Source organism: Phlebotomus papatasi, chromosome 3, assembly GCF_024763615.1.
Source record: "Phlebotomus papatasi isolate M1 chromosome 3, Ppap_2.1, whole genome shotgun sequence".
Lineage (NCBI taxonomy): Eukaryota > Metazoa > Arthropoda > Insecta > Diptera > Psychodidae > Phlebotomus > Phlebotomus papatasi.
Window position 1 is genome coordinate 50,611,522 of NC_077224.1, and position 72,089 is coordinate 50,683,610.

Sequence of the window (72,089 nt, forward strand, 5' to 3'; positions counted from 1 at the left end):
ACTCAAGTATAATAATATTTTGAAAATTATTTATTGTTTTTTATTAAATGCTTTTTTAATGTAAATTGTCTTGTAATAGTTATTAATGAAGCTCATGTTACAAAAGATAATTCGTTAAAAAAGATGAACAGTTTTCAAAAAATCATTTTATTTCGGGGTGACGATTCAACTTTCGTAATGAGTATATGCTTCAATTACCTTAGTATATTTCTGGTATTTCTTTGAAAACTTAGAACCATTTAACTTGAAATTATAACCCCCTTAGATCTATCTCCAAGTGTACCTTTTAATTAAACAGGACTATCCGGTTCTCCTAGATTTTAGAGTTTCATACCTTCTTCTCTCACACCTTTTCAGGAAAGATCTCTTGAGCCACACAGTGCGACAACAATACCACTTGTCGATTGTCTTGTTGCAGACGAGGCCAGGGCATTGGGAGAGACAGAGAAAAAGGCAGAAATAATGAGTGAAGCTTGGTTAGAAAAGTAAATCCCAAAATTGTTAGTGTCTGTGTTATGAATTTTAAGAGACTATAGTATAGAACAAAAAAGGCAAGGTGTTCAAAGAGGATTGGTGCATTTTTATGTTGTGTTGTTCTTGTCGTGCAGTTGATGGTGCACCAACATATAGCATAAAACTTGAGGATTTCAGTGAAAAATTGCCTCTGATTGCCACACACAATATCTCATTCTCATCTCATCTCCAGCCAATAGGACAAATCCATCGAGGTTGAGGTGCAACGATGAAATAGCTGACAAGGCGGTGAGGTATTGCCGGTCTTGGAGTTTAACAAGAGCAATTTTCATCTCAAGGGTGGTAGTGAATTGTTGTCAAGTGCAAGGTGATTCATTTTGAGCCACCCTCAGTATCTCTTGTGTCAAGTGTTTTTGGGGGAACCTGGAGAAGGTGGTAGATTAGTGAAAAATACTCAAAATTCTTGTGGTCACCACCCACAAGGAGTGTGAGATTTCTGGTGCAGCCAAGTGAACGATATTTTCCAGCATATTTCTGTGCCAAAACGCTCATCTCTGCAGAACCATGGACACGGTTTACAGCACGAAGAAATACCTGCAAACTCTCACGGCAGGAAGTGACTACTACAGGAGTCCCAGTACAGTTAGACAAATGGTAGGTGAAAATACAATTATGCAAGTTATTGCAATTATACGCTGCATTAATAATTTGTCCATTTAGTATCCGGTGTGCAGTCACCTCCACGTAACATTTTATCATAAGAGATAGGGTTTGAGCATTTTCACATTGTTTTCACGAACAAATTATTCACTCTTCCGATATCTTTTAAACATAAAATACCTCTTTTTTTCATTGCAATCACATTATAACAACAGTGGAACTTGCTAAGGTAAATAATTGTGGGAAAATTCACGCTGTAAAGGGCCAATTTAAAGACAGACACATATGGTGACAATCATTTCACACTGACTCTTACCACGTGGAAAAGTGTGAGCCAAAAAGTCTGGATTTATAAACATTGGAAAAAACACATTTAAGCATTGGAAGAAAATGAGGCACCTTTGAACTATTGCAGCTTTTAAAATTGGGCTTTTTTCTTCTATTTTTAAATGGAATTGAGCTTCATCATACACTGAGAAAAAAAAGAGGGTGCGATTAACATTTTTTCCTCATAACATTAACACTTTTTAGGTGTAAAAATATATCAACATTTTTTAATGTTAATTTTACACCTCTTTAAGGGTAAAATGGGTAAAATTAACATGAAAAAAGGATAACTTTAACCCCTAATACATCTAAAAAGGGTATTATTTACACCGATTTCGGATCAATACTGCAGGGTGAAATTAACATTTCCGGAATGTTATTTTAACTTTTTCGGATTTCTCTCAGTGTAATGTAATTTAGCCTCGCAATTGGTTTGCGGAGTTTACAACATGATAAGGTCCAGTTTCATTTAAAAACAAAGGATAAAACCCAATTTCAAGGCTGCCCTAATTCTTCCTATTTACATTCATATAAATATCTTATACAAATAAAGATGGGGAACTTTAGATAAACACGAATTTGAGGACATTAAAATTATAAATCAACTTAGAAACTGAAAGATGTCCCATTTAACAAAGAACAGTCAATATTCAAATATTTAGCCGATTAAATAAAGAAAACTTGAGCCGAAAGCTTTGGGGAAAATCATATTTTCCTAACTGACCCATGTCCTGACCTTTACAATTGAATTTACTCGTTGGAGATCATCTGTAAATAAATATTTATTGTCATAAAATATTTTTGTTGCCATGCGTTCTCTGATAACATAAAGTTTTAAATGTTTTATAAGCTGTTAACTTTTAGCCCAGATAATTATCTACATGATGAGGAATAAAATATTTTATAGCACTAAATACTTAATTACGTCTGAATAATGATTTAAGCATTATTTTATGATTAAATAAATTAATGTCATAAAACTTTTAGTTTTATCGCGGTAATTGTCTAAAACTTGTAAGGAATTTAAAGTAATAGTTAGAAAATAATACAAATGCGAGTTTTTGGACAAAATATTAGAACCACTATGAAGCGGTGTATAAATATGCAATTATCGTATCAGAAATCGATTACAAAAAATAAACCAAGAGTGTACAGAAATTTGACAACACAAATGATGTGTAAGTTAAAGTAAAATATCGTGAATAGATTTTTTCGAGTTATTAGGGAAAAGTGTTAGGGTAAAGTGGTACAAGTTGGACCATGGTACAAGTTGGACAATGCAATGGTACAAGTTGGACCAGGCTTTTTTTCTTGATAAATTCAGTACTTCATTTTTATTTGTATATTTTTAATGCTTTAGTTTTATAACTTGTTTCTTTGTGCTTAAAAAAATTTTAGTACAAGAAGAAATCCCTGTCCAACTTGTAACACTATGTCCAAATTGTATCACTTTACCCCATTTGTTTAAATAATTTATTTATGTTTTAATTCAATTGAATTTAAACATAAAAAAATAATAAATCTCAAAATTGTTTTGATATAATAAGTTCTAATAGTTCAAATGGTATAGGGGTAACCTTTGCAGCTTCGTAATTTCGCAGCTTCATAAAAGTCGATTTTTTATTCTATTAGTAAACCTATTAGTACCTATTACTACCTATTAGTATTTAACCTATGGCCATATATTCTAATAGCTTGCTCAACTGAAAAAATTGGGAGTCTAGGTATGTTATCTGGGTTCAAGAACTGAAAATGAAAATGATGTGGCAAAGAGTCCCACGCTTAGCGAAGTTCTCGAACCCGTAACTTAGATGCTATGCCTCAAAAGTACGTTCGCATCATTTGCCGTTTACTGATTCTGAACAGATTTAAACTGATTCATAAATCACTCAAAAGATTCTACAAAATAGTTTAAAGAGCAATAAAATTGGTTTTCGGACAAAAATTGCTTATCCGTTCATTTCATTACAGGTTCACAACTGATTTGAACTGATTTATAAATCACTCAAAATGTTTCCCAAAATACACCTCAGGAGTAATTTAGCTGCACTTTATATAAAAATTAATTATCGGTTATGAACCTGCCCATTACCGTTTCAAAACCGATTTGAACCAGTTTAGTTTTATCGGAAATTCCAAGACCTTTCCAACGACCCTAAACCTGCCCCATTCGGTTGATAAGTGTGCTCTCTAGAGCCTTTTTAAACCTTTGCCCTTGAAAATCCGTTATTAGGAATGATTCAACAGTAGTTTCAAACATGGTCAATTTTGTCTGTCTGGGTAATTTATAAAACATATCCAAAAATGAAGAAAATCTCACTGGGTGAAAAAATCGACAGATTATATACTGCACTCTCCGTGGAGTTCGCAAACTCTGTGGAGCAGTAAAATGGGCCTAAGGACCCAAATAGACTCAAGCTGATCCTCGAGAATATTTAGCTTACAAAATCTGGCAGCAAAGGATCCGGTAAATAAATTTTATAGAAAGGAGTTCTAATTGATAATCCTAAGTCCATATTGTATGACAGTTTGGGATAGATCTTCACTGCTCAATTTTACAGGCTAAATATTCTCGAGGATCAGCCTGAGTCTATTTAGGTCTTAACACTGTAATTTGAATGCGTGATATTTTGTGTCTTTTTTCATATTTCAAAGTATCTTTTCGGAAAAACTACTATTATAAGTTATAAAGGGTTTATCAAGGTTAATATTTACGTAAAAATCCTTTGGTTGAAAAGGGATGTTTTTGTGTTTTATGGAAAATTCACAAATACTAGTTACTTTGGCAGCTCGGAAATATCGAACTTCTACTGCTTTGGAAAATCAGCAGTCGAAATGGTTAAAACTATTGACCATCGGCACCGTTTTGAGTTGCGCTGCGCAAGTCGTTTAAGAATATTTGACTCATAAATGGATTTCTTAGAATATTTCACAAAACTTAGCATGATATGAACTGTCTGCATTGTTAGTAAAAAATGGTTTTCCAAATAACAGAAAAACATGTCTTAGGAAAATTGCATAAAAGTGATTTTAAGACGTAAGATATCTTCCATAATCAATTGAAAAAAATAGAGTGAAATTAGGTAATTTAGAACCACTTATAATTTGGGACATTTGAGACTTTCTCACTGTTTAGATTAAGAAGAACAGAAACAGCTTTTCTCCATTTTGAATCTCTAAAACAGTGAGAAAATCTCAAATTTCGCAAATTGTAAATAGTTACAAATTACGTAATTTTACTCTAGATGAATGTTTCATCTAAATAATGATGTGAAAATGTTTGTATCTGAGTGTAATGTTTACGGTGTAAATAGGTGTACAAACCTGGACAAATTTTGTACGTAGCTAAGCAAACCGGTGCAGTATTGTAAAAATTGTCACTAAATTTTCATTTTCTAGTACAACTGATTCGGCTTTTGTGGCGACATTTGGTAAAGAAAATCTTGAAATTTGGACCTTATTTTTTGAACGAAGCTTTGGATGCTTTTGGAAAGGGAAAATTTTGTCTTGAAATATTTTCCCAATCAACACATTTTGAGAAAAAAATCTCTATAAAATCCAATGAAAACTTTTTGAATGATGTTATAGCATTTAAAATTAAATTATATCATTAGAGCAATCTCTCCATGAAATTCTTAATAACGTTAGCTCACTGTTTTTTGAACATCTGCTTCGTGAGTCACAGTTTAACTTTCTAAAGTCTGTTCTTAAAACGTAATAAAGATTCATCCAATCTTCTCTCTGGAGTTTAGTTTAGATTTTTTTTTAGGAAAATTAAGTTAAATTGGCGTACAAAAAGGAAGAGAAAGTTAAGCAAATGCCGCCACTTACCCTACTCGGCTCTCACTTTTAGATCATTCCCCTGTTCAGTTGACAATTCTTAGTTAATGGGGCTCTCAGTGGCACTCTACATCAAATATCAAGCTGTGTTATTAGCAATAAGGCCATCCTGGTGCCCAGTGGCTGCAATTATACTGCCACTATGTGGTTCTGGGAACGCGTACAAGAACTCACACTCCCTCTCACCACTCTTGACCATCTCTCACCATTGCGTAACAATTGGCCGGGGAAATTCTGCAGTAATTCCATTTAATAACACTCGAGAGAGTAGTAATGATGATTTTATCCACAAATACACGACTGTACCGTTTTTGAATAATTTCCTCCTCCAGGAACCAAACACGAACAGCCCGATAAGGCACATCATCTTGCTGTGCATGCCTCTAACAGTTGGTCAAATTTATGTATCCATCGGTGTTAATGCTATGATTCCCATTCATAAATGCGTAACTTCTAAATTGTTTCAATTAAACCCAATGGAATTATTCTTGAAATTAAAAAAATGCAACAGTTCTGTGGATAATATTATGCGGCACACTCTTTTATAATCCATCCGGATCCAGTTTAAAATCACCTTTCTAATTGGCTTAAAATTAAATGAAAGATGCATAATTACAAGCTTTTTTTGTTTACCTAAGTTTCGAGAAAAAAAATTAAATAGTACCGAAATGTGTCTCAAAATTACTTAGAAGTGTTGGTTCATTTTAGATTATTTACAATCTTGAGGAAGTAACTTGGTCCGTTGATCTATTTGATCGGAGGCTATTGACCCACTTGATCGAAATGGTGGAACACTCAAGAATCGAACATGTGGCCTTCAGGCGAAGATTAGTATGCAAATATTCTGTGGTGCAAAAAGCCCGGCTCCAGAATTGCTTTTCAATACAAAAACAGGGGCAAAGCAACCCAGTATTGCGGAATACTCGATCTTATGAGACGAAGTAAAGGAAAACGCACTACCTTCGGACGACTCAAGCTTCGGACAACTCATTTTTTATGTTTATAATGGATTTGACTATTTGCCCTTCTTAGAAAGTTTCAGGCCCTGGATAAAAATAATAAAATATAATATTATAATGGGTTAAATTCTTTAAAAATATATGAAAAAATGTGTTATTCTAAGCTTGAGTCGTCCGAAAATAGCACGCTTTCCCCTACCATGTGAATTTATATCTTTTTCACTACAGTTTTACAGTGAATATACCGATTCGAACTGGTTAATGAAACATCATAGAACTATATCAAAATTAAAATTTTGATTAAGAAGTGCTCATTTAGGAATGTGTCGTTCTATTACCTCGAACTAACCTATGACCTAACATTTGACACTGAGAATCGTTAGGAGGAATTATTAGAAGTCATTAGATCAAATGATCTCCTAAAAAATTTTTTAATCCCAAATTCCGATTTAGATTTAAATTTATGAAATAAAGGAATCAAATAAAATTGAACAAATAAAAGAATAGAATAATTCAGTTAAAAATGAAAAAAATCGCTATTGTTTGTTATATTTTAAAATAAACAAAAGAAGAAGAGAAGCAGAGGAGGTTTGAAAGGAAATTCTGTAAACAGAAGACAGAATTCAGAGACAAAATTTTAATAGGCTGAAGTCCTGAAGATCCAAATTCCCGAATGAGTCGAATTTCTAAAATTTTTAAAATATTGACTTACAGAGGGATCACTGAAGACCATAAATCAACATCTCCTACAGTTCAGCCTTTAGATCGGTAACAATAAATCAGAAAAAGGTCTTTTCCGAGAAATAAAACCATTCCTTCTTATTCCTTGACTTATTACCATTTAAAATCAAGCCATTGGATTATAAATTTCAAAACCCTTCAATTAAATCCTGTCTAAACTAAAGCGTATCGATGAAAAAGGCTCTCATATCTTAACCACCGTATATGAAAAAAACAATATGATGAAGATTTGGAGACTGAGCCGAAAGCTCTGGAAAAAGTTGATAGATTTTCCCTGAGTGATTTTCCACTTCCGAAGATTTAACTTAACTTTAAATGTGTTTTCTTAAAGACAATTTTATGTGTTTTTTTCGATGATTTTGTTTTTTTTTTTAATCCAATAATTTCTCGCTGATTTCGCGCAACTTCTTCTTAATTTCCCTCATTAAAGACTTGACATACCCGTCTTCACGGTATCGGATAGTTTTCTTCCACTTCCTCTCGAAATCCGGTAAGTTTTCGGCTGTCCGATCCTTCTTCCTGAGATTTATCTTCAAAATTCCCCAGTATTTCTCAATCTTCCGGGGTGCAAGACGGGTTAAACATCTTTCCCATGGACTTGGATTCCTTTGAAAAGATGATCGTTGAGTTTCCGCGACCTTATTTTAGCACTTTGATGCTGTTTGTCGGAGGGGAGCAGCCTGAGTTTTGTGGGTTATCAAACCATTCCTCTTCTTGGTTTTATAAACCAAGCTACAATGTATTCCCATCTTTCTGCTAAGATCTCACGCGGAAAGATTGAGTTGATTCTCGAAAAGCTCAAGCATTTTCTTTTCCATTGTCCCGTCCTGAATTCCAGGCTTTTGATCAAGGCTTACTTCCCCCTGGCTCCTCAGTCTTGCATTCCTTGAGCCGGATTATAATCTTCCGGACAGTGGAGCTGAACACTTTCCGGTAAATTTCTCGATTTTAGCATAACTCGCATTTGAATTTTTGAGATTATTGTCAACTTTTGATGTTTGCATGCTCTCCATCTTTTTGCAATTACTTCATTAAAATCTGGATAATAATCCATATTTAAATATTCATTTAGTAGTTCTAATGCCCGTGTGTAACTAATTTTTTGGAGGTAGTGAAACTTAAACCTGGAAGGGATCGGATAGTCACTTAGGTTAGTCATTTATGGTTAACTTTACACTCTTTCAGGGCCAAACCTCGACATTATGTATAAAAAATTAAAAATGGCCATGTTTTTCGAAATCATATTCAAAAATTAAAGAAATATGCAGAAACATTTTCAAAAATTTGTTATTAAAATATGTTTGAAAAAATTTTGAAAATAAGGGGGGTCCTCGAAGACACTAAGCCATTGCCTTAAACCGTTTTGCTTGTATTTCTACTAAAGGGTAAACGGACAGTAAGGTTAACATCATACCGATAATGCTTTCAATTTGCGTTCTTGAATCAGAATATTACGCAATGAAATATTATTATATAATTATTAAATAATATTGCCCTAACTTCAGGTAGGAACAATAAAATATTATAACTTGGCGAAGCAAAACTTACATGAATTTGCAGATAAATTCTTCGGGAGATTATTGTGTCCCGTGTTGGAATGTAAAGCAAATTTACAGATACATTTATATCAATTAGCAGGTGATTGGGAGAACGATGTACAGTGTTTGTCCAACATCTTAAAAGCCGGTCAGTCAACTGACAACATTTATCTGAATATGTTTTACACTGTCTCTCAAAATGCTTTATATCGTGCCATAAATTAGGTCGTTGAGATGATAGAAAAAAACTCTTTTCCAGATGGGAAAAAATTAAGTATCGCCTTTTGACAAATTGTTTCTTTGAATTCTATATAGTTTGATAGAATATTAACTAAGTTAGACTATTTATTTTACTTTGGAAAAGTTGATTTTATATTTTCTATGCATAACTTAAGATAGGTTCTGAGTTTATAAAATATTAAGAGTGTTTGTTGTATCGTTTTAAAAAATTCAAGCAATATTTAAATAAAATAGGTGATTTATTAAATATTTAGAATTATTTAGAATACTCCCTGATGGACGAAATTTTGGTTTATTCAATTCACACTTTAAAATAAATATTCTTCTGAGAAAAAAATGATATTGGAATGAATAGTGCATATTGATTTTTGATGGGCTTTAGAGAGGCATATCAGTTGCAAAACACGCAGGCAAAATGTTTGTTAAATCCAACTCTTTGCTGTAATTGATAAAAGTTTAATTTCCTGAGGTTAGTGTATTATTGTTACCTCACATTGGATTAAATCACCGACTACCCTACAAACCTCCAACTTCGTGGGGGGTTAACTTGTCTGGAGTGGCAGCTAAACTGAGAAATTATAGTGTATATTTTTGGTGTGGAAGTATATTAAGAAGTCAGTGAGATTAGTCGTGGCTCTTCATGTTCCTTCCCCTCAAGCATACAGCCAAAAGTTGAGTTTCTTCCTCTAATCAAAGTTTGTGGTCTGAGTGTTTGCGGTTGGCGTTTGCAAGAGTTGTTGGGGAGCTTTCGGAAGGTTGAAAAGCACTTCCCCTGATATCATGTTATTTCAATTAGACGATGGAAGATTATGGCTCACTAAAGCACCAACAACTTTTACTCCATGATGCAATCCAGAGAGCTATTCACGAAAGTATACTGCACCAACAAACAGTTGAATGAAATTCTTCATAGGAAGTTTATTATTAAAAAAAAAATTGTCATATGCATAAACTTTCAGATACAAAATATTTTTTGAAAGTTTTCCATCATGAAATTTTTGTCATAAAAATGATTGAAATTGAATTTAGAAGTATTCTGCGAACTATACTAAGTATGACATTTTATCTTTTGACAAATGGGTATGGAGTTTCAAATAGTTAAGTCAATCAAAAATATAAGTTTTGAATTTATTCAAGAATTTCAAGAAGATCTGAAGTCGTGACAAGGTGCGTTTTATTAAGAGAAATTTAAATAAAAAAAATAAAAAAATAAAAAAAAAGTTATTAATGGGTACTTAACCAATTCAGTTGGATTAAAAATTTCAAGACCTTTCCAAAAAATCCAAATTTATACAAATCGGTTGAAAAATAGACTTTTAAAAGTAATAGTAAAAATTCTATCCTTAAAAAATTAAAGACGGCGATTTTTCTAGGTCATAGATATGTTTGAACGGGTCCTTTTCAAAATCCCGAAAGCCAAAATCCCGAATTGGCCAAAATCCCGACAGCTAGAATTAGGAATTGGACAAAATCCCGAAAGCCAAAATCCGGAATTCTTAAAAGTATCATACCTAGGGCCTCGAGTGGGTCAGTGGATAGAGTAGTAGCTCTATGACTGCGAGGTCTGGGGTTCAAAGCTGAGCAGCAGCAGAAAAATATTTCTCATGCCATATCGGCTTTGAATTCGTCCAGTGAATGAATGAATAGTAATGCCAATGGTGCATATTGGCAAAAAAGTGAACCGCCTAAACAATAGAGGCTGGTACGAGAACGAGTTTCGACATGAAAGCGGTACTTCAGTCGATACAAATATTCGCTGTCACTGATCCCAAACACACACCGAGAAGGGATGCTGTGATATAGTAACGGCACTGACTGCTCACAGAGCTGTGATATAGAGCGGCTACCCGTATCGGGGGATGATAAGATAGAATAGGAGTGGGGAAGCATAAGGGGCCCAATTGGTGGCCTGGATGCATCGGAATATCCGAAATGGAGAACTGACCCCTGGCAGAAAAAAAAAAAAGTATCATACCTACTCCAACGATTTCATCCGCGCTTGCTGGAGGCAAAGGGAAATTTTCTGTGTCTTGGGAAATTATTCTACATATTATCCTCCATTTAATTTCATCCCTTTCAGAATTTGGAACATTCCGGATTTTGGCTTTCAAGATTTTGGCTTTCAGGATTCTGGCGTTCGGGATTTTGGATTTCAAGATTTTAGTTATGTGTTTTTGACTTTCGAGACTTTGGCTGCTTCCGGTTTGGATAAAATGTTCGCCTAGATCACCTCCAAAACCTATCCAAAAATAAAAGAAAATGTAGGAGCCGTTTTTGAAATAAGCCAAAAAACTTGGTTTTGGAAGGGATATAGAGGGCTGGGGAAAAAAAGAAAAAGAAACGTTTGGAGATATTGTTCTTTTTTTATTGGGGGTCATAAGAGACTTGAAGTTTAGAGCTCCTACCGTTTAAGCTCCAGTATTGTGACAAGTTGAAAAAAATCGCCTATAGGGCCTAGGTACACCTTCTCTCTTTGAGTTCGAGCAGAAAAAAAAATATATGAACGACTAAAGACAGCAAAAATTAATTGTAGGAAATAATAAAATGATTGAGGAACTCTAATTGTAACAATAAAAATTTTCAGGGCACTGTCCGTCGTTTCCAACTGCTTGATAATGTATATAATCGATTAAAATTTACTCAAAAAATCAATAAATAAAATTCAAACAATGATTCTCGTTAGGGGAGACTGGGGCAAAAAGTCACAAATCGAAAATTTCAAAATTCAATATCTTCCAAGATAAATAACATAGCGGCTTAAATTTTTTTCCATAAACTTTCTTCAATGTTGTACGTTTTTTAGAATTCGAACAAGGAATTTAGAAAATAAAAAAAATTATCAAAATTTTTAGCCCTATTTTTGAAATATTTTCTTGAAAAATATATCAATTATTACCTACTTATTATTCAAAATTTATGCACTGATGATTATTTCCTAAATGACTTGGATTCTTTGAATACGAAGCCGCTATCTATTTTAGAATTTTACAAAGGTTCTTTTTGTTTGTGGCGATTTTGTTCGTTCAGACAAAGAAAACGGTGTTTTACAAAGGTGTAGAGGAATAAATTTCCTATGAAAATATGTTATCTAGGTTTTTTTTTTAAATTTACGGGATCCCGTAACAAAGCGAATCAAAGTGTGATAATATTCCATGCCTGATACTATTTGCCCCAGAATTTTTGAGAATGGTCACAAAATTACCTTTTAGAAAACGGTTCGATAAATGTATTTCCTTACAAAATGGAGAAAAATTACTTTCACAAAGTTGTAGAGCGGTAAATTTCAAATAAAACTGCGCAAATTCGAAATTTATGGGGCGTTCGAGTAGTTTGTAAAAAAATAGAATATCCGTTTTGTGACATTTGCCCCAGTCTCCCTAATGAGTACTTGAATATATAATTTGTATTTTTTATTGACCTAATCTTGGACTTGATAATAAGGATTTAATACTTTTTTTGTTATTTAATACTTTTATTGGGGATCTCAGTGGCGCAATAGGCAAGAGCGTTGGCTCTTGGGTGGATGAGATCTCTGACTGGACTTTCAAAGTTGTGAGTTCGAGTCCCGCCCGTTGCAAAGATCTGAATGTCTGATTTAGGCAATTTTCACATGTAATAATAACGTAATATAATGCACCGCCTTCGCCCAAAACTCCGGGAACATGGCAGAAGCATCCACATCACGGGAAAGCCCTCCTGGGCGGTCTACAATGAACTTAGCATATTCTTCCACTACGAGAATTAACATTGAAAAAACAAATGATTACTTTGTTATATCTCTATACGATTAATAATAATAATACTTTTATTGATTAATAGGTGGATATGGTCAGCAAAAATCGGTTTAAATTAATTTAAAGTATTAATAATTTTTTCAAAATTAAAACGATCCTCATTAAATTTTTAATATAGTGTCATATCAATTGCTTTGAGTCAATTTAAACCAATTTCTGTATTCTCATTTCTTCTCTATTTTTTTCATTTCATATACTTCTATTGCATGTAATTATTTTTCCCGGAATCTTCAATTTAATGCTCATTATGGGGTAGCTCATTATAATAATAGAAGTTTATTAACAATAATGGCAACTTTTGAATTCACCCTTGCTTTTATCCATTACTAAAAGCTTTTCGATTTTTCGTCTCTGAAACACTTTTTACCACAGTCCATTTAATCATTCTCCACCTGGCGTAAAAGCACGCTTAAAGCTTTATCTAAAATTCATTTCACGGATGATGTATTTTTTTCTTAGAGCCTGAATACGTCCAGCAAAAAGAGCGTAATTCATACAAATATTTAATACAACAAAAGCTGTTTTTTGCTGTTCCATGAGATTTTTGTGGAAGTTACTTTGTAGTATAATAGATGGGAATAATTCCTGGAAGATAGCCAGGTGAAGCGAAAATACATATGAGAGTGCATGGGAACTCATTCATCCTTAATCTATTTCAATGATGGCCTGAAGGATATATGAGAGGTAAAAAGGAGTGACCAAATGAAAAGTAGTTTGCTGAATGCTATGCTTTGCAAAATTGACGCTAATGGCTTGGACACACCTTGGAAAAATTAGGAAAATTTCATGAAATCAAAAATTAACATGCCTTTCTTTCTCAAATATTTTGTATTTATCTATCTCCCTCTTTTGCAATCTTCTTCTTCTCTTAGACGTCATAAACGTTTTGAACGTCACAAAAAATTCAGTAAAAATTTTGAGTGTGAGAGAATGGGATAGAAATATACAAGTCATTTGAGAAAGAAGGGATGTCACAGTTATAGAGACACGACTCTATCCACTGAGGCCCCCTAGGAGAATATCACAAATAACCTCAAAAACCTACTTGCCGAAGGTATCATAGATGTAATTAAATTAAATTTAATTCACGGGAGGAATGTCAGATTATAATAAACACACCAAGGATTGACTTATGGGGGAGTCCCTCAAATACCTCAAGACGCTATCTCTAACAACTCGATCAACAAGACTTATTTCGTTCTTGCGGACAAGCATTGTCCCGCTATTTTTTTTTTTCAAAAATGCAATAAAGACAAGTAGTTTGTGGTATAAAAAATATCCCTAGATTTTTCTATAGTTATAGAGTTCGAGCAATAAAATAGTCTGCAGGAAAAAATAACTTCTCAAAAACATTCCACATGAGAGTTGAATAACTCTTGAGAGTTGAATTAATTAATAAATAAAAAAATACACAATCATAAGCCGTTATAGAGGTTGTATTATACTCTTTTGGTGTATTATATCGTGATGCTTTCCGTGAGGTTCTCAGCTGTGCCTCCCAGTGATAATCATGATTCTTGTTTAGCCATTCAGGCTGGGTTTCTCATATTTTGAGAATATCTTTTCTCTGGCTGTATGCTGCTGCAAGAAATGTAGGTCAGAGCGGCCAGTTTCAGAACAGCAACAGATTATTCCACTCAAAACTCTTGCTCACATTGCATTCTTAAATATGTAGCATTTGGACCTGCACCTGAAATTCATGGCATTTTGCAGTAGCCAGAAAATTAAAAAATATACAATTTTTCATTTATATACCCACACAATCTATTCAGAAAGTTTTCATTAGAAAGAAAATTACTGTTTACTGAAAGAAAAAGCTTGTTAATTTTACTAACCTTGGAACTACTAGGAACTTGATGGTAGCTTTCAATATTTTGTTTTCGATTATTGGTAATAATATTTATTTATTGGGACAGTCACAATCCTAGAAGGATGTGAAATATAAAAAAAAGAGAAAATATTTTTAAAAGTAATTTGCAGTACTTGAAAATGTGTCAGACAATTTATACAATATATTATATATTTTTATAAAAGAAAATCTTTACTAGAGTATATAACGTATAGTTTTTCTGGAATTTTTAGTCCCAAAAATATACAAAAATATGCATACATGCAGATAAACATGAAATACTGTCAATATATGCATTTTTGTATATGTGGTTTTAGAATATCATACTCATAATTCGTTCAGATAGCGTAGAAAATTCCCAAATGAAATTTTAAAAACTGTTTAAATTCATGTTTATGACTGTAATATTTTGTAATATTTAATATTGTATAGTTCAACATTATACTGTGGATTATCAGTTTTCAGAGTTTCTATTGAGAAAACATACTAGAAAAAACGATGATATAACATTCTATTTGCAGAATGCTCGACCTCGTTACTTTTAGGCTGAGTACTAATAAAGAGATAAAAATTGGTTTTAATAGAAATAGTACTTTAGTTATTAAAGGCATTGTATAAACGAGCAGTAGCAAAAAAAATCGGAACAGTGATATTATCGTACAAATTTTGGTAAAGGAAAAATAAAGGGATTTTCATTCTATTTGCAACAATTTTGATTGTTAAATATATAAATTAGACCCATTTTTGTAAAGATATAAGTTTTTTCTGACCAGAATTAAATATTTTACTGCTCATTTTTAATTTTTTACTGCCCATTTTCAATTTTTTACTGGTCGTTTGTTTTTTTTGCTGTTATTAAACCTACGAAAAAGCGTCACGTTATTTATGAGTTTTCAATAAAATTTTTTTCCATTTTATTCTTATTTTATATTTACCCGACAAATGGATTCGTTTTCGACTTCAAAATATTTTGACATTCGCTTCAAAATAAAACGAATAAATTCAGTATTAATATCCGGTATTCAACCCATTGATCGTGGTTCAGACTTTGTTAAGCGTATCAAGACCTTTCAAACAAATTCATGCTTTAACCGAACAGGAAATGCACATTCAGAAGCTGATTAATTTTTGACCTTGAAAAAGAGTTAGAAGGAATAATTCAAGGTTATTTTCACAAAGGTAAAAATATGAAGTATGAAAACTGACGTAGTGACTTAAACTTGAAGGCAGGATACGAATGTCCCTTCCGGAAGCGTCAGACTGACTAAAACCAGTCATCACGACTCAAATTTAGGCAAGTCTAACGCATTGATAGGGGGAAGTGGGGCACCTTTGAATCTGGAATTTTTCACTTATGTGGAACTGAGACGACTGAGACATATCATAATGTAATTTAGCTTTTCAATCTGTTTGCGCTGCTAAATTATATCACGATAAGTGTCAATTTTAATTAAAAACAGATGAATAATCCCAATTTCGAAGGTGACCCACTTCCCCCTATCTAAGTTTTTCAAAAACAATATACGACTAAAATTCGGACGACGTACACCGAAAACTTTTTAATGCCAAAGGATAGGTTAAAAACATCACAAACAAATTAGAATTTGAAAAGATCAATTGAACAACGTAATAATTAGATTAAAATTATGGAATTATAAAATTCTAATAAAATTTAGTGTTCCAAGTAATATACATTAATCTACCAATTTTGAGTTAGATTTTCCTATATAATTATTTTTCGAATTTTCATCTCCAAAAGATCATATTTCGGTAAGCCTTTGGAATATTCAAGTATCTCTAATGGTCTCTACATATTAGAGATATTTATATCCATATTGAAGCAAATTTAAAATATACCGGCCTCGCGGCACTAAGTTACTACCAGAATCTCACATTCGATTCTTCGAATTTTGAGGTCGTTAAAAACTCGAAATACCTCGGATCTAGGGTGAGTTCTATGTGTTTCTTATGCTCAATTATTTTGTGATAAGCCTCAATTCCCTTTAAAAACAGAAGAAAATGCTCAATTTCAAAAACATCCCAATTCAAAGACACCCCATTTCTCCCTAAACTGTAGGAGGCACTTTACTTACGTTTTCTTTACTCTGGAATTACAAACTGCAATAAAACATTTGTCGTTGTTATAGTTTATGCTCAACAATATTTAACTTTGCTTGAGTCTGACTCATTTTCGAGACATCCACAAATTATTCTTGCAGAAAAACAATTGTTTTAAGTAACTGAAAAAGAACAATACTGAATGCCACGTGCACCGTGAGATCATTTTTCCAATTTGAATTATATGTCGTACGTGGAATTCCACCTTCCCAGGGATGTATTAGTAAATCATGTGCGGAGAAGAAAAGTCCATAATTCTGTGGCAACAATTTGGAGTGTAGGGAGTCAGTGGGGAATTGGTATTGAGGCACGAAGGATGAGAGAGCGCGAGTAAAAGGTGTTTCAGCTCGACTGCACTCACCTGGTGTTCTTACTCCACCCACACCCTCCCCCCCCCGCCCAGCCCATTGGCAGTTCAGGGCACAAACTTTATTCAAACACTTTGGAGATTTATAAATTACATAACTTGTACTCTTGACTCTTCCGAATGCTGTTCAAGTTCAATGAACAGTGCGCGTTTTTACTGCCTGAGTTCATTTTGAGAGCACTTCATATCGCGACCAAGAGTGTAGAATTCCACTCGGATAAATTCATATACGCTCCTCTTTAGTTTTCATTCCTTCCCTAACACGAACAATAATCGTTAATAATTTAATCAATACTATCCTATACCATCTAATTAGATTACTTCTATTTTTTCGCAATTTCATCTGCCACTTCAGGCTCCCAAGAGAGATTCATTAGCATCACCACCTCTCATTTCTCAGCACTAATTTCAATGCAATTCCTCAGGGCTTCTTCTTGTTGTTGTTTTTATTCTCATCCAAGAAAAAATAAACTGTTGTGTGATCTGGAAACACAAATGAGATGCACAGCACACAAGAATTTCATTATGGAGCACTCCATTTTACACTGCAGTTCAATCAATCAACAAATTGTCACTTTGACGTTACACTCAAAAAAAAACTTTAGTTGTACCTTTTATCAGAGCGTATTACGAATGAGCTATAAAATCACGACCTCATCATTTTTTTTTTTTGTAATTTTAACTAAATTTTGCGTACTTCATTAAGGCAGAAATCTTGATCAAGAAAACGTTTATTTGTCCCAAAAGACAAAAATATGACTAATTGTAATATTTTTTGGTTAGCCGTTCTAAAATCGTTATGACTTATTATGTTAGATTTAGAATAGAATTTAAGTTATATCACGATAAGGCTCAATTATATTTAAAAATAGGTAAAAAATCCGAATTTTAAAGATGCCCCACTTCCTCCTATGTTATAATAGTAATATATTTCAGGTTGAAATGGTAACAACGAACTATAACCCAGCAAGATGTAACTTATTGCAACAATCTAGAAACTTGTCTGGCCGAAGAACATACGAAAGAGTCGTGAGGAACCCGAAAAACTCGAGAAACTCGAGCAATCTATAAGGAACTTAATGAACCCGAAAAAATCGAGGAATTCGAGGAATTTTTAGTACCCGAGTAAATCGAGGAAGTGTAGGAACTCGGAACACTTGAGGAACTTAAAATACTCGAAGAATCCGAGAAACTCGAAAACCTAAAGACCCAAGGTATTCAAATAACTCCAAGAACTCGTAAAACCAAGAGGCTAACAGGTATGATATGGCGTGTAAAATCGGCCTTTCGAGGTCACTTCGTTTCCATGATCGGTTGATCGGCAGCTGTAGTTGTTCGTGAGCGACAGACCAGCTTACCCCTTGAGAGGAATCCATTAGATACTTTAGGAACTTGAGGAATTCGAGAAATTCTTCAGAAACTCAAGAGAGTAACACATAAGGGACCCCTGGAGAAGTCCAAAATCTTATTGATATTTTTATTTTGAAAAACCGCAAATTCGTACTACTTTACTATTTAAAAAGAAACAATTTTTAATTGGATTTTTAGAGTTTTACAGATTTTCTGTTAAAATATAGTTAAACATTTGACTCAAAATTGAAACACGCTGTTGTTAAGTAAATAATCATCATCATCACTTTATACCGCTTATCCCTATTGGGGTCGCGGGCCCATGACATCCAATTTAGTAGCCTACGCTTGTCGATCCTCCGCCACTTCAGGAAGATGTTCGGGTTCAATCTCAAAGCGCTCCAAGCTAAGATTCTGAATTTTATTCAGTCACATTGTCCTAGATCTGCCTCAAGGTCGACACCTTCTTACAATGGTTTACATAGTTTCGAAGTTGTGATCACTCAACTCGAAGAAGCAGCTCCTTGATTCTTAGTTCCTCACGAACGACTAAATTCCTCACTCGATCTCGACAAGTGATTCCCTTAACCTTAAATCGGTTGAAAAATAGGCCCTCCATAGTAGTTAAACTTTTTCCTTCAAAAATTCAATATGAAATTTTTTTTGGTCATAGGTATGTTTGGACGAAATATTCGCCTGTAAATAAAACATATCCAAGAATAAAAGAAATTATAGGAACCGATTTCGAGAAAAACCGAAAAAAATACATAGTCTACATGGTTTTGGAGAGGGGTGGGGGAAAAGAAAAAACATCTAGAGATATCGTTTTTTTTATTAGGGATCACCGATGGCCGGAAATTGATATCTTTTGCCGTTTAAGCTCCGTGATGGTGACAAGTTGAAAAAAGTCGATGATGGAACTGCTCTCTCTTTGAGTTCGAGCAGTAAAAATTGAGTCTGAAACTTGAGTCATCCGAAGGTAGCGTTCTTTTCCCTATACCTTGAAAGTTAAAAATCGATATCTGTGAACTTTTTCTTCTTTTGTTGGCCTTCTGTACTACTTCAGATTAGTATTCATTTTGATGGACAAAATGGATAAATATATAAATGGATGAAATCAACTCCCAATCGAATTAGCATGCATTCTAAGCACTCGAAAGTTGCCTTTTAGAATCTCAGCTACTATAAGCTTATCTAGGTTTCCTCCGTGTTCTTAACAATAATTTGAAAAACCAATAGAGCAATAGAGCAATTATCCTTACTCAATTTTGCTGAACTATAAAAACGTAAAACTATAAAACTCGTCTGTATCCATTAACTTGTTGAGCACAAATAAGAAATTTTATTAGAAAATTGGAAATCAATACAAAATTTCCAAGCAGGAAAAACTCTAAAAGTCAATCACGATTGTGAATACAGTGAATCTAACTACTTAATTTCTCCGAGTGTAATGAGGCGTCCGTAAAGAATAGTTGAAGAGACGAAGAAAATTCTGGAAGTGGAATGCGGTTTTCAATGTTGTCTGAAATTTCTTCAAATCACTTTCAGAGTTCATCATCTTCTGTCCCGTTAGATTTTACCATTTTTAGCAGTTGAAGAAGGCACCGAAGCTTAGTGTGTAAATTTTATTGTTCTGCAGAGTGCCAAAAAATTACTGCTCAACCACAAATTTAATAGGTAATGAGAACAAGAAAGACAAATGACTCCCCAAATTACCAACCAACTCCAAACACGTCGTCACTTTTGCCACTCATGATGGAGTGTAACATTCTCAAAGCTTCATTTGCACGCCAAGTGCAACAGTGACATTGTATTGAAATTGAGGAATAATGTAGAAGAGTGAGAATTGGATAACGCAAAATTTCTTTTAATTATGCTTCATCCACCCGCTTTTGATTATATTAATTTTAGCTCTAAACGTAATTAATGCTTAATCTACTGGGAAGACCGCTAGGAGTATAAAACAGCGGCAAAATCATATAATCCATATGTAATGTGTGTATTAAGAGCCAAAGAGCAAAGAACCATTACAGTGTGAATAAATTCTGCAGCATTAAAAGCTCCACTAATGAAATTTTAATTATCGCTTTTATAGTTATTCTTGGACGTTCATCAAACATTGCATTATGCCATGACTCTTCGTGTTTTATTATTACATTTTCTGCACAAACCACGTTTGTGGTGTCATTTTGCTTTTGCTACATACCTTCCTTGCCAATTGACTTTGATGATGATGCTGCAGATATATTATGTCTTCTTCCCTTATACTTCAATTTATGTGTTCTAGATTGTCATAAAAATTCCAATAGCTTTTGCCATCCTAGGGGCTACAGTACCATCTATAATTGCATTGATGGGGCAAATAATTGTTCATAGATCTTGTTGTAAAGGGACATATGAATAAGGACGCTAATTTGTCTAAAGGAACATCATCATTGCAACATTATGAACATTATTATGAAAATATATATGTTAAAAAACAATTTTACTTGACTGTGCTTCGTTTAAAACTAATTTTCACGAGTAGAAAATACAAAACTGTAATAATGCTATATATTAAAATATTATTAGTTTGGAAGGGAAAAGGTATGGAAGGTACCTAAACTATATGTTGACTGAAATTCCTTCTCTGATGTACGGTGGAATTCAGCAGCTGCCAAGAGCTCTGGGCAGATGATAAGGACAGACGGGTTCAACAATTAACAGGGCTAACAAATGTCGAAATGGTTGTCCTCTCTACAAGTTTCGAAAAAAGCAAAACTAAAATTCTCATTATCCAAAAGGATACTTTAAAATGGAAAATACTGAACTAAGAGTTAATTGAAGTGTTCAACTAATTAGTCAAAACTTTAATGGTCCCAGCAGGGGAATTTTCTAACAGTATGACAATGTCATATGACAAATTTATAATTTTTTATGTGGGAAATTCAGCAAGAGTGTTCGAAAATGTGACTCATACTATAATGATTGAAAAGTTCATGGAACTTATAATAGCCATTCCATGCTCCTGGCTTTTAATGTTGTCCTGCTCCAGAACTTAACGACGAAAATTGTCATTTGACATTGTCATATTGTTACAGAATTCCCCTGTAGGTCTATCTACAAGCCACAAGTTCAATCATGTAATCATATTTTTACTGCTCGAACTCCATGAAGAGAGCAGTATATAATCCCTAGATTTTTTCATCCCCCTCCCAAATTTCCACTTTCCATTCTCCAGAGACCACTCTTCGTAACAAATCTTCGCATTTCAGACGATTTCTGAGAAATGTCGTCACGCTGCTTGTCCTTCTGTCCGTCTGTCTATCTGTCCGCCCGGTTGTCGCCAAATCTAGAGGCCAAACGGTTAGAGATAGCGACTTGGGACCTAAGGGTGACCCTTCCATAAGTCGACCCAATCATCCCCTATTATTATTAATCGTATTGATATATTTATTACAAGGTAATCATTTTTACGATGTCATATCTCGTGTTGGAAGGATCTGCGAAGCCCATTGTAGACAGCCCAGGAGCGCCTTCCCGTAGTGTGGTGAATGCTTCTTCCATGCTCCCGGAGTTGTTGGGCGAGGCGGTGCATTTATATTACGTTATATCACAGTGAAAATGTCTTTTTCTAAACATTCTGATCTTTGCACCGTGCGGGACTCGATCTCACAACAGTGAATCGAGCCGGGGAATCGATCCGCCCAAAAGCCAACGGTCTTGCCTATTGCGTCACTGATTCCCCTAATCATCCCCTCATTTTCCCCTACCCCTTCCTTTCCCTCCAAAAACTATCCCAATCTGCAAAAAATTACTTTGACTCAAAAATGACTGGTTTTTGGTGTACAAGAAATGGTCAAAAAGATTACTCCTAATTGGAATCTCAAAAATTAGTCGTATTCGTGTCGTATTTTGGTCACAGCATTACTCAAGATTGAATTAGTAATATTATCGTTATTTTACGGTTCAAAAGTTTACTCTGTCATGCAGTGACAAAGGCGACTCCAAACGATGGTATGTTTTCGTACAAAAAATGACGCGCCAAAAACAATGCATTTGACGTCCTTCTCTAGCGCATAGGTACGAAATCGACGTACACACTTTGAATGAAAACGTTAAGTGCACTTCACAACTTTGTATTGCACTACCACCGTATACACTTTTCTCTCAACAATTCTTGACATTTTCTATAGTTTTCTACTACGTTCTATGTAAATTTTCCTTAATTCACTACTCACATTTGCGAAGATTTTTGCCGTTCGGCTATTGCTGAATGAGGCATCCGACATGTCGAAAATTTTCCAACTGAATAGCAACAATATAAAAAAAATCTTTTAAAATTTTCACAAAATAGGTCTTTTCGACACAAAATTTTAATCACAGGACTCTCCAGAAACTGGAGCAAACTCTTGAACCACAAAATTTGATTTTACAAAAAAAATGTTTGTATGTTTATCATGCAAAAAATTGACTAATTTTCACTTAACTTCTGTTGGCACTGTACTTTTTCGAATCACAACACACATCTCTATACAGGGAGAGCTTTTCCTCCCAATGTACACTATTATGTTGTTCAGAAAATACGCGAAAATATCAATTACTCAGGGGAAGAATTTTTTATAGGGACACTGGAAGTTACTGGAAGTCGGCGTCATATTTTAGTCGTGAGCGAGTAATTTCAGAGTTATTATGACGCCAAATGACTTCCGTAATTACCGTCGTATTATTCCCCACTTTCCGTCATTCGACTCTCTGACGACCGTCATAGGACCCGATTTTGGAATCCAGAATACATACATCCGACGGTAATCTTACTCCAAATTGCTATTTGGGATGCGATTTTTTTTTTCATTTTTAGATATGTTTTAGAGATTACCTAGGTGAATAATTCAACATGTGTGAAAATACCGCTGAATCATTAAAAAAAGGCTAAACAGAGCGCATTTATCAGGCGAATGGGGTCATGTTTTGGCTCATTGGAAAGGCCTTGGATTATTCGACAATCGGTTTTGAATCGGTAATGAACCAGTTCATACCCGATAACTTATTTTTATTTGATATTCAATTATATTAGTCCTATTTTATTTTGGGTAATGTTTTGAGTGATTTTTAAATCCATTCAAATCGGTTATAACCGGTAATGAACTGGTTATGAGCAGATAAGTAATTTTTGTTCGAAAATCGTTTTTATTACTCCTAAAATTATTTTATAGTATTCTTCGAGTGATTTACAAATCGGTTTAAATCGGTTGAGAACCGGTAAATGGTAAAAGATGCGAAAGTACTTTAGACGAAAGTCACGAGTTCGAGCACTTCGTAAAGCCTGGGACGCTTTGCCACTCCTTTTATATATTAGCAGTTTTGAATTGATTTTAAAGCTTTTTTTGTGTTACTTCCAGTACACAATGACTTATATTTTCTAAACATTTTTTTGAAACTGCCTATTAGTGTGGGCGTAAAATGAAAAAAACTGTAAGTTAACTACTTTAAACCTTAATGAACATAGAATAGAGCCTCGCTATAGGCCATATTTGGTTCCGGATTTGACACTTGGGTCGCACTATAGTCCATGTCATTTTTTAAAATTATCAACGACTTTTAGTATTGAAATTGCTCGACGGCTTCCACTTTCTCTGCGATTGTGGTACTTGTCCTCGCTCTTTTCATTTATGGATCACAATTACCACAACTACTCAAAAAAGTTTGCCAAAAATATTAAAATATTTATGACAACATTGTATGTCGCGTACTAACACTGAGAGAAATCCGAAAAAGTTAAAATAACATTCCGGAAATGTTAATTTCACCCTGCAGTATTGATCCGAAATCGGTGTAAATAATACCCTTTTTAGGTGTATTAGGGGTTAAAGTTATCCTTTTTTCATGTTAATTTTACCCATTTTACCCTTAAAGAGGTGTAAAATTAACATTAAAAAATGTTGATATATTTTTACACCTAAAAAGTGTTAATGTTATGAGGAAAAAATGTTAATCGCACCCTCTTTTTTTTCTCAGTGAAGGAACATAACCTAACTTAAAATCAGTCTTTTGAAATCAACGCTCGATAAATTGTGGACTATAGAGCGATGAATGAAAATGGAGAATGAAAAAAATGTATTTTTGCCTAACTTTTTTTAAACAATATTAATGATTTATCGGTTCGTAATCTGTTAGTATAGATTTCACCTTGTCAGTGATTCTAAGACCTTTTTGACGAACTCAAACTTGTCCTAATCAGTCGAAAAGTACGTTTTTAGAAGCTGTTTAAATCTTTGAGCTTGGAAAACATGATTAAGAATGAATATAGGCATTTCAGAAAATTATAGGTATTAAGATGTATAAAGTCTCTGACTTTCTTGGTAGAGTGTGGTCAATAAAAATTCCTTTATATTTTTTTAAAGGAATTTATTATTAATCGTATCGGGATATATTTGTTACAATTCAATCATGTTGCCGTATATCCCGTGTTGGAAGAATCTCCTGATTGTAGGCTCAGGAGTGTCTTCTCCGCAATGTGGATGCTTCTTCCATGTTCCCGGAGTTTTTAGGCTGAGGCAGTGCAGTTTACTACGTGTTATATCACAGCGAAAATGTCTTTTTCTAGATATTCAGATCTTTGCACCGGGCGGGACTCGAACTCACAATCTTGCTCACAACTGTTAGTCAAGTCGGGGATCTATTATGGGCTTCAGACTTAAGGCTCAGCCATATAACTCAAATTTCTTATCATCCTTAACCTTAAACCTTCTTATCAATCTTAAATGACCTATTAGGTTCTCAAAAAATAATAAAATTACTAGCTATTTAGGATTATGAGACCTTCGGGAACTGGGCTAAATCTCTAGTCTGAAGACAACTTATCCGTCCAAGGGTCAACGGTCTTACCTATTGCGCCACTGAGATCCCCATTTAAAGAAATCATTCTTATTACCATATAATGGATTGTTTCGTAAAGCCTCGGAATTTCTTATTGATTTAAGAAGAAAGCAAGAAGATGGGACAATTTTAGTGAATTGAGAGACCCCTTTCTTTTCTCATTCTCTCATCCACCATCGACATGTCATCCACCATAATTACTTTTCCATTAATCAATTATTCTATTTTCACAAAAAAAGGAGAAAGAACCCTTTCCTAGTCTTATATTCATCTTTTGCAAAGTGTATGATTAATATCACTCTCATGTAAGACATAGTCTCGATGTTTTTCCACCTCTTGAATATCTCAAGTATTCTCTATGGCAGTGTTTTCCTTTTGCCACCCCAGACAGTGTAAGCTTCCCTATGCACACATAGCACCATAAAATATAAGAAGTGTAATCCTCTTTCCATATAATATTTAGCATGGGTAGTAAAAAGTGTGGGAAAAAGGGGAAATAGAGCCACAATTTAAAACTTGAATCATTTTTACGAAGGGCAAGCTCTTGCAAAGTGACTTGCCCTCATTATTGCCATATGCTGGAAGTCACCATTATTATTTTATTTTACTATCGACATCGTTATATTCTCCACCCTATAATCGCTTTAGATGGCATCAATGAAAGTGCAATTGTAATAAAAATATTAAATTGCTCCATGCTTAGTGATTTAATGGTACTCGCAGTTTCCCTTTTTCACATTTATTCTTATCACGACACTTTTAGACAATTGAAATTGCAATAGATTTTTACTATTATTAGTTTTTTTTCGGTATATTGAATATTAATGCTGAATACTTCTATACGTGATATGCTTATTCATGTGAAATAAATTCATCGAATAAAATAGAGATATTAAAAACTTGTTAAGGTTTTATAAGTTTCGTCGGAGCCACATAAAAATTCTATTGTGTGTTATTTTTTTCACCACTATAAAGTTGTTTCAATTTGCGATAAATAAAGTTTTTAATAGTTATATAATTTTTTTTTAATAATTTATGGTTCTTTAAATATGCTTTCCTAAACCTTGACATAAGTAAAACCGATATAAAACTCGTATGTTATTTAATTGTAATAATTTTTCAAATTAGTTTTAGAAATAAAATTATTTACTTCATTAGAATTATAATATTTAAAACTTTTATACTCTTTTTGTGAAATAGGTACTCTATTCAAAATCGACTTAGGATTACAAGAGCACAATTCTGCTATCTTGCAGAAAAAATAAAAAGGTATTTAAGAATCTGAAGAGTAAGGTTAGAAGTTTATAATGATTCATAAGTTAGTATCCACAAATATAGGAGAGACTGGGGCAAAAGTCACAAATCGAAAATTTCAAAATTAAATATCTTCCAAGATAAAAAGGATAGCGGCATAATTTTTTTTCCATAGATAGCCGCTATTATACCTCGTGAGTATACGTCGCGAATTTTTTATTAGAATTCTAACAATGCATTTAAAAAATAAAAAAAATCAGCTCTGTTTTTGAAAGATTTTCCTTACAGCAATTATCATCTTTTACATATTTTTTTAATTGATGTACTGGTGAATATTTCCTAAATTATTTGGATTCTATGAATACGAAGCCGCTATCCGTTTTAGCATTTCTAAAGATTCCTTTCTCCAGAAATCCTTTTATTTATAATGACCACTTAGAGTAAAAAGTAGTAAAAGATATGGGGCAAAAAGTAACAGAAACCGAAGCAATTTCTGATGTCTCACGGCGAAAAGAAACGTCATCGGCATGTGTCACCGCTTGTTTTTGTAAACAGTGATGGTGATGAAAATCAAAAAAATAAAATAAAATAATACGCACAGCCGAATTCAGGACGACAAAAATTCAGTTGAGTTTTATTGAATCTAAGATATTTAGTTTGAAAAGAACAAAAACACTTTTCATTATTTTTTGTTTTTCTTTTATTTTACACTTAAGAGTTATTTCCTCGGCAACTCTTCGGCAGTTTTCGTCACATTCATCTTACCCAATTCGCCATTTTCGCCTTTTCAGAATGGTTCAAAAGAATTGTATTGCCAAAAATAGCCTTTAGAAAACAAATTGAAAAGTGATTTTGTCGTTCAGATAGAGAAAACGCTGTCCTGCAAAGGTTCAATGGAATAAATTTCTTATGAAAATAATGTCAGTTAGGTATTTTTTTTTTAATTTATGGGAGCCCGTAATAAAGCGAATCAAATTATGATAAATCCCATGACTGATACTATTTGCCCCAGTATTTTTGAGAACGGTCACAAAATTTCGTTTTAGTACAAATACAAATCTACTTTGACAGCATTGTAGAGTGGTAAATTTCCTATAAAACTGAGCTAATTAGAAATTTCGGGGGCATTCGGGTAGCTTGTTAATAATAAAATATCCGTTTTGTGACTCCTTACCCCAGTCTCCCCTACAGAGTACTTTATCTGAATACATGGGTTATATAACCTTAAAAAATTACAAGTGAATATTAATTTTAAAATAAACAATTAGTACAAAAGTAGAAAATTAAAAATCGCAATTTTAGATTTTTCTTCATTAAGAGGAATTGCTTATAAATGAGAGTATTATAATAGTTTCCAAGAGTTTTTATTCCTGAATTCAAACCACATAATCTGACAATGTAAACCATTTTAATAAGAGTAATGTATTGTCCCTCCTTTGAAACTCCCATTCGATTTGTAAGCTTCTACTATCGATTCTGGTGGAAAGTGCATGGGAAAGGAGGGCTTCTGCAGCAAAATGGATAGCATTAAAGGTGAACATTGCTATGTAGATGGAATAATATCTCCTTGATCGTAAAAGAGCGTCACAAAGGAGTGGTTTTTTTGGCTGGGAGGGAAAGTAGAAGAGTGATTGAAGACTTTTCATTATTTCGCTCGTTGCAATTTTTCCAGCTCAAAGCTCCAGGAGAGAGAGACATAAAAACTGTGCTTTCACCGAAGAAATTTGCACAATGCATTTCTATTGGCGGACAAGAATATGAAAATTGTGTCCATTTTGACAGGGACTTTTTTTTGTCTTTTTTAACGTATTTGTCCTGTTGTGTCAAGGTAGAAAAAATATAAGCATCCCAGTGGAACAGGTGTGGGCATGAATATAAAAGGTGAATGAGATACTGCAGCATATCTAAAGCTTTCGCGTGGCAAATGTGGCAACCATCTACGTCACGTCTCATGAGCACGACTCCAGTTCTGAAGTTTGTATATTTTATTTAAGTTTGTGTATTTACAAAACCGTAAAAAATGCAATTATATTTTTTTTGTTATCATACTTCTAAGCGGAAGCTTTTGCTACTCTATTCATCAAATATTAGAAGAGGATCTTGATATTTTCATCTGTTGTAATTGCCGTCGAAATTTTATGTCTTCCGATTAAGCTCAAACTTTCCAAGAGAGTTTCTTGCAAGCCCTTTATTGCTAGAGTGAGTACAAATTTGATTTGTATAGCTCAATTTGATGACAGTGTAGTTTTTTTTTTGAAAACAGAATCGATAATTAGGATTATTGATTCGAATATGAATTTTTGAAGCCAAATCAAAAGCGCTAAATCGGAAAAATATTCAAATTTATTTATTTTTTTAAGCTTGTCAACGATAAGACTGTTCTCTAAGAAAATGTTTCAAAAACAAAACCTACATAATATTAAAAAATAAGAAATATATTTTTTAAAACTTTTCTTCATTCTTAAATGACTTATAGTACCGTTCAAAACATTAAATACACCCTTCGTGGTTTGGACCGGGAAAACGCTGTAATATCCAGTTCTATTGACTTAAATACTTTCATATATAAATCTAAGAACAGTTTAAACAAAATTTGAGTAAATACACGGGCTAAAAAAATTAAGGGAAAATGCCCAAGCTTGATACCATTGGAAGCTTCGTAATGACTAAATTTTCTATGTTTCACAATATAAATATATGTGACTCATCGCAATCATATTTTAAAAACTATGGGAAAGTGGCCAGTTTTTAAAATATTTTGCGGAGTCACGTTTATTGAGAAACATAGGAAAAATTTAGTCATTACGAAGCTTCAAATGGTATCAACCATGGACACTTTCCCCTAATTAAATTCGGATCTGTTTAATTAATATTTTCATTAAAATATAAGAAGCTGTTTATATTCTTGAATTACCTCCAAATATTATTAAAAACACTGGAAACATTGATTAAAAGTAATAACTCATCGAACTAGTTCCAGAATAAATATAGAGTTTATCGTAACACGATCGTCAAGTTTAGAAAATGAATACAAAACGATTTAAGTATTGTATATATTAAGTAAGGTACTGTAGATACATTGGTTTATTTATTAAAGTTTTTGATTATCAAAATGTCCCAGTTTCTTCATGATTACTTCCATTCATTTTAGCTTCTGGGCAGTGGTTCTAATGTCGAGGAATCGTGGAATCACCCTCCGGAAGGTCTAGTGTGCAGTATTTGTATTTTTCCCTTCTCTCCTGAAAAATATTTTTTTACTTTTGTCCTCTAAAACATTGAGGCAATCTCAAAATTAGATATTGGAAATGATTCTAAAACCATACCATTTTATCATAAGTATAACAATCAAATGGAAACACTCGAAAGTTAACGACTGATCGGTCGTACGATTCAGGAACTGATGATTATTCTGCTTGAAATTTCATCAATCTGCTGGTATTCAGGTATTTTATGGATATTGAAAGAAATCACATTTCCTAATTTGGATAACACCTTCCTGGGGACTGGAATCTTACACATAATCTGTACCTATCAAGAAGCACCTATGATCTTCTAAATCAGGATATGATGTAGATATAGGCTAGCTTCAGACCTGAGAATTAGCCATATGGCTTAACTCCCCTAATTCCTAATCAGGCATGATTTTTTTTTAGAAAATTTTTGTTTAGGTTTGGTTTATAAGAGCAAATGATTCATTAGATTTTGAAAAACCAATAAAATTTCTTGTTATTTAGATTTTTGAGACCTTCGGGAACTGGGCTAAACCTCCAGTCTGAAGTTGGCAATAGGGCGAACTTTTGCAGAAAATGTTCTCCGAACGAAATGTAGAGTCGAGTAATTGGACGAAGGACTGGCGTGACGTATAGATAGGGGACTCTCCCGTGATGGCCAGTGGATTTTAGGTCACCTCACGAAAAACACTTCTTCAATCTTGTCCAGAGCTTTCGATCCTGGATATGGACCTTCTTCAGTGGTCGACTAAACTATGTTTTTTGTACTTTATGAGGATCGTTGTTTTGTGCTAGATTGGACAGTATCATCACATTCATATTATCAATTGGTAAACTTTTTTAAAGAAATTGTTTGCACTAATTTTCAACTTTTATTAGCAAGCTTTCTTGAGGTACGGGTTTAGATGTGAAGTGGTTTGGCGCAAAAAAAAGCCAAAAAAGATTTTGGATTAACGCAAAAAATATTTAATGTTAGAATCCAAAATATATTTAATACCTATTAATTTTAATGACTACTTGCATTATGTACCACTTCCCAAGTGGTATCGCATGACTAGAGACTTGCTTTTAATATTCATGCAAACATCGGTTTTGAATGGCTATTGCGAAGTTGGAATAATGGTTTATATTACTAAGTTCTACAGCAATCAAATTGTATGTATGTTTGGCATTGGAATACCGACGTTACAGTGACATGATATGTTCTACAACCATTAAAGTCAAACAATGCAAGTTTAACAGAATATCAATAAGGGGAGGTCTACTAGTAAGCACCAGTTTTCATAATTGAAAACCTTAAATATCACCATTTGAGAGGAAATTATTAAGATAAACTCTGGACATCCCAGAAATTTGGCTTTGTTGTGAAAATTTCATAGATTCAAAAATTTAACTAAACACAATATACCGAAACTTTAGCTTCCCAATCAAAGTGGATAGTTCTCCGAGTTAGTTCTATTAAGAATCTCACTTATTTCAGAGCGATCTCGGCTTAGTATAAATTATTCGTTTATCTCATTGTCTCAACTTAGACAAAAAGAGTTTAATTAAAATTCTTTAATTTAGTACTAAAATTTAAATTAAAGCGGAAATTGGCTTAATCTCATTCAACACCATAATAAAGAGAAAAAAAATTAAAAATTTTAAATTACAATTTCCAGTACGGAAGTGACAATAAGGAAGTTTTTACGAGAGGAAAGATGTATTAGAGACTATGGAAAAGCAATTAGTATCCACAAATTAAACTAAACTTTTTTTTACGAAAAAAATATATTTAACTGTTCGTGTTTTTCTTAATTGTGCAAAATTTATTGCAAAATATAATGTGTCTACGTAAATCATATACAACAATCAAAAAGAAATATATATTTTTATAAATCATAAAAGTATCTTTCTCTAGTTGCGTGGGTTTCAAGAAAAAGAAAACTCGAGGCGTAGACTTGGTGCAAAAGAAGGGGTGTTGTTATCATAAAAGTTCAAATGAGTCTTTTGCGTTTATGTCGACCATTTCTCACCCACCAACAAGAAAATCATGTAAAATTTAAGCGTTTTTCTCCCACCAGAAGTCCCCCAGACAAATATCCTCATTGATTTCCATGTTCAAATGTGCCTCATTTTTTCCGAAAAACTTGAGAAGAAGGAAGTCCCCACTAACCCTGCTACCCAATAATGATTTTGAAGGATTGCAACTACTCCATAACCATATTTTATTCATGTATTTTTTATTTCACTTTTTAAGCTTTAGTTTAGGATATACTAACTAAGTATTATTGCTTTGCAATAGGGGAAAGTGCCCATGCTTTACACGGTCCCAAGCTTTATAAAGACTAAATTTTTCCTGTGTTTCTGAATAAATATGAGTCCGCAATATATTTTGAAAAGAGGATACTTTCCCTAGTTTTTAAAATTTGGGTGCGATGAATAGAAATATATAGAAAAACATAGGATAAATTTAGTCATTATAAAGATTGGGACCGTGCAAAGCATGGGCACTTTCCCCTAATCTTTACTCCTTTTTTTTCCTAAGAAACCTTAGTATATCTGATTTTAAGTTAAGTCTATTTTTACTTTTTTACATTCGATGCATATTGGAACGGCTAATGGGATATGTGCTTTTACAATTGTATTAAGAATAATGCGATACAAGAAAATTAGGAATATGTCTTGAATAAAGGAAAGAGACTTTATTGAACCGTTATTTATTTAAATATGAAATCTATTACTAGGTTCCCAACTAAGTTTTTAGCTTTTCTTTCCCAAAGTAAGATGAATAAGTATTTCAGAAGAAGTGCGAGAACTTTTTTATTCAAAGTACCGGTTCTTAGCTACATATTTTTGTCATTTCTCTGGCAATACGTTAATACCACGGCGATCAAACGCGAGTTTTTTTTTATCGAAACCAGTCAATTTTTTCTCCTCTTGAAATTGGCCTGGTTCAGCTCAGGCACACCATACGCTATTAACCGGAACAATTAATAATCTTAATGAGCAATATCAATCATGACATTCCTGTTCTTTTTTTTCCCAAAATTGGCCCGAGCTTTTCAATAATTTTCGGATACGTTTTAGGGATAGTCTAGGCGAACATTTCGTCCAAACATATCTATAACCGGAAAATTCGCCATTTTGAATTAATGAAGGTTAAAATTTAATCATTCTGGAGGGTCCATTTTTAACAGTTTCAGTTAAATTTGGATTTTTTAGAAAGGTATTGAAATTTCGAATCCGGCTGCATCAGTCTTCATCGGTAATGAATAAGTTAAGTATCGATAAAATTGAAAATTTTTTTCGAAAATTATTTTTTACTTAACCTTAAGTTTGTTCCCGAGCTAGAAGGCAAACGGCAAAAGATACCAATTTCCGTTCTCCGATGACTCCCGTATAAGAGTATATTATCTCGGACGGTCGTTTTTCTTTTTTCCTTATCCCCTATTTTCACCAAATCTATGTTCTTGGTTTTTCTCAAAATTGGCCAAAACTTTTCAATGATTTTCGGATGCGTTTAGGCGTAGTTTAGATGAACATTTCGTCCAAACATATCCATGACAGAATAATTACTCATTTTGAATTATTGAAAGTTAAAGTTCATCAAGCTAGAGGGCTCCTTCTTTAGCCGATTTGCCTAAATTTGAATCTTTTTGAAATTTACAACCCAGCTGTATCTGTCTTAATCGGTAATGGATCGATTAAACACCGATATAGATAGCACTGCCTAGAGTTGATTTATCGTTGGCTGTGTGGATGTCACGTGATATCCGTTACCTAAAAAAATAAAGGAATTTATACAGTAGAGTCTCCTAAATTCGAACGCTCGGGGGTATTTTTGACATTTCTCAGCTCCCAAATTCGAACGATTTTTTCAAAACTAACGAAATTTGTGTGAGAATAAATTGTACTTTGAATCATATTCTCGTACTTTTTCGCAACCTTCAGTGGTAACATACTTCCTTTTCATTTTATACAATAATAATGTATGTAAACATTCAAGAAGAAGCACATATATATGATTTTCTTTCATATAGAATACGAGCTTTCTAACATAACCTCACAATTGACATTTTGAATCCAAACGGCGTTCGAATTTGAGAGATTCAGATTTGAGAGACTCCACTGTACTACCTGTAAAGGAGGATGGGGTAGTTTCATGCAGTTAAACTTTTTTTTCAAGACTCATTTGCTAAACAAGTATGAGCCATATTCAGATAAGTTAAATCCCGTTAGTTTCTGTTGGGTATTGGCTATCTAAAAATTTGTAGTGCAATTCCTAAATAATAATTTACTACACCAAAAATTTTGTATTTTCGAAAGTAAAGCATGAGTGAAACTGCCCTTACACTCCCCTACCAAATTTATCTTACATCTATTTTAATTGCAGTAAACCTAGTAAAACTTTAGCTACTTTGCTGACGTTGCATTCAAGATATGCAAACAACATTTTTTATGAATTCTGTGTCTCTACTTGTATGGCGCCAATTGGGTAAATAAACATAAAAAATAAATAAAATTGAAAGAAAATAACAAGAACCTCTTAATGGAGTTTTATCTGTTGATTAGCATTAGTCTACAAAACTAAATTAAAAAAAGAGGTTTGTTGTGTAATGTTTCTTAAATTTTGTAATATAAATATATATTTCTGTTTTTTTTTTGTATTCCTTGTCGTTTTTCAACTTGGATAATCCTGAATTGAAAAAAAATAATCTAATTTGTGTAGTATTTATGTTTACAATGCTCTTAAATGTATTTCTTTTCAAAATAATTGACTCTCTTAATATTTAAAGACAGAGAAACTGTTGAAAAAGTACATGCTTAAGCACCTGAGAACATCATCAACAACATTCAGTACCTCTAATTGTAGAAGCACCGTGATACTGTCAAGTACTAGGGAAATGTGAATCATTGACAATGGTGTGAAAAGATTTAAGTACCAAATGCTCAAATGAATGGCACCAACGATGCACATGATGTTATTCTGTAGCGCAAGACAAATGCCAAGAAAATAATTCAGCCTCAATTTTGTCCCTCCATCAGCGTCCCTGTTCCAGGTCTCAAAACAGAACTGGAGGAAGAGATTCTGGAACAAAACATTCCCTTGTTTGCATACAAGAAATACTTCGTGTGTACTTTCACATAATACTTTTGTGTTGGTCTCAGCAGCAAATATTAGAGCCCCATCTTACATCCTCATCTCCTTGGTTTTTGGGAACGGGGATTGAGTGTGTGTTTAAATAATTAACAATGTTTGCCGGTTGGTTTCTCTCCTTTCGTTAATATTTGAAGAGGCAAATTTATGATTGTCTTATGCTTTCCTCTTCCAAAAGCCTTACTTTATGCTATACATCGTCATTGCGCAACGGAGGTATCCATACTTTGAATTCTGGCAAAGGAATTTTTAAGGGAATGCTGTTCTTAGAGGCATCCTGCAATTTTTCTTGCTACAGTATGTGGCAATCAAACTGCATCCATTTTCGTTAATAAGATTTTTTTTAATTGGACCAACTAATTACTGTGCCACAACTAATTACTTTCAGGAGCTATTAAATGTTATGGATAAGCATTCTTGCAATTTCTGCCAAATGCCGATTTTAATCGGACAACTTAATTTACTACATTTTGTTACGTTATTACACAAATGAGAGTGCAAAATATATCTTCCAATAACATAATTGTATCGAATGCAATTTAAAACGAAAATAAGATTAATTGCAATTCAATTGAGACTATTTACGTTGCAGTTAAAATTATGATAGCGAATTTATTTTTAAGAGTATTATTGACATGAATTAACACATTAGTGCGATATAAATACTACAAATATTGATGATACTTAGAATGTACATATGTATTATAGGGCAAAGTACTCTCCATTCGACCGTTCATGCCTTTGAATAATGTTAATTTTCTTTTTATTTATATTACGAATTTATTTATAATTATGTGATAATTTATGTAAAGCCTCTTAGGAAAAATAAAAGGAAATTCACATTATTCGAATGCAAGAACGTTCAAAGGGAGAGTACTTTTCGCTAATGGATTCTTTTTTGGATTTAATTTTTTACAAACGATGATTGTGAAAAGAAAAAAAATTATTGAGGGGGTGCATCGGGGTCATATTATTAATAAATAATGAAGCCTTATCAGCAAATGGGTTTACTACTACTTAAAAACTACTTGAAAATACCAAAATTTTAATAAATTTTAATCAAAAATTAAATATTAAAATTTTTTTTTCTTATTTTTCAAAAAACTCGAAAAAAGAAACTCTTATTTATCAGGAAATATAGCACTACAATAATACTACCGATATTACCCACATGTCAAAATATTAAAAAAAAATTAATTTGGCATTTTCGAATTTTTTTGAATTAATTGTTAATTGTAAGAATTTGAAAACTTTTTGCTCACTATTAATTGTATTAAGGTACAGAGCATCATCAATCAGAGCAACTGACACTCAAATCGACCGACGGCTCGGAATATAAAACGAATAAGTCGCGAATGTCCAACTTCACAGGAGAGCGAATGCAAGCTGAGATTTTAGATGCTGAGTATAGGATTTTTAAGATTTAAAATCTATATAACTTTGGGAAAATGAACTTTCCGGGATAATATTTACAGGGGAGGTAGAGAGTGTTAAGGAGTACGTGAAACATAAAAAAACAAATTTTACAAAAAATCGACTTATTCGAAATCATCTACTTTTATCCAGAGCGGTGACACGAAAAAATTCTTGCCTCCACCCAGGATCGAACTGAACACCTCTTGTTAGCTAGACGAGTATTAAAATTGAACAAAAAGTTCGCAAATTCTCAGAATAAACCAAAAATCCATGGGCATCATGGGCTGCCGGCTCAATTGTACACACGATACCGTTCTCAAATCCCGCAAACTCGAGAATAAGCGATTGCAGTGCACAATGCAATTGGTTAAGGTCGTGTAGCAAGTCAAACAGTGCCATGTGGCCTCTAATAGCTCAGTTTGTAGAGCACTCGTTTAGTTAACGAGAAGGCTCCAGCTTGATCCTGAGTTGAGGTAGGAATTTTTCCTATGTCCACTCCGGAGAAAACTGGATGATTTTTTGTTTTCAAAAACAAAATTGTGAAAAGCGATATTTTAACACGTATTTAGCAGATATACGCTATTTTTCGAAATGTTTTAGATTTTTATTCGCTCCTTGGAAATTACAAGGGGTCAACTCACTTTTTTGCGATTTTGAGATTCTAGTGCACTTAGAAAGACAATTTAATAAATTTTCAGATGATATAAGTCATTAAATTTCGTTATTAGAAAAGTTTTTCAAAATTTTAATCTTTTTGATTACTTGCATAATTTTGTTTGAAGTAAAAGGGCACAAAATATATTCATCGTTCAAATTTTTGTGAAACAGGGGACTAACTCAAGCAAGTTGATATCTTGTCATTCTAATTTCAGCAAAATTTTCGCATCATTTAGAACGACAAGGAGCTAACTCATTAAAGAACATATTTTGAAAGGTAAAAATTTAAAAGTTTCGATGCTTATATTAGTGCTCATGCAAATAGAAAAGAAATAAATTGTTTTTGTTCAGTCATTAAATTGAGATACTTATTTACACAAAGTTGAATCTTTCATACTGTCTCCTGAAAAATTGCCGAAAATTAGTTGGCCCCTTGTAATTTTCAAGGAACGATGGATTTTCATAGGTATATATTTTTCCTTAAACTAAAGTAATAAAATTCTAAAATATGTTCAAAAATAGTACATATGTTAAAAGTGTGTTAAAGTTTTGTTTCTATTAAAAAAATAGTTTTTTAAAAACTCAAAAAAAAGTTTGAAATGTGCCAAATCCAAAAGTTTTGATATTTTTATTTTTGGTCATTACTAATTTGCTACTATAATCCCTAAAAAAGAGTTTCCATTTTTGAGCATAAATACTCAAAAATTTTGTTTTTGAAATATAAAAAGAAAATTTAAGTAGGTTAAACTCAAAAGTGGAAGTCCATTTTTGAAGGAATGTAGTACTCAAACTACAAATCACCAAAAAAATCTGAATTTTTAAGATTACCTATTATGATATACAGTGAGTGTCAATAGTTTGTTGCCTAATGGATGTTTGAGAAATCAAGTGAAAAAACTGATAGAAAAAAATACTTTTCCAAATTTTTATTTTTGCAGATGAGTTCCTTGTAATCCGTAGATATTATTTATAGTTTTCAAAAAAAATAATTAATTTTATTTCATATCAAAAATAATTGTTTTCCAAAGGTTGGTCATTTTTGAAAAATCAAAAGTTTGTTGCCTCATTAAAAAAACTAATTCAAAATGGTGAAAACGTGCAACCAACTTTATGTAAACCGGTTACATTTTGAGCTTATGTCATTTGATAGGCAAATGGTGGATTTGTACATTTTTAAGGCTGTCAATGTTAAATATATAGGTGTAAGAGTGATGATAAATAATAAGAAATAATCAGTTTTTTTGATAATTCATAATTTAGGTTATAATGGCAAATTACAAAAAGTTGAAAGGTGGGATATTGTCCAGAGATACTGTTGGAAGGAATCGACGTCGCTTAATTGCCAAATTTTATGGAAATTCATGAAAAGTTATACATAAAATGGTCAAATATTATAGTTATGAGGCATGAGTACATCTGAAAAACTCTACTGGTAGACCCAGGGTTTCGACTCAGAAAGTCAATAATCGCATTCTAGGTATCTCTGATAGTAACCCCATGATGTTTGGTTCAAAAATTCAAAGTCGGCTGGTTACAGAAGGCATACAGGCTTTTTTTTAATTTAAGAAGAAAGGAATTCTTCTAAGGCTATTATGAAAGAGAATTACCATATTATTCAAAATCAAGTATATCGTCTTAAATAGAATAAAATTACCTTTCAAATTAAAAAATCGCGAGAAAACATCTGAACTCGTTCCCGTGATAGACCACTTTAAAATTTCTATCAAAAATCGTAAAAGAGAAAGCAAGCGCGACATGTTATCTTCGGCGTTGTGTTTTTCAGGCTAGGATCTTTTTCTCTGAACGTTTTTCCGTGTACTCTCCGTTTTAGTATTTCATGAGAATAAATTATTATTACTAATTTTTATTTACATGTATACTTAACTCTTCAGTTACTTTGACTAAAACTTAAGTATTTTATTACAAAGTTTTCTATAATGTTACTTGTTTTTTTTAAAGTATTTCTGGTTACATTCCTATAATTTATGTATTATTTTTCTGTCTGACTAAAATGTAACGCTAGTCCACCTTTGTCAATTTAGTAATTTCTTATTGTTTTAATACATTTAGGACTACTTGTGTAAAATATATCAAGACTAGTTTTAGACCACGACCCCTTTCAAGTGATATTTCAGATCCGGGATAAGAATAAAATAAAATGACAGTCCGTGAATAGGCGATTTCCACAAGTTTATTTACAATTGAAATTGTGGAGATCTTTCCTTTTAATTAATAAGTTACGCTTCCTATAAAATTTATTTTTCAAAACGAAACATTTACGGAAATATTCCTTTTTTTAAGAACTAATTAATTTCTGAGATTATATGGCAAACTGAGGCAGCAGTAAACAGGGAGAAGTTGTAAACACTGATTTTTATGGATATGCTACTTGCCCTAGCTTCCCCTACTTTGCTTTTTGATTGTGTCAGGTGAATTTGTAAACGATATTAATAAAAACTATAGGATAACGAAGAACCGAACTAAATGAAACTAAAGATTACCCCATTAACTGAAGGACGTAGGAAACGTTTCAATGCAGAGACCATTTACATTAAAATTCGTTGCATATTTCATTTTAAAAAAATTGAAATTACTGGTTTAATTGGCCATACCATACCAACACTGAGAGAAATCAGAAAAAGTTAAAATAACATTCCGGAAATGTTAATTTTACCCTGCAGTATTGATCCGAAATCAGTGTAAATATTATGCTTTCTAGATGTATTAGGGGTTAAAGTTACCCTTTTTCGTGTTATTTCTACCCTTAAAAAGGTGTAGAATTAACATTAAAAAATGTTGATATATTTTTACACCTAAAAATGTTAGTTACGAGGAACAAAAAGTTAATCGCCCCCCCCTCCTTTTTTTTCTGAGTGAAGATATGGGAGTGATCTAACTTTTATTTTAGGCGGAGCTTATTCTAGAAGATGAAAGCAAAATTGTCGCCTTTTGTGCTTATGTGCAAAGACCAAAACACTGTTGTTTTTTTTTAGTTTACACCATCTTTTGGAGTCAGTGTAATCAAACAATGTGTTCTTGGCAGCATTTCAATGACCCTACCTTTTGATAGGAGTGACTGGAGTAATAAAAATGTCTTGTGTGTTTCTTTATAGTCGCACGATTACACATCGTACCACAACACCATGGGACGCCGTTCAACCCTCAACCCCTACACCCACATGACCAACAAATACTCCTACCCGACCGACCACAGCCTCAGCAGTCACTATGGCGGGTACAATTCGTGGGGCTTATGGCGGGATTCTGCCAATTTGTCACTATCGGCCCTGTCATCGACGAAAAAACGGGGTGTGAAATCCTTTTCAATAATCCTGATGACTGCAGCTTTTATCGTGGTCCTGGCGGTGCTCTCAGTTGCTGGATTGGCATTCTACTTTAGCACGTTTCGCTCAGAAATGGATGACTGTGAGTATTTTTTTTTCATCCCCAAACATATCACGATGCCTCTTTTTGAGCGAAAGCACGTGTAAATTTTCACTGGAAATTTCGCTGAAGTTCTTATAACCAATTTGTTCTGAATTGAAGACACGATATTTCTCCATCAATCAATTCACATTGATACCTAAAATTCATGTAAAATCTCAATTATATTTTGTGATGGATAGGGGTTTACTAAAAGTACTAAATGTACATTTGAAGAACAACATATTGATATTTGAGATAAGAAAAAGAGCTTTTTTTTGTTCATACCATCCATACCGTCTGACCATGATCAAATTATACAAAAAGCCATGAAAATATAATATTCCTTTTTGCATATATGAATGAAACTGTAACCTTTTCCTTTGAGTTAAAATTTCAATGTTCATTTTGGGTGGATTAATCACTTTCATCCAGTATTCAAAAAATTCCTAAAAATTTTGTATTTTAAAAATTAACAACTTATTATTGCAACTGTATTGCAGTTCTATGCAGAAGTAATTTTTTGAAATTTTATATTAAAAAAACGTGGAAAATTTAGTGTTAAACTCTGCAAATTTTGATGCTAAAATTGTGCCCATCAGAAGTACTATGTGCCAATATGCCAATATTTGAGAAAGCCATATAATCCGGAAATATTGGTATCATTCTCTCCTCTAGAGATTCTATTTCCAATTGGGTTCTCTTGGAGTGAGTAAAGTGCATCAGTAGCTGGAAGTGTTATTCGTGATGAGCCAACATAGATGGAATTGAGCATGTTGTATGCAAAATAGCTGAGTTATCGTTTATTTTTGCAGCGCTCCTTGTATTCGATGGCTCATTTCAAGTGATGCGAGGTGACATGTACACCACAGGCCTTAAGTACAACCATACCTCAGCTTTTCGGCAAAAGCAGCAATTCTACGAACGTCTGATAGATAGCGCCATGGTTAGCGGTGGACTTAGGACAACCCGTTGTGACGTTATGGGCTTTGGTAGTGGACCACTGGTTAATGTCAATTTTCGAGTGTTTGTAGACATTAAAACTACACCACCGATGTGAGTATTCCGAAACAGTAGTTCTATTCAAATGCTTAAGTTTCAGTGAAAATGATTGTTGACATTGTCAGAGTTATGGCCATGCATCAACAAAATGTCGTCTCTGGGAATGTGTGAAAAGTTGCTTCTGATTTGTAAACAGTCACAGTTTCAACATCTAACGAATCCGTGATTTGTCTTTTCTCACGCTCATTCTTCGGGATATTGCAAATGTCTTTCAATTTTTATTCAAGGGGTAGTGTCAGCCAGAAGAGATGAGAGCCGAAAACCCTACCGTGGCAATTACTTATACATATAAAACAAGCGGTTGATATTGAAAGTTAGACTGGGCGTAAAGAATGCGTTTCTCAGCTTTTCGGTGATCATTAGCAGGATAAATGTCACCATGAGATTAAATCACTTTCATTTCTAAATTTTTTCTAGAGCTCTATGTCTGCCTTGTAATGATAAAGGTATTTTATATTTTATTCACTTGCAAATTGTTCTTGGACAAGTTCGTTTTTACTTTGGACAAACCTTAAGTTTATTCGCTTGACTTAACTATGTTCTTTTTTTTTAATTTCATGAAGATAGTCTTTTCATTTGTATCCTTAAATAATGTGAAAAATACGTGCTTGAGACCTAAGACTTATAAGGGCTTCAGACCTAAGACCGTCTTCAGACTCGAGATTTAACCCAGTTCCCGAGGGTCTCAAAACCTTAAACAGCAACCGATTTTATTGATTTTTCAAAATGTAATAGGTCATTTGCAAGCGCGTGGCAAGTTGACATTTTTATAATGGAGCTATTTGAAGCCAATTTCCTAAATTGATCTCGGACTCAGCTCACAGTGCTCCGAGGAAAAAGTGTGTTTAAACAAAAATTTAGTATATTTATCCCTAGACGCGGTAAGGGATCTTATAATAAGAAAAAACTTCTCAATTTTTAGATATTTTGCGTAATGGTCGCGAGTGCAAAAAAAAATCCCATATAAATTTAAATCTAAGTATGAAAAAGTGGCTTCAAATTACAGGCAACTTGCCAGGGGCTAGATCATTTGTCCTTCATAATGCAATCCTAAGTCAAAATTTTCCAAAAAATCTTGACTGATAAGACATTAGAGAAGTTAAGCCATATGGCTAAGCCTTAGGTCTGAAGCCCGTATAAGGCTTATCCATATGGCTTAACTTCTCTAATTCCTTATCAATCAAAATTTATTGGAAAATTATCACTTAAGATTGGGCAACATGGAAAAATGATCCATTAAATTTTGAAAAAGCAAAAAAATTGGTTGCTATTTTGAATTTCGAGATCATCGGGAACTGGATTAAACCTTAGGTCTAAAGCCGAACTTAACCATATTGCTTCACCGCTCTAATTTCTTATCATTCACGATTTTTTGAAAAACTTTAACTTAAGATTGTATTATTATTAAAAATAAATGGTTTATTGGTTTATCAAAACGCAAAAAATTGCTAGTTATTTAAGATTTTGAGAACTTCGGGAACTAGGCTAAATCTCTAGTCTGAAAATCGCTTAAAATTTGGAAGATTAAAAATGTGTTTTAATTCTTCTGGTGTAAGTTTTCCTTATGATGACACCGGAAAGTCTTTGAAATAGATTCATATATTTTTTAATGCAGAGGGGTAAAATAACATTTCGATAAACAAAAAATTAAAACTTCGTTTAAATTAAAATCAAAACACTAATTTTAGGAAGTTCTTCTAGATGTTTAAAGAAATGAGTCTAAAGGTGTCTACACACTAGAAGCAATTTTCGTCAAATTAAATTCAGACGTTTCTACCTACAAGGATAGGGGAAATTTTCTTTAAAAAGGCATTTTTTAAAGAAATTTCTACTAGTGTGTAGACACCATAATGTCCAAGACACACTTAGGACTTAAGATGAAAGACGGCTTAATTCAATTATATCAAATAACGATTTGACTAAAGTCCCATCAGTTTCCCACTGACTAACCGCCTCTTGGCTTAATCCAGGAGACGGATTAGTTAGAAACTAATGGAAATGTAATTTGATCATCATTTTGATTATAACCACGTTAAGCCTTCTCTCGGCATAAGTCGTAAGTGTGTCTAGGGTATAAGTCTTACTTTATTTTTGAATTTGTTGACTCGAAGAGGTCTCTTGTAAAATTTAAAAATTGTACTTAAATTTTTAATTGAAGGGAATTTTCTTTCTAGATGCGGGTAAGATTAGCCTTTGGGGTTGACTTTGCCTTCCTATCGTTTGAAAGCTTTTCTTTAATTCTAGCCAAGGGCCTATCGGCATTCATTTTTTCCATAAATTTTTAAAGAGGACACTAAAACCTAATAGAAGGTTTCTCCTAAAGAGAATTGACTTATCACTTTTAATCAGACTTGATACGCTGGACTCTAGCACTTAAGAATTGTCTTCGATTCACCGAATCGAAGTTCGATCGGTAAAGACCATACTTAAATGCTTGAATTAAAATAAAGCTTAAGAACCGCAGAGGCGTAGGGTCCGTAGTTATCTCCGGAGACCATATCGCCGCCCACATATACGGTGCTCGATTGTAGTGGACAAATTTAATTTTTATTAAAGAAAATTTAAATTCTCTAATTTTCTTTTTAGACTATCCACGACTTATGCATTTTAAATCGGTTTAGTTCTTGTTTTTAAAGAGAATCTTAAACTCAATTAAATTAGTTTGACATTTTCATTTAAGCTTCGTTATTTTAAAGTTTGTAGCATTTTAGCTTAAAGACTTAAAGACATTTAATAGTTTAAAATTAAGGATCTTTATAGTAGAGTATGAATCAGGTATTGAATCAGTATGAAACAGTCTGATTTAAAGATTTAACTCTTAACGATTTATCTCATTAATTCAAAGAGAAATTAATAGATAGTCAATAATAATAATATATTTATTTCCTTCATCAATCTCAAGAATGCGGCTGCCGACCGACTTCACAACCGGTCTCCCGACGTAAATGAGAAAAACCTTGGTTCTCAGACCGTGTAGGCGTATAGGAGAAAGCGCGCTACCTAGCTTTGGATTGGACTAGCTATTAAAATATAATTTTATAATGTGCCAAATTCATTTAAAAAACATTGAAAAAACTGACTCGTGCGATGCATAAATCGTCTGAAGGTAACGCACTTTCCCCTACTTGAATAGACCATATACTAGAAAACTTGTTTCAAGTTCTCAGGTTTTTAATTACTACAACATTTTTTCATTGTTTTTCCAAATAATTTGTAATTTTTATTTGTTTAATTCAGTGTAGGAGAAAAGGGCGTTACTTTCGGACGACTCAAGCTTCGGACAACTCACATTTCTCAATATGTTTTTATTTTTAATGAATTTGAACCATTATAATTTTCTGGGTCCCGGTCAAAATCCCGAACGCCAAAATCCCGAAAGCCAAAATCCCGAACGCCAAAATCCCGAAAGCCAAAATCTCGAATGGGCCAAAATCCCGAATTCTTAAAAGTGTCATAGCTACTCCCACGATTGCACCCATGCTTTCTGGAGGCAAAGGGAAATCTTCTGTGCCTTGGTAAATTATTCTAAACATTTTCCTCCATATAATTTCATCAATTTGAGGATTTTGAAAATTCGGGATTTTGGCTTTCGGGATTTTGGCTTTCGGGATTTTAGCCTTTTCGGGATTTTGGCTTTCGGGATTTTGGTTTTCGGGATTTTGGCTTTCGGTATTTTGGCTGCCACCGAATTTTCTATTAGAATAGCCAGTTCAATGTCTCAAATTTGCTAAAAAGAGCCATGGGGAGGGTAAGTGTACCAAATTTCGGCCTAGTTGTATGTGAGCGTTAAAGTGTTTAAGTTTGAAATGTAATATTTTAATAGAAATTGGATTTATTTGTTGTTTCTTTTTAAGTGGTGTTAGTCGGAACTTTGTAGATAGTTTATCGTTTTTGCTTTTTTCAAAAATCATTCTTGATATATTTTAAAATGAATAAAAACAGATATAGCTTTGGATCATATTTCGGCAACCTTAATTCTCATAGTTTCTTGACTTTCGGGAATTCGTCTAGTTTTTTTCACATCATCTTGTTCGTTCAAGTGACATTTTTTGTTTTTTTTTTCATTTTCCAATCTAGAGATTATGTAATAACTAAAGATTCATAGAAATTTGAAGAATAAAAGAAGTGGCCGAAATTGCAAGCTGGCCGAAATTTGGCACATTTACCCTAAATACATTAAGAACATATTGAAAAGACTAAATTATCCGGAGCTAAAGTCTTTTGAAGATAGCACGAGTTCCCCCTTTTAAAAAATAACCCGCCGCTTTTGCTCACATTTTGGGAAAGAAAATACAAATATAAAAGAAAGAAATATGAAAGAAAATGGCAAATGTGTGACAATAAAGGCAATAATTGTTGAATTTTTCAATATTTCAATAAGCAATGTTTCATGCAAAGTATTCAATTTGTTCCCCATTGGAAAAACCCAGGACAATGACAAATGTGGAGGAACATATAAAGAATTCTCTGCTGAATGAAGTCACGTCCTCCAACTCATCCTTCAAGAACATAAAAATAGACCCAGAGTCGATTGAGGTGAAACGATCGCTGGATGTTGAGGCACTCAAGTCGTCGTCATTTGTCAAGGAAATCGATGTGAGTGCAGTGCAATTTTGCATTTTCAACAATTGCACATGTAGACAAATGCACTAGAAACTACCCCTATTTCATCTCTTTCGTAGATGGCAACTGAGGCCACCACCCGAAGTCCACAATTTGATGAGCGCATCACAAAAAAATCGGGCGTCATCGAAAAAACTATTCACAAATTTTCATCCTCCACAACACGACAGACACAATCTCCAAAGCCCACAAATAGCACTCCATCCGTCATCCAGGGATCATATGAAATCACAAAGACAGAAGCTGACCTTACGTACAGGAAGGATTATTCGACATCAACCGTAGGTACAACGGATACAGCAACGAGTTTTACTCTAAAGCCGATTGTCAATCAAGCTACAATTAAGGTCAAGAGTTCATCAAAGAAGGGAGCTGCAATATCCACTGTTGAGAAGGTTAATGCTACAAGGACTCACAATGTCGGAAAGGTAAGACAAAATGAAAATTTCCTTAAAAATATCTACTGCGAAATTTATTGTAATTTTTTTTTTTAACAAAATAACTAGGGGAATATTGGCATGATTTGCACACAGCGAACCTTAAAACGATGCGAATTTTTTCTTTGTTTGCAAAGAGCTAATTTTTTAGGGGAAAGTGGTCTCCCTTCGAACGTTTATGCCTTTGAATAAAGTGAATTTCTTTTGTTTTTCGTTAAACTAACACTAAATAATGACGGAATTATCAACAATTGATGATAATCCAACTATTTAATAGAATTGTGTAAGTCTCTTAGGAAAACTAAAAGAAAATTCACATTATTCGAAGGAATGATCGTTCGAAGGGAGAGTACTTTCCCCTAGTCATAAGGTAAATAATTATCAACCTGATGAGACGAGATGACAAATGCTAAATCAGCAAGGGGGAGATATTAGGGTCGGAAGTGGTGTACATCTAAAAATGAAGTGCTTGGAAGTCTTTGGAAGTGGGAGTACTCGAATATAAAGTCTTTTCTGTCTAATTCCGTATTTTTCAGACTACGTTACTTTTAGTTGAGATTTTTAATTCGGGCGGCAAACTGAAAAGGTTTGTTGAAATTTTCAAGTTCGATTATGACAATAAATGGAGCAAATACGTTCAAATTTATTATAGCTTAATTTGTGTCGTAATGTTTCCGAGGATAATATTCAGTTGAATAATAATTTTCCTTAATTTTTACAGGAATTTCAAATTCATGTAGTGGCTCGTAACTAATGACATTAGATATTGCAGTTGACTTTCAATCAATTTTTTATATATATATTTTTATAATTTATAGTATTCCTGTGACTTTTTCGCGAATGTCCTTAAAGGGTATTCAGTAGCTTTTCAGCTATTCAGTAGCTATTCAGTACCATTTTTTGTTTACCTTTTTGCATATAGTGGAAAGATTTTAGTGTATTACATATCTTCAATGCCAAAAGTATTCGACCAAAAAATAGATTTGTGCTTTTGAGGACTATTATAAAGAGGAACGAAAAGGTGAATTTGTAATATTTAATGCTAGACTGATTTTGGAAAGGTCTAAGTGATGAACTTCCATTAAAGAAACATTTTAGGGGTTTATTTAGATTGCGTGCTTGCTCTAAGAATGATTAAAAAGTGGCTTTGAAAATTTAGAAATAAGGATTTATCCTTAGAAATATCAATTCCATTTTAAACGGTCTGTAATATTGACGCCAATATTGTATCTTAGTGGAAGAAAATTTGTGAATAACAATTGAAGAGATTGTTAAAATGTTGGAAAACAATAATTAAATCGTATTTCGTTATTTAGAAAATCTTGAATGTGTTTGAAAGCTCAATACATGGGTGCCACATATTTTCACTGAAAGGAATAAGGAGGACTTTATGAATGTGGCCATTTTTCTCGTGATACGTTGCAATAAAAAATCTTTTCTGGATTGATTGGCGACCAGGTAATGAGGAATTAATCTAATACAACAATAACGAAAAAGATCCTTGAAAAAATAGCCAAGCTTGTTTCAAAAGTTGATTAGCAAACATCAAAAACTTTTCCAAGGAGTGCAAAATGTTTTAGATTTAAAGGATTTTAAAACCAGGGGAAAGAATTAAGTTTAATAAAATGTGAAGATACACCTGAAGTGCTGAATTAGTCGTTGCACTCGTACTGTTGGACTCCAGACTTTCCAGCCCAGTTTCAATTTACAAATGACAATACATTTTTCTTTAGATATTCAATTTTCCAAAATTAGCTTCACTGGTCTCTTAGGAAAATTCAAAATATGTTGATATTCCTTCGTGAAACGCAGATAATATTAAAATATTGAAAGTATGCAAGAATATCTGGCGGTAGAAATTTAAAATATAAGCAAAATGTTACAAATATATATATAAAAATAAATTTCTTGAGATTTCTTAAGAATTGTTCTAATTACATTTTTCATCAGATTAAGCAAATTATTAATTTCTAAGAATGAGAAGTATATGAAGTGTAGGAAGTACTGGAAGTATTGCAACATTTTTGAGAGTGTTGCGAAGTTTTGGAAGTGCGAAGGACTCTTCCATACAAGTTATGGAAGTGCCTGGAAGTGGTGTACACATTTTCACCCAAATATCTCCCCCTTTTAAATCAATTCTTTGCAAACAAAGAGAAAATTTGCATCTTATAAAGAGTATAAAGGGTTTACTGTGTGCGAACCATGCCTACATTCCCCTCTAATTAGTGACATTTGCATCTTTGCTGGTTGATTTTTTTTAATTAAACACCACCGTACCACTTTAAACTTGTTATTCTGGGTTGCAGTAATAAAGAACTATTTCTTTTACTTTTATTTAGAACAATAAAGCAATAAAACGGTCTAATAAAAACTCTTCCAAGTACAAGAACTCGTGATTTTTTGTGTGTTTCATTATTTTTTTTTATTTTTCGTATCTACCATGGGAACTATTGATGATTTTCGATGGTATATTACAAACGTTTATTGATGGTTTGAGTAATAATAATAAAATTGTTATTCCCAACAGGTGGATAAAGTGGAGAATCCTGTGAAAACCACAACCAACACCCCAGTGACTGTGACACCAGTGACGAGTACTGAGAGTACGACTAGTACGACGGAAAGGGTGGAAATCATAAGTGAAACACCTTCAACAACTGCCTCATCGACCGAGAGTGTGAGTCAATTGAGCACAGAGACTGCGAATGACGGCACGAGCCATGAGATTGTTGCAAACAATAAGAATCCTCCGAAGCTCGATGTGAGTCTCTTTACCAGCTCCCCGGTGTTGGATCACGAACCATGGCGTCCCATAAACCCATCAACTCCACCAAGGAAACCCATAGAAGAGGCGCCAATTGCTGTCAAGGTAGACACCACCCCACCGAAGGATGAAGTGGTGCTGTACAGAAATAGGGGAGACATCTTGGCAACGGAGAAGACATTGCCCCTTCCCATCTACTATCAAAGTTACACGAATCCATCCTTCTCAGCTACAACAATGGGTATTGAACGTCTCGGTGCGGCTGATGTTAAGCCCTATCCGCTACCAGTGAATAAGCTATATGATGAAGACGTCAATCCGGGTGGTTTGAATCAGGGTGAGGTCATTCGAAATAGTCCTGGTTCGGCCATCAAAGTAACTTATGATGACTACGTACCTGGAGACCGATTTGAACATCTGGGAGGGGGTGTTATTGTGAAGAAGGCTGAATCGACCGAGACGCCGCAAAACAATTCAAGTTCTGAAGTCCTTGACATGTCAACATCTGAAAACGAAGAAACAACAACGTCGCTAGGTGGCATTGAAGAAGCCGATCAATTAGGTGACATACTCTATGATTTGCTAAATACAAGCGAAGAGAGGTATGGCCTAGGAGATGGAGTGAGTACAACGGAGAAGATCAATTTCAACAATATTCGAGAACATGTTCTCAATATGTCGCGAAATTCGAATCTGAGTGAAAATACAACCGAATACTCAAGTGAACGCACATATACAACGTCACTACAACAGCAGAATGTTACAACAGCAACAACTGATGCTACAACTATTGCAGATATGTCAGCAGAAGGTGGAACAACATCTTCTTACGTTGAAGTTGAAACACTCAACTATACGCCAGCTTCTTGGGATCCTCCAGCACTATTTCCCATCCAGACCAAATGGGAGTTTGTTAATGGGTCTTCAGTACTAGTTCCTGAGACAATTCCCATGAAGAGAATCTACAACGACACCCTCCAAGCCTGGATTGTTGAAAATTCACAACAAGAACAGGAACCCACAAGGTTGCAAGAACTAACATCTAAGAAACACGAGTCCGGCAACATACAGAACATCTCAGCGATTTTCGATACTCTCGCTTCGAAGTTGGGGATAACGCCCAATATTGCCAGTAAAGTACCACCTTTCCATATCTCTAAGAAAAATCGTACGCGTATTTCCACAACAACAGAGAGCCTTAAAGACACTACAACAATGAGAGTAACAACAACAGAACCTATTTCAACTACAGCACGATCAACAAAAGCGTCTACGTCTAGGAGAACAACAAAACGAACCACAACATCGACAGTTGCATCAACAACAAAAGATAATCCAACAACCACAACAGAGGCTGATTCACCTGTAATATTGGTGCGATCGTCATCGGAAACGACGCCCAATCTATCAGCTGAAACTATCTCAGGCATGGCCGAGGTTGAAGAAGTTGATCCAGCCGTTTTCGAGGAGATCATGAGGAGGTCATCTACAACAAAAATGCCACCGCTGGTTACACTTCTGCCAGCAAGGTCTAACCTGGCTGTGAGAACCTTCCGACCACCGATCAAACATGTTGATAGTCGAAATTTCAAGACACCCCTAGCTAGAATAGTTACAGCTAGCATGAGCGTTGGGAACTAAACATTTCACTGCAATCTTCGGGCCCAAATAGACTCAGGCTGATTCTCGAGAATACTTAGCATACAAAATCTGGCAGTAAAGGATCCGGTAAAGGAATTTGATGCAAAGAAGTTCTAATTGATGATCCTAAGACCACAGTGTATGACAGTTCGGGATACACGGTGAAAACTTTCGGCCACTGACCGAAATATTGGAACAAATTTACTTTGGAACAAATATTTTCGAAACAAAATTGTATCTGAAGAAGACATTTTAATCCCAAATACATACAAATTTGCCCCAAATAAATACAAATTTTTCCCAAAAATTTGGGTGTCCGTATGCGAGCTAATTTTGGATCAAATATGTGCCGAAATTTTTTACCGTGTAGATCTTTATTGATGAAGTTTACAGGCTAAATGTTCTCGAGGATCAGCCTGGGTCTATTTAGGTCTTTAGGCCTCATGCAAGTGCTGATTCTCTGAAAAACGTAGGTTTTTTTTTTTTTAAGAATTTTGAAGTTTGCATTATTTTGATGGTAGTTTCTCCATAAATTAGGAGAGCTACCTTGAGTACAGTATTGTATAAATATCATGAAAGAAAACTTAATGGAATTTTCTTCTATATAAGTTTATCAACACGAATCAACAATATTTGACTTGAGTTTTTCTAGAGTTTGTAATGTGTCTTCAAAGTTTTTCAGAGATGTTATTTGATCAATTTTCTAAATCCTAAATAAAAGAGAGAAAACGTAATTTTAACTGATTCTGAAATATGTAATTTGAAAGAAATTTTTCAGCAATGTATAACATTAAAATAAACATATTTCTTTTGTTACTTCTCTTCAAAACTGTGTGGAATTACGGCGTAAGAGAAGGTGGTTAACTTCCGAATGCACCGAACATAGAATATAGCAATTTTTTCGATTTCTCTGACAAGGTTTTTATAAATTGAATACAATTTCTTGTTCGGAAGTAAACACCCTTCCCCTACGTAGAATAACTTTTGTTTTACAAGCATGTGACCCAGATAACTTAGAATTAGATTTTGTTCACTCAATAAAATGTCAAACACGTATTGAGAAACAAATGTCAATTATATCTTGCACATTTTGCGCAGAATAACTTTTCTTTTGTGAACCTGTGTACGACATTGGGTATTTGTGAAAGTATATATAACAATACCAAACTAAAGTTATTCTAATAATTGAGAAATTAAAAGAAAATTGAATTATATAATAAAATTTCGTAAATGTATATTTAATCGTAAATTTGAGACTCTCTATTATGCATTTTCCAACGATTTATTGTGCATTTATCCATTATATGTAATCTAGATAGGGTATGACATTTAGATTACACTTAAAGATATTAATAAACTTGATGAAGTATGATTTAGAATCCCTTAAGTATTGGATAAGGTTAATTATGATGTTTTGCATTAAAATTGTATCATCTTGAACCATGTTGTTATCTCACACTGCAATCAAGATGGACTATACAGCATTCCATCCACAGAGACTTTAGTGCATAAATAACTGTAGTAAACAAGTATGAGAAGAACTTTGTAAACAATGGCAATAAATGCATATTAATAACTTATGCCTAAACTTTTACTTCCCCTACAATAAATATTTCAATAATTTTTTTCTCTCGTTTGAATACTTCGGAGAAAACATTGGGTTGAAAAAAAAATCATGAATTTTCGAGGAAGAGAGAGAAGGGATGCAAAACACTTGAAAGTTCATTATACAAATGGGACATGCTCCACTCACGACGAAAATACAATAAGTTGCAAAAATCGTGTCTAAAACAAAATTTCACAGCAATTTTTTCCATTATAAGTCAAGATGAAAATAAACACAGGTGAAAAGTTCTTCATATTTGTGAAAATCAAAACTTTTGCCAAACTAACTTTACCTTTTGTTCACTTCTTTATTTTTTGTACTTGGGAAAAAGTGCAGTGCTTACTTATGACAACATTTAGTTATTATCTCAGAGTATATTCCAGAATTCCAAAATATAGTGAGATAATGGGAAGAGCTTTTACCCATTACACTCCATTCGTTGAACCATTTATTCTCGATTTTCAATATTTTTCTGCTCGAACTTAAAGCGAGAGTTATATAATCCACTTTTTTCCACTTGTATAGAATTTCCATTCTATAAGACCTCTTAAAAATAAGAGACAAAAGACGGTTGGATTTTGAACATGCATGGAGGGAGAGAGAAAGAGGAAAAAGTGGTGAATGAGATCAGCTGGAAAGAAAGTAGGGGAATGAGGGGAACGAGTATGGCAGTTACGTAAGACTTGATTTTTGCAAAGAGACGTGAGGAGAAAAGTGTATAAGTTTATTTTGTGAATTATAAATTAAATATTAGTTCAAACTACAGAAAAATTTACGTGACATAGAGTTAAACGTGTTCAGTGAAATCTAAGAGGAGAATACTTGTAAATAAAATAATTGGTGAAGGTGAAAAGTGTGTTTCACTGCCTCAGTGGATTTGGTGAAGGGCATTTGGCGGTCATCGAGGAAACGTCTTCTGGAAAAGCCAGCCGCCTACGCTCCGGATCACTGTTGAAGACATTTACTAAAGGAATATATATTTCCAGGTAAACTGGGCAGGAAGAAGAGGGTATTAAATATCACAGAATCCTATCACAGAGAGATTATTGTTTACCACAGGTATTTGAATATCACAAACGGTAGAAGAAAGCCCAAGAAGCACACAGTCCCTGACATATTTATAACACCACAATATATTTATAGGTAATTCTCCACACCACTTGTGATACGGCTAGATGCCAAACGGTAAGATATATCGACTTTCGGTCTTCGACGACCCCCTCCCCCCACCAACAAATCAACATTACCTAGGACAGTCCTTGTTTTTGCCCCCACCCACTCACCACCTTCCCTTTAAAAAAAATGTTTTTTGATTTATTTTGAAAACGGGTCCTACGATTTCTTTTATTTTCGGATAGGTTAGCTAAAGTGAATATTTCGGCCTTGGGCGCCTATGTTCGAAAACCATTTCGATATCGAATTCTCGAATATCAAATTGTTAAACAAATTGTGCAAAATCTTTGAAGGGCCTAATTTTCAACCGATTTGCTTAAATTTGGTTTTAGTCGGGATTTCAACCCGGACATAATCGGTATAGTACCTGTAAATTATTTACGTTACTTGGACTTAAATTTTATTTATTTGAAAGCTTGTCACTCATGCTGAAATATTCTAAAACCTACTTTTCTTAAGCAATTTCTTTTTTTAATTTATCAATCAATTTAATTGGTAGTAAAATGCAATGTACCCAAAAAACATGCGAAAAGTTATTACACGGATAGCTTTTTCTCGTAACTTCTAACACTCCGCAAAGTAGGGACGCTTTGCCATCTCTTTTCTTTTTGAATTTGAATGTTAAAGCAGGTTAGGGCAATTTGAGAAAGAAGCTGCTTCAATTTTTGTGTATTTTCTAATCCCCTTGAAATAACTTGGAGTAAAACCTTTTTGTTCATAAAACGGTATTTAAAGGGATTCCTTTAATTATGTGGCTAAATAGAATTTTTCTTATTTCTCTTTAATAATTTTCTCTTTTTATATTGTATTTTTTCTTTTGCCTAGCATATTTCTTAATTTCTTTATATTTATTTATTTCATTGCTTTTGTGCTAGAGCTCTTGAAAGCAAATGTTTAACAGATACAGGTTTTTAAAGAATTCATTAATTGATTACGTGATAGCGGCCATCGCCGTCTTAGCGTTGGTAACCAATCTCCAGAGTAAAACTTCTTGATTATTTTTTTAAAAATAAAGAAATAATTGAATTTCATGATATTTTTAAATAGGCTACATAATTAACGTGCGTAAATTGATTTTACCGAAAATATTTACTAAATGGCCGATTACTACGTAGTGTACTGGAGCACCTCGTCATAGCAGTCCCTAATTGCCGGTTAAGGTAAAGCTCTTAATTCGTGTATGAGGAAAATCTGAAAAAAAAACAATTTCCTTAACTGTATTTCAACTTTAAGCTTAGAAATCCCGAAGAAAATCATGAAATCGGAACTCTTTTTCATGGTTTAAAGAAAAGCATTTTTGTAGCCAATGGAAAAATTCAAGAAAAAAAATCAGTAGTTTTTTTTAGGGAATTATTAGGGAATTTAATTATTAAGTCAGACATATTTTATACGCTTATGTGCGTTTACCGCCGACCTCACAACGGTCTTCGGAAGAAATAGAAGGAAACTTCGTAAATAGACCATATATGCTATACCACTCAGTATTTGTCAAAAAACGATTCATGTTTAATTTGTTTTTTTTTTTGTATTCTAGTGAAATCGGTCAGTAAAAATCAAATTTAATTGTGCTTATGAATTGTTAGCGCCTTGACAGACCTGAGGATTAGCCGAAAGACGACTTAGCGTAAATATAGTCAATATAATGGTTAAACTTCACTTCCATCATTTGTCACAAAGTCGTCTCTCGGCTTAAGTCGTAATTGTGTCTAGGGCATTAGGAAAGCAGGCTCAGGCTATAGTAAACCTGCCAGACAGCTGATTAGCTTGGTAATATTTCTTTTTCGTTTTGCTGGCTTAGCTCTATTGGAGCGTAAAGCATATTCAAAGGTTTCCCAAACCACTTTGCCTAAACAGTGTGATTGATAAAATCATCTAGAAAAAAAGGCAAAAAGGAGCACCCGGTACTGCATGAGACATGTGAAGAGAGGCTGTAGGATTGGGTAAGTTTTACGTTACTGGAGCTTAGAATCAACACTAAGAGGGAGTCAGTGGACGCATTAAGGAGTGGTAGAATAAACAAAAAATGAGATGAAATGTATTCAATTTAAAATTTTAAATCTTAGTTTTTTGCATGAAATAATTAAATATTTGGAACTGAAAATATAAAATAGTTCAGCAAAACATTCCAGTATTTAAAATTTTATTAAACAATTTCCTCGGCCATTTTCAAAATAAGAACTATCCAGCGAGCACGAGCACAATTAGATGAAAAGCAGAGTTTTTAGCAGATTTTTGTTGAAGCAATCTGCAAAAATATGCTTCTCGAACAAAAAGTGCTTAGCGGGAAAATCATCCTCGAATCGTCGTATGCGAATATAATCGAATAAATCTGAACCAGGTCAAAAATCTGTGGACTTGTCTTATAAATCTTGAATTGACCGAATTTTATTGAACGTTTATCTCAAACTAATTGTTTCAAACGAATTGTTTCATATTATCCTATTTATTCTATAAGGTAACTGTACCAAGTTTCGCCATAGTTGCATACAAGCACCAAAGTCTTAACTTTGAAATGTATTATTTTCAATACATATAGATTTTTTTTATTCCTTACTTTTAAGGGATGTTGATTGGAATCTTGTAGATAGTTTATCGTACTTGAAAATGAATAAATATACGAACATAGTTCTGAGTATTATATCGGACAACTTAATTCTAATAGTTCCTTGCCCTTCCGGGATTCTTCCAAAGCCTTTTGACATTGTGTCGTTCGTCTAAGCGACATTTTCTATTCTATTTTGCTTTGAATAATATTTGGAATGTGCAGAAACTAAAAATTTATGGACATATTGAGGAACAAAAGACATGGCCGAAATTTCAAGCTGGCCGAAATTTAATACGGTTCCCCTATTCCTTATTTGCTGCAAAAAGTGAGAAAATTTGTCAAGAATTACAATTTTCTGTATAATGTGTTTTTAATAGGTTTAATAGTTATAGTAAGAGCACCAAATGAATTTAAATAAGAGCATTATTTTTATTATAAAAATTAAATTAAAAGAAGCACGACCATTAGAGAACTGAAATTTCTCTGTTATATATTTTGAAGCAATATGCTTATTTAGTGCCAGAGGGCAGAAAGCAAATAAATAGTTTTTTAATATTAATTGAGAAGGAGATATTTAATTAACAGTGAGCGTTGAAAGAGAAGGTCCTCATGAAGCATCTTATGATAAATCGCAGAGAGAACAATTTAATTCTCAGGTAACATTTAAATGTTTGTCAAGGAATATCGTATAATATTGTTCTTGTTTTATTTTCAAAATCAGGTGCTATGCTCAAACGATCTTGTCAAACCTGATAAATATCATCCAGACAGAAAGTGGATGAGAAATAAATTAAGAAAATCACAAATATTATACTCTTTTGGTCTATTAAAACTTTACGTATCAATCATTTTCACGTCTCGAATATATTATCTTTACTCTTTTGCGCCACATATATTTTTTTCTCTCTTTCCTGTCATTTATCATAATTACTTCCTCAAATTGACGTATTCCTCCACACATCCAATATCAAAGACAAGCTGTGCGTTTTCCCGCCTAAAGCTCAGCAGTGATAAAAAATTTTCTCATCAACGGGAAATATTTCCCAATTTCACCTCAAAGCGGTACATTTTTTCTTTCTTTTGGTCAGAAAATGAAGTGAACACATTTAACTGTTCACAGATGTGGTCTTTCCTGGGTTTTTAATTATTTAGAAGAAAAAATCGTGACATTAGGGTCGAAGGAACACCTATTGGCACTTTAAGAAATCGTATCATGACCTTTTGGCACTTTATTTTGTACGATTTGCTATATGAAATTTATATATCTATTCTTATAGGAAAAGGTAGATTAATGGAAAAATTTCATATTACTTGCATTTAATGACTATCAATATTTTGACAAAATTGCCAATAAGTTTTCCCTGCCGAATAGGTCTTCCTTCGACCCTAAGCATGTTAAATTAGATTATGTTTTACTTGATTTAACGTAAAGTTATGAAATGCAATTAATAGTGATTAATTCTTAAAATTGTTTTTTTTTTAAGTTTAATAATGTAAATATTTTTTATTCATGCTTTAAGTGTTACAGGCTTAAACTCAACCTTAAGATGATTACATATTCTTGAAAAAAATCTAAAATATTCTAGTTTCTCTTACCTTAGGGTAAATGCTCATAATTTTGTCCAGTTTCTTATTTTGGACACTTTGAGGATAACATTGGACACTAAAAATAAATTGATTAAAATGATGGATTTTTATTCCAATATTTGATGAATAATGAATTCTATCTAAATATTTGTTCTTTTTGGAAGATTTTAACACTAAATACGTTAAAATTTGAATATGATTTGAGTTGAAATTGCTTTGTTGAAAATTCAGTGTGAGCAATTGCTTACGAGAAATATGACAGAACTTCGTGGCTTACTTCAGTCTTATTTAGTTTTGGTGAAGTACTAACAAAGTTTGTTCGCTGTTTTTGAGTGATATTATTGAATACTCATTGAATATTGTGTTGATTGACGTTACTGATGATTTGTACATTTGACCTGAAGTGAGATTTGCCTTGTGAATTATATTTTTCGTGTGAAAAATGGGAAATTTTTTAAGACATTCACCAGTGAGGTGATGATTCTTATTTTGGACAGGTGTTTTTCTCACGAAATTTCGTGAAGTTTTAGCTTTTGTGATGACTAGGTTGGACAAATGCCTGGAGAAACAAAGGAGCATCATCTCTACGAAAGAGATGCAGTGAGAAATGCCTTGAAAGGCTCCCGGAAAGGGCAGGGAATGAGCGAATCCGCACGTACTTGGAGTACCGAAGTCAACTCACTTTAATGAATGATATGGAAAGTTTCTGGGCTTCTTGTGACATTCCACGTTTCCCTTACATGACCAGGAAGAGGACTTGGTAAGATTGGTTCATAAAATGAAGAACAATGGGCATCCTGTTGAGGCGGATTATCTGTCCAAATTTACAGACAAGTTGTAAAAGTTAATAACCAAGTTGTCCAAAATAAGAGTCAAATTCACCTCTACATATCAATTCATTTTTAAACGTATTAAAACTAATTTTAGTAAAAATGAGATGATAAATAGCTTGCCAAGTTTCTAAACAATCTTTCTGAAAAGAGAGTAACAAAAAAAGTCAATTAGTATTGAAAATATCGCACTTCAAACTTAGGATATCGATGCTTATATGCAGACTGTCCAAAATTATGAGCACTTCCCCTATATCTTTAAGCTAAAACATATCAATGTAGTCAATACAACAAAGTTGCAACGGAAATACCAAACTTCTTTAAAAAAAACTGGTCTAAATATTTACAAAGTAGTCACGTTTTAACGTAAATTAAACTTCACAATAAATGAATTTTAAAATCATTGGTTCAGTCAACCCTTCAGCGTGAAAAAAAGGACCATGAAGCAAGTTTCACCCCGTAAAAAACTTTCTCCCCTAATTGCCTACACCGGAAAATTACCACAAGGCGAAGATTTATTTGGGTGAGGACATGGTCGAAGGACCAACAAGGGGGAGTTAGCGCTGAAAAGCTCAAAATTACAAATTTATTGTGTCGTTTCTCACTGCACGCACAAATGAGAGGGTTGGGCCATTTTTTTTCATGTGGCCACAGGAGTGTGAAAATATCATAATTTGCGTATCAGATAAAGGTCATAAAATTCACACTTTTAATTGGCAATTTTCATACTTTGTTACCCATTCTATCGTGCTTTTTTTTTTAACAAAACGCTCGAAAAAGCGGCGAACTTTTTAGGGGTACCGCCTCAAGGGGTTTTGTTTTTTTTCTGATATCCTCATAGCTAAAATAAAATCATGTCAGATCATTAACAATATGTGAACATTACTGAATGATAAATTTTGAAATAAAAGCCAGGGTCTGGTAAAACATTTTTATCTTGTCACAAATGGAATTATTTAATTTTATTTGTTTGGACTCAATATGTGGATTTTTTGATAACGAAATTTCCACTTACCGCCTGTAGGGACTTATTTTTAACAAATTTGCTGCGAGCTAGACCGAACAATGGCATCATGCTATTTGTTTTCCCATTGTGAACAAGGATACAGGTCAAACGGTTACAGATGGTAATTTGAAGTTTTCAGGTTAACCTCCTATGTCGGCTTTTGTCTCTTAAAAATGAGCTTCGGGTATCATCCATAATTAAACTAGATTCATTTTAATGATTTTTAAAGACCGAAGGTTAAAATTGCTTTAGGAAACGCTTTTGTCAATCAATAGGGAACATTATGGATTTCTTTGAAAGGTCTTGAGATTCCAAACACACCTAAAAAAAATTTAATCTGTTAAAATAAATGGAATTGTATCAAATTTCGTCATAGCACCAAGTGAATTTTTTTGTTACTCTTTTTTAAGGAGTAGGGTGAAATCACCTCTTCTCGCCAGTGCCCCACTTTTCGCCATTTATATTGAAATCGCAATTTTTCCATTATTTGTGAAATAAATTAGGCGTATAAATATTTGTATCTCTACTGCTGTTACTTGTAAAATCGAAAAACACTATTTTTTGGTTTTGAATTTAAATATTTGAGCATTTTTTAGAGGAATATTTTAAGCAAGTGCACATCGAATCCAATATTTCTTACCAAATATAGTTAGTGTCATGAAACTTTTATAGAACAAAATTTACGATTTTGAATAAATAATTTGTCTATTGAACATTTAATTACATTCAGCGAATACAAAAAAATTGTATTTGGCTAGTTAATGTTTCATTTTGTATTATTTTTATGTAAAAATTAGCCATGGCGGAAAATGGTAATATTCTAAAATTGATTCACCACTTGCCGCCATTGCTTTTCAATAGGTGACGCTAACTTCACTTCATAGATTCTCAGTTTGCAAATCTGCATTGTCTACTTTCTGCAAGAGTTTAATAATTTGATTTCTCAAATAAAAGTGAAGAAAAATCATTTAATGTGAGTAATAATAAGGAGATCATGAGGAAAAAGAAATGTTGAATGTATTCTTTGCGTAATATTGCCCAAAATAATCGAGTTTGAATCTTTTTAAGTGGGTGGTGAGAAGTGGTTACAGAACTGGCGAAAAGTGATAAAAACTGGCGAAGATATGGTCATTACGTGAGATTCTTAACAAACTCACCTACTATATCCCTAACAAAATTTCATGTCGTCCGATCGACCTCAATGTGGCAATGTGGATATATGTGGCTATTTTACGTTCCCGGCCGGCCGGCCGGCCGGCCGCTCTTTGGAGCTTAATAGCTCCTAAACTAAAAAAGATATCAACTTGCGGTTTTCGGCAAAGGTTATATATCGGGTGAAAATTGCAACTTGGTGCATTGACCCCCCACCCACCACCCCTCTTTCCGCCATTTTGAAGACCACCCTTTTTTTGTTTTCTCAATAGCTCCGCCCCTATGGCATCGAGCGGACTCAAATTTTAGTATGTTATAGCTGGGCCTTAGAGCTTTCCATCAATACCAAACTTAAGGTCCCCCGACTCCCCTGACCCGAGCTATAAGGGTCCAAAAAAAATTTCTTAAAATGGCCATAACTCCAGTTCTAATTGTCAGAATTTAAAAAGTGAGGGCTTTTTGGAAAGCTCTCGTGAAATTCCACTTCCCCTTCTAACATCGCAAGTTCATAAAACCACCGCTAGGGGCGCTATTATTAAAAAGAAAATTTTTAAATCTTATAAGTTAAATAACTCAAAAATTCCTCTATGCATCGGGCTGAAATTTTAGTATGTTGTAGCCGTTGATTATACCTATCAAACAAAAAAAACCTTAAGTCGATCTAAAACCCCTGACCCGAGCTATAAGGGGTCAAAGTTCGAACATTGACCGGCCTCTATCTCCGGTTCTAATTAACATAGCGACCTAAATTTTACCTTTTTGGTTTCGTCTCGATGAGCACTTTCAGATGGAAGTTCAAAAAGTCACCACAGGTGGCGCTGTGATAGCGTCAAAATTCATCGAAATTCAAAGTCACAAAAACGGCATTGTGCAAGTTAATGAAATTTTAGTATGTTGTAATCCAGTCTAGGACGTTTCCAAAATGGTGCGTAAGTGCGCTGTGGTTTCAATAGAACCGGAGATATGAGGGGTCAAAGTTCACGAAATTTAAAAAATCATATCTCCGGTTCTATGTGACCGATTTTGATGAATGAGGGCTTAAACGAAAGATCTCACCAAATGCTACAACTTTCTAGAATATTTGAACTTCGTGAGACCAACACCAGGGGCGCCACAGTCGAAAAACCAATTTCAATATCACATAACCTCAATTATCTCGACTGTCGCTGAACCGATTTTGATGATTACTTCAACATAATTGTAGAGCACATTTGTCTCTACATTTCGTCCATACATTATTTTCCGCTCAGACTACGCTATCACTCCGATTTTGCCGTTTAAGTGTGAAAAAATTGATTTTTCCAATAATAACGCTTTGAAATCACTCAGATGCCAATTTGACTGCCTCTACTCCACCAAGACACTTAAAATATGGTTTTAAATGGAAAGTCCCACAAAATACAACAATTCTTTGATATAGTTAAAGTTCAACAAATGACTACTTGGGGCACTCTGGATGAAAAAACGAGTTAAGAAACAAAAAACCTCGCTTATCTTGGCTTCTGAGTAATCGATGAGTTCAAGTTCTACGGCAAAATTATAGAGAACATTCTGGTCTACATTTCACCCATATAACACTTTTCTGTCAGTTCATCCAAATCCTTGATATTTTGGTTTAAATACAAAATTTGTATAATTTCACGAATTTGATTCAAGATAACTGAATGGCGTCTCCCAACTTCAGCTACAAATCGAATTTGCATGCACTCCGAGTTAGCTCACGTTAAGAATCTCACCTACATAAGCCGGTTAGGATTATCTGTCCCTTTTTGCATTGTTAATAAAAATCAGTTTTTTAGGTACTCCTGCGTTAAATTGTAGGTTTTTTGTTTTGACGAATCTAGAGTCAATATATCTAAGTAACTTAGTGTCAAATTTGAATTATCTGATAAAAAGGGGTCAAAAGTTATATTTAATACAGTTAATTTCACTTTTCCTAAATGTGGCGATAAGTGGCTACTCCACCCTATCACTTGAAACCTTGTAGATAGTTTATCGTTTTTGTTTGCATTAAAATCCTTCATAATACATTTTAAAAAGAATAAGGATATACATATAGCTCTGGCTGATATTTATTACGGCCATCTTGATTCTTATAAGTTCCTTGCCCTTCCGGAATTCCTCCAAAGTGTTTTCACATCATCTCGTTCGTCGAAGTGACATTTTTTGTTTTTTTTTTTTACATTTTATAATCTCGAAATTTTGTAATTTGAAAAACAGAAGATGTGGCCGAAATTGCAAGCTAGTCGAAATTTGGTACAGTTACCCAAAGATTCAAAAGAATTTCTTATTTCAAATGCAGAATAAAATCTTGCTCATAGGATGATGGAGAAAATTGAAAAATGAAAATTGAAGATAAACATAGCTAATTCAGAGTTCCAATAAAACAGATGGAGGACTTCAGACGTCTCGGGTATTCGAATAATAATAGATGGACGCAAAACTCTAGTGATGCATTGGTCAGGCTTCTGCAATAATGAGAGAGCTTGGCAGAAGCCTGGGAGAGGAAGAGATGGCTTGAGAGCTGGTAAATTATCCGTTTTGAAATATGTTTTCACTTCTATTCTCACTAACACTCATGAGTTTTTAATATCGACTGGAAGAATGAGATCATGAGTACAATTTAAGGTGATGGTGCCTCCTGGCTGTTCAGAAAATTACTCGTAGAGATCAATTGAGGAACGGAACCCTTCTTACGAACTAAAGGCCCAAATAGACTGAAGCTGTTCCTAGGGAATATTTAGCTTGTAAAATTTGACAGTATAAAATTATCCCAAACTTTTTTACACTTAGGGTTTAGGATCATCAATTAGAGGTCCTCTGCATAATTTTTCATTACTTAATCCTTTATCGAGCACTCAATCCTCTCGTTCAGTGATAACCTCCCTGATTTAAGAATTCTCTCCAGTTGAGATTTTTTCTGTACCGATTCGTAGATATATCAGAGAGGACTTACCTAAAAACTCGTTCAAAGTTCGAACGTTTAAACCAATGAGTTACACAAAAAATGAGCAAGTTCATGAAAAGAACATCGGGTAAGTGTGCCAAATTTCGACATAGTTGCAAATAAGCACCGAAGTCCTAAGTATGAAATGCAATATTTTTAATACATACTGAAATTTATTGTTACTTCCTTTTCGGGAGGGTTGTATGGAACCTCGAAAACTACCTTATTATCTTTGTTTTCCTTAAATCAGTTCCTAAAATATTGAAAAATTAATAAAAATGTGGACAGTGTTTTGGGTAGTATTCTGGCCACTTTGAGTGTAATACCGGCCACCTTGTTTGTGATCACTGATCACCTTTTGTAAAGCAACGGATAGAAAATTTCAAAACGTCATACAGAATGAGTTTAAAAATATTTACTTAATTACGTTTATATGACTTACAAGTCCTGTGATCTTCCTTGTAATTTGTCCTGAAGAGTTTACCCTGGCATCCCAAATTTACGCGCAAATTTCGCAGTTTGCCCTTCCTGAACTCTTCCAAAGCCTATTCCATATCATCTTTTTCATAGAGACGATGCTTTTAAAAAAAAATAAAATGAATGAGAAATCTTTCTTAAATTTTAATTGAGTGAATATTAATTTTAAATGTTTTTGATCGTATAACGGGATAAGGCTAATAAATTCTTTTGTAATATTATTAGGGGAGATAATTTTTTGTGCAAATCATTAAAATTACTGATTCCAGCGTTTTTCTGAAGTATTTCAAGAATGCGATTAGGCATACTATTGACTAGTTTTTTTGATTATTGTTTACGAGTATTTTGTAAGTGCCCATAGGAATTCATAAACATTGACGAACAATTTTACAAACTATTTCTTTTCTGTTTAGAGAAAATGAAGTTACTACTACCGTTAAGTCATTCCTAATGACGGTTTTTCAAGGTTAAAAGTTAAAAAAAAGCTCTAGAGAGTGCATTTATCAAGCGAAAGGGGGGGGGTCATATTTGGGTTCGTTGGAAAGGTTTTGGAATTATCGACAAAAATGAGTCGGTTAAAATCGGTTTTAAACCGGTAATGTGGCGAAGTCTGGATTTACAGTATCCGTTATGAACCGTTTCATAACCGATGACTAGTTTTTATGCGAAATTCAATTAAATTACTCCTGGGGTGTATTTTGAGAAATATTATGAGTGATCTATAAATCGGTTCAAATTGGTTGTGAATCGGTAATCAACCGGTTATGAACCGATAAGTAATTTCACTCCGTAAATCTATTTTCTTATTTTTAAAACTATTTTGTGGAATCTTTTGAGTGATTTATGGATTAGTTAGAGAAAAAAGAGATACGAAAGTACTTTTGAGGGATAATATCTAAGACCGGCTTCATACCTATAAGGTTTAGTCCAGTTCCCGATTGTCTCGAAATTCGAAATAGCAACCAATTTTATTGGTTTTTCGAAATTTAATGGATCACTTGCCCATGTTGACCAATTTTGCTTGATAATTTTCCAAAAAATCTTAATTGTTAAGAAATTATAGAAGTTAAACCATATGGCTAAGCCTTAGGTCTGAAGCCCGTATAAGTCACGAGTTCGAGTACTTCACAAAACCTGAAACGTTTTGCTACACATTTTCTTATATAGGGATGGGATCGCAGGTCCCATGTACCGTGGAATCAAGTGCACTGAAGCTCACCGGATGCAATTCGAACACTTTTAATGCCTGAAAAATTCCTGGTGACCTAAAGGGGATTCGAATCCAGGACACTTGCATCATAGAGCGAGTGCTCTACCACTCGACTCATTGAGTGCCCTGACCCATCCCATGGGTGCTTTCTCCTTACTGCTCTCAATTTAACAATGAAAGCACTTACTATCGCAAAAGTTTTTCAATATTTTGTTAAAAATATTAAAAAACAATAAAGTTGAAAGTTTTTTTTCATTTCTAGAACAATTGAAATGTTTAAACATGGCATTATCTGGTGAAATATTTCCAAAATATTTTCAAACGAAAATTGAGCTTTTATGTGTAAATGTTATTAACCGTGTTCTTTTTTTGTAGATAAGCTCATGGCACTATTTTATCGGTTGAGAACAGGAAAACCTAAAATGAGGAAATGAAACAGATAACGCTTTAAGTATTGTTTGAATTGAATTCATCAGTTTGATTATACCATACCCATGTAACTTATTTCTGCAGCAGAATTTTATATACTCTCAAGGAAGCAATAGTAAATGAACTTTTAGTACAAAGCATTTTGAAATTAAAAGAAAATATTCCTTACGTTTGTACAAGGAGGAAAAAGAATCAAAAATTAGTTTTAGATGGGATTTAGGGGATTTAACATTATTTCAGAAATTTACGATAACAATGTGTGTCTGTTATTTATTTATCACGGTCATAAAACATCTCATCGTGGAATTTTGCAAGGAAAAAGGAAGTATTTTCTCTGGTTCATACACACACCATTTCATTTGATTGAAATTCATGCGAATGTCTCTGGTTGGAATTGTCTTTTTCCCCTTGGTATAAAATGGGTAAATAATTTTGAAATGCCACCCTAATTACCCACAAATTCCCAACTTTTTCCCCATAAATCCACCATTTTAGCATATTTATGGTTTTGTAATGTGGCAAAGTCGGGATGGTGTAATAATATGTCTTATCTCTCTTTCACCCTCTCGACTTTTCCTCTTCCATTTTTCCCTTCATGAGAACATTTCCTAGAATTCATTTGGCATACGATGACTCCAAGAGCCGTCAATCTCAGGGGAGATTTCGTGCGTGAATGGGATTGGAATTTAATCAAGAAGAAATGGCAATAGGTATTCATCTGGAACAACTATAGCAAATATTAGGATTTTTTTCGCCAGTGTGATGTGAAAAGAGATTTTAAGAACGACGAAAATTTCTCTGGAGGAAAAGTTTTTGGGTGGAAATGGTAGAAAATTTATGTATCTTCATAATTTCTTTTGCACCAGCATAATCGTTCATAGTTCTTTAGGAGACTTTCAAGAACACTATAACATCAGCCATTGGCGTTGATGTTGGGCTTGGATAAAAAAAGTGACATCCCAAAATTTTAACATCCCACAGACGAGGGACTTTTCCATGTGCCCTGTCCTCACCCACAGCCCCATAATATATGGGAAAGTTCCCACTTTTCAATATCATACTGAAAACTTTTCCAGAGCACCATGGTGAATATGTCGAAGCCACTTCCTTTGAATTGGGATATGGGTCTGGGTGGTAGGCCTTTAATTATCTTTTTGGTAAAATCCAGCGAAAGTTTCTTTTATATGTTACTCCAAAGTTTTATTTCCTCTACTTTTCCGACTATCTGGCTATGTCACATACAGCTTTTTTTTTCACCGTGAGAGGAAATTTTGTTTAAAAGTATAAATTTGGATTACACCCATATTGGGAGGATACATTGAAACTCAATGACATTTTGTAAAACATTTAAATCTGATACAACGAACATTCAGTGAGATAATTGTATCAAGGAGAAATTTTACACTCGTTCATATCTCATGTAACCAAAATTGCTTCAAGAGTATTACAATCATTTATGAGAGTCTTTGAGAAGTGTAACCTAATTTTCAACAAAGGTATTATTCTCCTACAAAAAACCAACAAAAGGGGATTTTCTTGCAAAAAAAAAAAAAAAAAACGAGAAGGAAAAACACGTGTCTCCTATTTAAAAGCACAAATGCCATATGATGAAAAAAAATTGAATTATGAGATTTGGTTTAGGATCTCTCTTGCTATATGAAATCTGTAAAAACGCATCTTTTTCTCTGCATGATCCCTTCTATAATTAGTCAAAAAAAGATTACTTAAAAAATTAAAAGACCAAAATCACAGAAAAGTACATTATGGACATGGACATGGTAGTAGGGTTGGATATACTCAGCAAGTTCTGTTCCAATAAAGAAAAACCTTGTAGATAGTGGCTCTTTAAAAAAATAATGGGTCAAAACTGATTCTTGAACGTTTTTGTATTACAGTTTAGAGACAAGACACTTCCTCAAGTTTGAATGCAATGAGACTCAACGACAATGTCTTTCACAAATCAAGAAATGCCTCACAAGATTTTTTTAAACAGACTTTAAACATATTTTATGAAATGCTAGTTTAAATCTACCGCGAAGCAATATAGAGAAAGGTGAGGCCCTCACAGCTGCGGAGTTACATTGTTGTACGATTTTTTCGCATATTTCTATAGGAAATTGGGTTTTAACTTGATCCACTTTCGATAGACGAAACAATTGTGAATCTGAAGAAAATACTTGAAAGAACCAGCCTCATTTATGGCCTCTACACATTGGGAGTAATTTTTGTCAAAAATTGCTTTTTTGAAGGAAATTCCCTGCAGCGTTGTAGGTGGAAACGTCAAATTTCTGTCAAAAACGCAATTTTTTAAGAAAATTGCTCCCAATGTGTAGACGCCTTTAGAAAAGGCGAAAAAAATCAAATATCAATGTAGCTCCACAGCTCAAAGTAGCCCCACCTCCCCCTTATTATTATTAATCTATAAGACACTTTATTTGTAATACAAAGTAGGGGAGACTGGGGCTAAAAGTCACAAATCGAAAATTTTAAAATTCAATATCTTCCAAGATAAATAAGAGAGCGGCTTAAATTTTTTTCCATAGATAGCCCCCATAGGTTTTCTCCAATACCGTAAGTTTGTTAGAATTTGAACAAGGAATTTAGAAAATAAAAAAATATCGTATTTTTTAGCCCTGTTTTTGAAATATTTTCCGTACAGAAGATACAAATTATTAACAACTTATTTTAAATTTGATGCACTGGTGAATATTTCCCAAATTATCTGGATATTCTTTGAATATGAATCCGCTATCTATTTTAGAATTTTACAAAAATTCTGTTCTCCGGAAGTTCTTTTATTAAAAACGACCACTTGGGGTAAAAAGTAACAAAATCCGAAACAATTTCTGATGTCCCACGGTGAAAAGAAACGTCAATGCTATGTGTCGCCGCTTGTTGTTTGCATTGGTCAAACGATTTGCGGTCTTTTGTGTGTCTTTTGTAAAATAGCTTAAAATGCGCTTTTCTCGTTTTCTCACTTTTCTCGTAGAGAAAACGGTCTTTAACAAAGGTATAGATGAATAAATTTTCTATGAATTACAAAAAAAAACTACAAAAACAAAATACTATGGCATTTAAAACACGAGTTCGAGCACTTCGCAAAACTTCGGACGCTTTGCAAACCTTTTTTAACAATAATAGTGTGTAAATTTTTGTGATAGCAAAGCGGTATTTGCTGGAACTGGTATTTTGCCATCTTAAATTAAGAAAAAGAAATCCACTAAAGCATTTGCATTTCTCAATTAGTAAACTCTGCAACAGTATAACCTACCATAATCGATTTTAACGCATCATAAATGGTGATTTCGATGCAAAAGACAAAAGAATCTAAACCAATTCGAAAAGTACGATATACAAGTGTTTTAAACATTTATGGGAGACCGGGATAGAATTATCCACCAAATGAAATTTTTCGTTGCGTATATTTTGTAGAAAAGCTATTTGTATGAGACTGATTAATATTTCAATGAATACTGAGGCGAGTATATACAGTGCCCGCTCTCTAATCCGGATCGGCGTAATCCGGACGAGTTATCGACGGTCCCATTAAAAATAATTTTAAGGTCATGTATGCATGTGTGTTTAGCAATGAAAATGAATTATTCTATGATGTTTTTGTTTAAAAAATTAAGTATAATAGCATAGAATTCACTAATTATGTCTTTTTAATCTTCTTTAAAACTTTTGTACTAATTCTACAAAAAAAAATCTTGTATTATATTTTCGAAACGCTTAATAAATTCAAAAAAATCATCCGGATTACGAAGCGGACATCTGTCATATTGTCTCCCAATCATCCGGATTACAAAGCGGGCACTGAATTTAGAATACAGAGTGGTTTGCACAATATTCATTCGAAGGAAAACTATAAGATACCACTATATAATACTATACGTGGCTAATTCTGCCCCGGTCTCCACTGTTTTAATAATATTGAAATCCAAACTTTCTGCACTGCTGAAATTCGACAAAACTACATAAAAATTCACTTTTTGCAGCAAACATTTACACAATATTGTTTACATTATTGACGATTGAAGTGTCAAGAGTACCGAAATTCGAAGATCCTCTTAAAATGATATTCAAAATATCGTACCACCGTTGGAGGCTGTAAAATCGAAAAAAATTATTTTCTAAATTTCGATATCGAATATTTGAAAAGAATATTAGCACTTTTGCTTGAATTTTCGTATATGGGAGTCTTGAATTCTTTCTCAGTCAGTCTTCCCTTGTGAGAGCTATAAACCGTTACGATCGAATTTGCATGAATTCTAATTCGGGGTTTTGTCTGTATAAACCATATTACGCTAAAGGTCAGCATTGTTTAGAAATTTGTGAAAAATAGCGTTTTCAATGTAGCTCCAGCTCAGTAGCTCTACTTCCCCCTACCTAGAATTTTTTCAAAGTCCAAGGATATTTTTTTTGGTTTTTTGGGGATATTCTAGTGAAATTCTCAAGAGTGTTCGTCTAATGAACGCTGAAGCCTTTGACTCAACTCGAGTTGTACGTTCGAGTTCCGACTGGAGCATAAGTTTAAATTTAAAGTGTTTGAAGACACGTTTTTGTCACTAATGTACAAAATTACAAAAATAGTCCGGTATAGATCAAAATAAATAGTTAAATTTGCATCCATTAATCTTTTACAGTAGACTCTCTCAAATTCGGGCATATGGGATGGAAATGTTAACAGAATTAGAGAGAAATTCGGGCGCCAAACTTTTTGAAATGTAACGATATTTTGTTCGTCTGCACTGAGTTTACATACTTACATTTGTTGTACATTTCATGAAAATCCCTTAATAATGCATAATCACATCATAACTAAAACAAACCATTGCACTTTGAGCATATTTCCTTCATTCGATAATCAAGCAACCTATTAAAATGTTAACAAACTTTTTTCAAATTTAACTGCTGCCTGAATTAAAAAGTAGTCCGAACTTAAAAAGCCGAATTAGAGAGAGTCTACTGTATAACTTCGAATACTGAACATTTCTCTTTCACGTTATAATGGTTTTTGGTGAAAAGCTGCAATTTACAAAAATCCAAAATCCCAATATAATGGTTCTGGGTTCGAATAGCATGTCAATTACTGAAGTCTGATGGACGGACATGCTACACAAAATTTCTAAGTTTTATCTTGATGAAGCTCAACTTTGAGTTTAGTTATTGTAGTAATGGCTATTATAACAAAATCTCCTATTTAATTTCTATTTCGTGGTATATAGATCCACTTTAATTGGTTCCGTATTTGCAGTGACATGAGGTCGTCTATGGGAATAATTGGGGAATGAACATTGTTCACATGCTAGACAATCCCTGTAATAAAACAGACATTCATATGGAGAGAGTTTTGTCAAATTGCAACATCCGATTCGCGGCATTGAAATGGCTTGGTGTACAAATTTTAATCACAGACAAGTTGGAAAATTGTCAATTTTAATTATTCAGCTCTTTCAAAATTTCTACATGTCAGAAACACTACATAAACTCACTTTGCCAGCAAACTTCCCATTTCACAGTTATTTCTGATGAGCTGTAGAGTTACTTTTAAGGGGGAGAGTATATATGGAAGTTTGATTGAGAGGAATGTTGCAATTTAATCATTGGAATATATAGCATACAATGTCGATAGAAATTTATTTTGGAAACCTCAATGTTGAACAAATTGAAATATATACAATTGAAAACATATTCATCTGAACTCAAATATCTCATCTCTTGCCAACACATTGCACTTTAAACTTGACGAAATGCGAAAATACGGGCATTTTGGTGTTTGATTTGAAAATTTTCCAATTTCCCAATTTCCTGCCTTGTTGAGGCAACTGCGAAGCAAGTAAAATACGATTTCCAGACACTTTCAATTGAGTTATCCAACACTGTCAAGTTAAATCTCTCGCACAAACTCGCCCCGATGTCTCCAGCGGAATCACAAATCCGTCCTCATGAAGCTCTGAAACGGATGAAATGCAGAGAATTGTGAATTGAATAATTATGCAAGAAGTCTGAGGGAGCAAAAGTACTGCAATTAGGGTGTCCATTGATTGCGGACACTACGAGCTGCAAGGAGTTTCACGTGTTGAGAACTAATTTCGCGCCAAGTTTAGCTAATTGCTGCTAATAATAGAATGTAAATCGTCCAGCAAATTGTGGTATATTTGTTCAGTATTTTGGTGTGAGATTGAGATTATTTGCAAACCATAAAACTTCTATACACCACCCAAAGTAATTTACGGTGATCCACTCCTCTGATTTTCACTCCAAACTCACAATTTTCCCAAACTCCGTCGTTCAGTATACTGAAAAGTTAAACGTTAACTCACTTATGTATAACCCATGGTGATATATATTTATTTTACAAA

General features: G+C 33.6%; 1 protein-coding gene across 1 annotated transcript; it reads left to right on the top strand.

Moving 5' to 3' along the window:
• Positions 1-430: 430 nt before the first annotated feature.
• Positions 431-52,342, top strand: LOC129807209 (mucin-2). The gene is made up of 7 exons (XM_055856312.1): positions 431-1,111; positions 36,574-36,587; positions 39,926-40,238; positions 41,051-41,291; positions 45,728-45,893; positions 45,980-46,348; positions 48,885-52,342. Exons 1-7 carry the CDS (start codon positions 1,039-1,041, stop codon positions 50,760-50,762), a joined length of 3,054 nt encoding a protein of 1,017 aa, XP_055712287.1. The 5' UTR covers positions 431-1,038; the 3' UTR covers positions 50,763-52,342.
• Positions 52,343-72,089: the final 19,747 nt, after the last annotated feature.

Excerpts from the sequence above, each read along its gene's own strand:
- LOC129807209 (XM_055856312.1), top strand. The coding sequence starts at position 1,039 with ATGGACACGGTTTACAGCACGAAGAAATACCTGCAAACTCTCACGGCA. Across the intron at positions 41,292-45,727 it reads ATTAAAACTACACCACCGAT|GACAATGACAAATGTGGAGG; the intron begins GTGAGTATTCCG and ends GGAAAAACCCAG. Across the intron at positions 45,894-45,979 it reads CATTTGTCAAGGAAATCGAT|ATGGCAACTGAGGCCACCAC; the intron begins GTGAGTGCAGTG and ends TCTCTTTCGTAG.